Source organism: Caloenas nicobarica, chromosome 8 (genome assembly GCF_036013445.1).
Source record: "Caloenas nicobarica isolate bCalNic1 chromosome 8, bCalNic1.hap1, whole genome shotgun sequence".
Lineage (NCBI taxonomy): Eukaryota > Metazoa > Chordata > Aves > Columbiformes > Columbidae > Caloenas > Caloenas nicobarica.
This window is the reverse complement of record NC_088252.1, coordinates 15522621-15594709: the sequence shown is the minus strand read 5'-3', so window position 1 is coordinate 15594709 and position 72089 is coordinate 15522621. Positions and strand designations below refer to the sequence as shown.

General features: G+C 38.9%; 2 protein-coding genes across 6 annotated transcripts in view; both read right to left on the bottom strand.

Annotated features, from left to right (window-relative positions):
* CPB1 (carboxypeptidase B1) overlaps positions 1–5478 on the bottom strand; it is a 19985-nt gene extending 14507 nt beyond the window's left edge. Inside the window, exons 1-4 of the mRNA XM_065640228.1 lie at positions 5408–5478; positions 5227–5302; positions 3456–3580; positions 922–1021 (exon numbers count right to left, since the gene is read on the bottom strand). Coding sequence (XP_065496300.1) covers positions 922–1021; positions 3456–3580; positions 5227–5302; positions 5408–5478 — 372 coding nt within the window. The remainder of the gene's footprint in view (positions 1–921; positions 1022–3455; positions 3581–5226; positions 5303–5407) is intronic.
* Positions 5479–30801: 25323 nt separating this feature from the next.
* On the bottom strand, positions 30802–52738 carry AGTR1 (angiotensin II receptor type 1). Of its 5 annotated transcripts, XM_065640144.1 has the most exons (5): positions 52615–52738; positions 46893–47010; positions 44909–45047; positions 40717–40787; positions 30802–33243 (listed from the first exon to the last, which is right to left on the bottom strand). In XM_065640144.1, exons 4-5 carry the CDS (start codon positions 40738–40740, stop codon positions 32143–32145), a joined length of 1125 nt encoding a protein of 374 aa, XP_065496216.1. In that variant the 5' UTR covers positions 40741–40787; positions 44909–45047; positions 46893–47010; positions 52615–52738; the 3' UTR covers positions 30802–32142. The 5 variants fall into 5 exon arrangements, with proteins under 5 accessions (XP_065496216.1, XP_065496217.1, XP_065496218.1 ...); XM_065640145.1 differs by lacking the exon at positions 40717–40787 and having other exon boundaries at positions 30802–33275; XM_065640146.1 differs by lacking the exon at positions 40717–40787.
* Between the last annotated feature and the right edge of the window lie 19351 nt (positions 52739–72089).

Sequence of the window (72089 nt, the reverse complement as noted above, 5' to 3'; positions counted from 1 at the left end):
GTCACATCCACACAAAAAGGGTTTAATGCCCAAAGAGCTATCTAGGAACTAAGAGGAAGACAGGAAGCAGCAGACAGATATAGACAAACTGGCAAGGAAATACTAGAAATAATGGTTGACATTACGGATGTTGGTGGTTTTTTGCATGCCTATAACCTTTGCAGAGTCAGAGGAGGTTTTGTTCTTATTTTTAAATAGCCTTGTAAATGGATATTTTTTTCCCTTACGATAGTTCTGATGGAAGAAAACTGATTAGTTCTGTATATGGTCTATAGGTACCACCTGGAGAGGAAATACAAATTCTCTTGTTTGAAAATGTAACAGGTGCTTAGTGGGCAATGACTGGCACAAAAATGAAAGATTTTTGCAAGGAAAGACAGGAAAGGGAGATTGTCATGCTTTTAAGTATAAGAACTGTGATGCAATGGATGATAAGGAGCCACTGCAAAGATGTGAAGAGTGACATGGCTAGTATTATATGTCAGGAAAATTAAGCATGGCTGTCAAAAAAGGAGGGAGGATGGGAGAGCTTATGGTGGAAGATGAAGACCTAGAAGTGGGGCAGGGATTGGAGTCAAGTTTTTTAGCAGAGGAGATGGGACAAGGAGTGAAAAGGAAAGAGCAAGCCAGCAGTGAAGCATGTCAGCCTGGCCATTGTGTTTCTGCCAGCGTTTCTGTGCAGCACTAGGAGCAGAAATAGAGGAAATAGATGTAGAGGGATGGGTTATATAGATCAACTTGGTAATGAGCAATAAAGGAGAAGAGGAAGGACAGTTTGGAGAAGGAGTTATCTTATTAATGGATGGAGCAATGAATGGAACAGAAGAGGAAAAGGGAAGAAGGCTGGAAGCACATCAGAACCATTTTGACTACAGAGGCAATGGTACCCAGCTGATAAAGTGGCAAACTTCCAGACTTTACCGTTTCCCAGTCGTTGTACTTTTCATAGCTGTGTCCGGTGGCACGAGCGTTGTTGTCAAGCTGGGCATGCAGTGCAGCCTGCAGGTTGTCAATCAGAACTCTGCAATAAGGCACCATGAAAAGCATAAATAGAAACATACCATTTGCTAGCAGGAAAGTAAATGCCAGGTAGCGTTTCAGGGTCTTCCTGGAATTAAGGCTGCACGAATTGTGAAGTGAAATGTTGGGGGGGACAGTTCATGCTTTTGAAATATTATATATTAGGTTCAAGTTTCAACCTACTTCCTGCCTCAGCCTTGCAGTGAGAAGGATCAGGGAGCAATAGCTTTCTCTTAATTAGCACCTGCCCACTTACTCTTATACTAACAAACCTTCAGGGTGGCAACAGTTTGCTTTAGGAAGAATGGCAGTGCTGAGACAGAGGGTGTGTAGAAAATGAGCTCTGGGCTGACCTTGTGTTGCCAGATTGCCTCTGCCTCTGTGGGAAAAGGGCCATCTCTTGAACTTAGGGCACCGGAGGACAGGTAGCCTGCAGCAACATGACACCTCCCTGCAGCAGCCCAGAGATGTTTGCCTGATTAAATTCTTTGTAAAAGCAAGCTCCTGAAGTTGAGGTGTGGTTTGACAGCTCTGTTGCAGGTGGCATTATCCATCCTGCAGGCTACCTGACTGCGTGTGAGGTGGGCTATTAAAGTAGAACACGCAATGGCAAGAAAACCCCAGGATCCTGTCTGGATTGGTTGGGTCTCTCCTGTTCAGCTTTCCCTGGGACTGACACAAAGGCACAGCTCATCATTGAGCATACTCTTGAGGACGTTTTGCTTATATTTCAACCTTGGCTATCAAAGTCGTCTTGTTTTTCCAGTGCTTGTCTTAACATTTTTACAAATCTTACTCATCCAGGATATGTCCTTGATCATTTGTGATTTGAATAGAAGAGCAGGAGGCCAGTTTGTGAGGCACCACCAGCCTTCAGAACAAACAGTGCAAATGGCTACATTGACATGATGTCGGGGCACTGCATCGGCACTTCAAACGAATTGTAACAGCTTGAGTTGTCACAAGGACGCTCCACTAAAATTTGTCAGGGACACCTTCTAGAGATTGTGGCCTTTGTTGCAATCAAAAGATTTGTGCACGGACCTGAGGGAGTTCATAAATATTATAGCAAAAACTAACACATGTAGAGTAACTCCTCCTTTGCCAAAGAGGAAATTCCACCGAGACTGGATTTCTGTGCTGTATGTGGGCTGTGACATTACTGAAAACAATTTCTTCCAGAGTGTTTCTAGATTGTGTTCGCCCAGCAGCATCCAAATCAGACGTGGTTAACATGAGGCCCGTAAGTTTAGGGTTGGATTATCCTTGGATTTAGAAGATCATAAAAGTTATGTTTCATGAGAACTGTGTGGTGTCCAGGAAGGAGTTTGGTCTGATGGCAAGAACAATGGGGCTGAGAGACAAAAACTATTCACTCAGCCAAAGGAAGTAATGAGAATTTGATCAATTAACACTGACTTTCAATGTCTGAGTACATGATGTTGACAGACTATCCCTTACACATGGAAAAAGTCTGATAATCAAGATGGGCCGAGCCAATTTGCAATGCTCAAGTGGAAGTAAAGGGGCAATGAAACAGACAGTCCCACTCCACTCCAGCCCAAAGTCAACTTCTCATCCTTGGTTAATGCTTGTATAGTGACTGGAAGATATGAAGTATAAGCACTTGCCTGGTCCTGCTCTTTTCCCGTTACCCTCCTATTAGTGCTGCTCACTACAATGCTTCCATTTTCAGGCATATGTAATGTGACAGTGTGGTCTCTTCCCTCCACTTATGCTACAGCTGTATTCAGTCACGGAAACTCAGGGCTTTCTTATTTCTGGGTAATATACTTACAAAATATTTTAGCCAAGTAAGAGCTTTCTCTTTGGAGAAATTGTTGCCATGGATCTGCTCTGTGACTTGAGTAAGCCCAAGGCTGTCCTGGGAATCTATTCTCCCCACTCCCTTGGCCCTTCACCTGGCAACTGTCTTCTCTTTGTTACCAGCTGGGTTTTTCTGCCCCTCTCACTATTGTTCTGCAGCTTAGACAAATCAGTGGGGAGCCCCTGATGGTGGCCCTTCGGGCTCATTTTCTGGTTTCAGTTCCCTAATACTATCGTGCAAACACATCTACTGTACGTTCTGGCTTTTTCTAGAACTTTACTGCATTTTGTCTTTAGCTGGAGATCTTTCTTGTCTCCTCTGCGCTTCACCCATCTGTACCACAGTGAGTTTTCACCTTGGGGAAATTCCTGGTAGTAAGTGTTTGCTTCCAACTCATACCCCTATCAAAATTTCACCTCACCCTGTTAACACAGAGCAGCTACAGTCCATTGAAACTGTCATAAGAAAGATGAACCCAGCAGAGGCATCCACAGGAGGGTTGAAGTTTGTGACAGAAAGATCAGTTGACCAATATGAAAAGATCAAACGCATTTCCCCAGTGTTTAATCACCTTCTATTCAAAATACAGTAGTGAGAACAAACTTACCTGTACTCCATTCCACTTTCTTTCAAAAGATCTTCAACTTCAGCAGACTTGTCAGCTTCAATTCGGAAATCAACTTGCATTTTTGACTTTAGCAGTGTGACAGAGTCTGGCTTCCAAAAGTCAACCTGAAAGAAGGCCAAATAAACATATAAATAAATATACGCATAAGGCTGCGATTTTTAGGTGGGTATATGCGTGATGGTGATGTTGATTGTGATTAAAATATCAAATTTAATTTCTATCCTATTACACTGACCCACCCTTGCTTGCCAGAAGTATCAATGTAAATTTTAACTGGAAATTGATCAAGATGATTTTATGAGGCCCTGCAATTTATATGGCAGAATTCTGGAGATGTCAGTGACAGTTTCACAAATGCCAAGTATTCTACAGTATCTAAGTGGATCGGCCTTGTGCATATTATAACAATCTTTACAAATTAAGTTCTTTGAACATATTTCATTGGAGTTTTTTGTCTATAAGCATTAGACAAAAATGGACTTCTGACTGTAGCAGGGGGATGCTATATAAATACTTTGCATAAATCAGCTGAGGAAGACTGTTGTCTGTATGAATGCTTTTAAGACTCAGATCACTAAACTTGGTATGAGGAACCTGTGCCTTCAGGGGAAGTTTACTTCAGGGTGGATAAACCACAGTGCTATTACTATTAATATTTCACATATTTTTGCTGAAGTCATCTTCAGGACTTCTGGATTTAGCATCCTATTAAAGACCAATGAAAGTAAAGCTGGTTTGACAACCTGATGCCTTTTTAGCCTTTCATCTCCTGAACGTAAAGGAAATTTGGGCTGGTGGGCATATTTCCAAGCTATGTGTCTTCAAGGGAGATGATTGTTCCAGGTTATGCTACTACATCAGTCTTGACTCGTTGCTTTGTATAACAGTGGTAGTTCAGGGATCTTTGCTTAAAAGAAAAAAAAACCAATCCCTTTGTACTACACACTTAAAAGCAAGCATAGTATATTAATTTTCTTAATATGGGCAGCACCATACAATAGCATAATCTTCTACAAAATACTGTTTCAGTATTCTATAGTAGCCTGTTTATGATAGTTCTCCCCATCTGTACCTCATTAAAAATACCATCCTTTCATCCCACAGATAATGGTGTCTTTTTCACCAACAGCTATTTTACAACATCAAAGCTGAAGAGAAATATTGAAAACACATTTGCTGTCTTTATTGTTTTTTCTCATGTCATTGTGTCATCATATATCTATATCAAGGTCAGTAAGAAACACGCAGCTTGGTTGGAAAAGAAGATTTAAAGGAAAGTCAGAGAAGAAAAGATGACATGAGAGCCTTGAGGCCAAAGACAAGTTCAATTTGTTGGGAGTACATATTTTTAGATTATTTACATGAGCAAAATGTTTTGCCTATAATGGTGAAAGTTCTGGTAGTTGCAATTTCCATGTTTTAATGTAATACATTCTTGAAAGCACCCCACACTGAATACAGCATTTCAGATTAATTTATTGTCTTAATAAATTCTAATGGGCACTTTGATATTCAGACTGGGTTAACCAGACTTTCTAGGAAGGTACTGGAGTGTATTTGTAGAGCTCGTGCTTTATCACCTTGTCCTGTTCCTTCTGAAGAAACACTTCAGCTGACTTGGATGGAATCAAGATTAGGTCTTTAATTCAGTAGCATGATTTTTTTTTTTTTTTTTAAGATATATGTTAGTTGAACAAAAGGAGAAACATTCCTTCCAAATGCAATATACCCCCTTTCCCAAGTTATTTACCTGCATGTTGCTGGCAAGGGACTTGATGATTCCCACCTGCTCATCATTCTGCAGAAACACACGAAACACCTTCTGCCTGAAAGGGGAAAAATGATTGAATTTGAAACAGGTAAGTCAATTGAGAGGTTTTTGCTCATGCAGCAGAAATTGTGCAAATATAAAACTTGATGTCTCTTCTTACCCATCATAGGCAAGATCCTGCAGGTCAGCAGAAACAGCTGCAGCACCTATGAGAAACAAGAGTGCCCACATTTTTTCTACCGAAAAAACGCAGGTTTTCACTTCTGTGCTGCTTTTATCTGTTTATAACCTGTTCTGTCCTGCTTTTTATCAATTATACACCAGAACAACCCACTGATCAACTGATGGATTGTTCCATTGGGCTTGTTTTATTTGCATATATTTATAATGTGTGTTTTACTGCACACCTGTGAAAACAGCTGAAAGTCTCAAGGGGGGCTGGCTAAAGAATCTTGCTACTTGAGCTGGGTAAACTCTTGATATGAGAAAGTGAATTTAATTTACTTTGTTCTTTTCTGTTGTGTGTGAATTTTGATTAAATTTTACTTTTTTAAAAATCAGTTTTTGCTGCATTACAAACTTCATAATACTTTATGTAATGATAGATGTCTATCAGATGTTGTTGCAGTGTGAGTGTTCTTAATCACACAGCATTGTCCCTCTTCCTGAATAATATGGGGCTGACTCTGACAAAGGAAGAGGAAATGCAGTTGGGATGCATCAATTGGGTTTTTTCCCAACACAGAAGAAAAGTATTGAACTGGTTCTTTGCTCAGTCACTTCACTGAAAGTCAAGTGTCTGCAGAACTGAGAGTGTAGAAATTTCTAGTCATAGTAGAATTGTACATACACTCCATGTAATACATTAATTGATTCTTGCACATTCTCTAATTTAATCACGTAAGGATCAGAGGTATCTTTTCACTTAAGCACTGCTGTGGGCATTACATGTGGGCCAAGAAGATCGAATTAAATGTAGTCATACAAAAGCATTTTTAGTTTTACCTTTCATGTTGTGCCTAAACTATCTTAGAAACAGTGCGTTTGCATCACCACTCTTGCATCTGTTTAGTTTTCATTAACGAGTACTTGGCATTAAATGTAGCATTAATTGTCTGTTGATGCTGTGTTCTGAGGTGACTGATGTTTTCGACAAGGAGCCTTTAAATGAATCAGTGTATAAATATATAAAGAATGGATTTTTTGAGCTCAGATCTGTCTTCTGTTATGCCTAAGTCACCAGACAAACTAAAGGGGTTCAGACACAGATAATCTTGGAGATGTTATTTGACTCCATATCTGCTATTTTGCAGAACGCTACAGATACACATATTACAGAATATGTGAAAATTTATTAGAAAATTAATATATATATATCTCAGATTAAAAGACATATTTACAGTTTCAAAGTGCAGAAATTTGAATGGTCAGTGACCATTTTAAGAATGAAAGTGGCATCAGACTCTGGACCTGATTTTTTTTATGAGATTCTCTGGAGTCAACCCAGTAAAGCTGCAGCAACCTTATATATAGGATACCTAGAAATATATTTTTAAAGTCAATGTACCAAAATTGCAGCAGTTTATGCTTAACAATATGACGCATGATGAATATGTTCCTAAAAGGAGAATCCAAAACTGCATGAAGCCTATTTATCCAAAACTGTCTTTGCCAAATCATAGGGTTTGAACTTACTTTACAATTAATGACCTAATTTATAGCACTGCAGGCTCTTGCCCAGCAATAATCTTACTTAGAGTCAAATCTCCTAAGATGGATGACAGCAGGGGTTTTCTGACAGGGTGCCAAAACAATACTGTAAAGTCTTCAGAAGTTTTAATTTTACAAAGAAGACATCTACAGTATCAGATAAAATGGTCTGATCTCATGAACACTGCTAAGACAATAATGTGGAGATGATCAAGCCCAGATCTGGCAATGAATAAATGATCACAAGAAGTAATCAAACAAATTGCAGATGTCATCATTCCCCGTTGAGCACTGAGAAAGAAGCATCTTGGAAATAGAAGACTGACAGATTTCAATGCTTGAGTTTACTTTTAAGAAATTCTTTGCTTTTTCATGCATTTGGAGATGATGGACACGAGGGAAGGAGGGGGACTGTTGTATAGGGGTTTTTTCTCCAAGCAATCACTGATGCAGCATTACTGCCATCAACTACTGAGCTGGCAAGCATTACTGATACGACAATTTCTAAGGGCAATCTTTACTGTTTCCATCCCAGACTGGTCAGAAAACAGCGATGACCTGGAATCTCACTAATGTGATTCATTTTGCCTCTCAGGATTGCTGGTTATTTGTCAGATTAGCTCATAAACTAGCTCTAAACATTGTCTTGTTTTTCTAACTGTGTAATATAAATGTTTAATATTTGTATGATAATGGGGCAGCATAAGGATAAATAAAATAGCAAATTAAATTTGGTTAAGCCATCTGTTCTTTTTAGCATCTGATTACAAGCCAACAGCTCATCAGTTGGCCATGGCTGAGTAAACCTTGGCCTTTCCTACTTTACACTGAGTGCAGAGGTTAGTGTTACCTATATCTTTGAAAAGATTCAGAAGGGCTACTTAATTTTGTCAATCAAGAAAGTAACAAAACCAGCTGAATCCCAAAAGGAATGTAGTAATTTCCTTCAGAAGATGTATTTTCTCTTGTACTGAAAAAATATGTCAGCTATTGCAATTTTGTTGCAGTTGTTTGCATTTTTGATGATTAAAAATAAAGCCTTCTATGATGTTGTCACTCATGGAGAGTATTCCCTGTGCTTAGTAACATGAGCTGTAAAATGTTTTGATGTTAATAATTGGCTATATTCCAGCTGAAATTCATTTTTACAATAATTTCTTATTTCGGATTTAGGAATAGAAGTACTCTGTTGCTGCACTTTGAAAAGCTGATGAAGGCTAACCGCAGACTGATAAAAGGAAAAAATACATGTCAACATTAGCATTTGAGAAGCATCCTTTATTCTATGAAGCCTTTCATCCCATTTGTTATCAAACGGAGTCCAAAATTCTGAGGATAAATAATGTCTCTTTTTCTAGGAGTTTCAGTAGACACAGATTTCCTGAATCAGACAGTTTGTTGAGCTATATTTTTAAAAGTCTGCTATGTTTTAGTCACAAAATATTGTAAGTTCTTATAATCCTTGACTGACAAATTTATCTTCTTAATATTGTTTGATATTTATTTTGTTCCAGAACATCAGTGAGAAACTCTTCAGTGCCCAAATCTTAACACTGCTTGTGTATGAAATGTAGCAAAATCCTAACATGTGCCTGAGACTAGCCACATATTTGAATTATGGGGACCCTCTTATCATAATTTATTTGCTAAGGTAATATGTGCTAACCTTAGTTTTGAAGAGTAATACTACTGAATATATTCTGCAGACCTTTGAGAGTACTTTGAAGAGGCCAGGATCAGCAGAATCTGCTATCCAGCATGTGCTCCAATCTTTCTCGGTACTTTCTCTGTATTTATATATTATTAATATTGTATCTTCTAATTCATCAAAGGCTTTTTCAACTTTAGTGCCCTGGGACATGCTCATACCTACAATTTTGGTAGCTATGAGTAACTATTTTCTTTTTATTTATTTATTTATTTACATTTGAAGGTGCTACCGAATGTGAGCAGGAACTGGATAAGGAGAGGAGAGAAAGGGAGTGATGAGATCATCTAGGGTATGGAGCAAAAAAGGGTAGCTGTCATGGCTTTGGGATGTGTTTCTGCTTCTGCTATTGACTCATCAGGTGAGAAACAGCAAAACCTGAAACTCTTTTTCTGTAGGGTCACTGGATTCTTGCCAAGGTATCTCCTGTGAAACAGGTATCACATTTTTACCATTGACCTCTAGTAGTCAGGATTAAGACTGAATGTATTGCAGCTTTGTTGTATGATCAATGCACAGATTCCTTAGTGTTTAGAAAGTATTTTATATCCCTAGCTAGTTGTTGTATAATACCATATACATTCAGATTCTTATTTACTTGAAAAAAAGTGTGAAATATTCTAAAATAGAAGCAGTGAATAAAGGTATTGGCAGTGCCAGAATTCCTGGTAAACACCGAGAATCTTTTTAGTGCCGAACAGAAAAGAGATATTTAGTGAAGCAATGAGAAGGATTGACCTCACACCTGTTGGTTACAGATACCTTCTGCTTAATTAGCTTGTCCTTAGGCTGGGCTCTCTGTTGTGCACGAGCGTGTGGCAAGTTCTCATACGCAAGCCTGTTCCCTGGCATCTGTACAGCTGGCAGGGTCATGGCAGGACTCAGCAGCAGCTCAAAGACACAAAAAAGCACAAGGTCCTTCCCCTTACACTTTTTAGGGCACTGAGATCAGCATGTGGTATGTAGTGAGAGATCACACCTACAGTGAAAAGTTAATAATCTGAAAAAGTACTTTAGTACTAGACACTCGTTACTCTTGCTGATAGCAGCCAGCTGACACTTTTGACTCTCATCTTCTTGCGCTATCTAATGGGTGTAGAAGTTTCTCTTTTGGTGTAGATCAGCACAACATTTACACCTATACAATGTCTCCAACAATGCCAGAACCAGCTGCTGCGGAAATGGTGCTAGAATTATTCTGTGATAAGACACAGGAGTATCTGCCCACTGTCAAGGCCTCTCCAGGATATCTAATATGGGTTTGTTAGCACATTGTCTTTCTCAGTATTCCCCGAGTTTCCATTCTGGGCTCTGCAGGGGCTGAAGGTAAATCAGGCTGTCAGTGTGCAATCATCCCTCTCCAGTTTTAATAGGAGGGTTTAGACAGACAGATGAATCTCCCTTTCATCCAGCTAAATATGATCCAGATAGTGATGCTCTATTGGAGTTAACATGGTACAGCAGGATCACCATGAGTGGGAGTAAAGACAGGAGATAGATAACAAGGGACTCCAGGATGCTTAAAAAAACTTCCGCAAGAAAGGTTCAAGGAAGAGCATGGACTGAGCAGCTTGATTCCACACTTAAGCCTAACTGAAATTTCTTTTTACAGATTGCTGGATAACTTACTGTTCGGTTTTACCTTTTGCGTGTGTTGGCCTTCATGGATGATGTAAATCGCGAACCTCCTTCTTCTCCTATATAGTTTGCTTTCCACCTGTAGAGCTGATAAAGTTTGAGGCTTAGTACTTGGATAGTTACCTTCAACTCTGAATGATTTTGAAATCTGGTGTCCTTGCTGAGAGGCAGGTTGTATCAATTGCTGTTACACCTGGGCAAGGTTCAGGGATCTCTACTGTTTCAGAAAAACAGGACTATTTATAAATGAGTAAACTTTCTCAGTTCACATACATTGAAGTAACCCAAATTCACAAGCTGCAGAAGAAAGGAGAACTCCACTATGATCAAGCAGAACTTCAACTAATTCTCTGGCTTCTTCCCCAACAAAACATATCTACTAAAACATTCTTAAAATTAGTTCCTCTCTTACTTTCTAACAGAGTTTAGAGTTAGATTTCATATGTCATATTGTAAAAAGAAAAAAAAAAACCCAACCAAAAAAAACCCCACAAAAAAACAACCAACCAACAAACAAAAACCAAAAAACAAAACACCAAACCAAGAAGTCCGAATAGATTAAGTAAATTGGGTATTCTGCACATCAATTTGTTCATGTAACAATATGTTCTTTTTCAAAGGACTCATGGTCCTTAGTTGATCAGAAGTATTCATGAAATTCTTCCTAAAGCGATTAACTGGAGTAATAATCTATACTTGAACAGCATTATTAAAACACACTAATTGCAAAAACCACAGTGAGAGCTCACTCATCATAAGAGTATGGGGTAGCAAATTAAGCTGAATGAATTATTCTTCGCACTCTTTGTTCCTCTGTGAACATGTAAGTAAAGTTCGAACCGAGGGAAGAACCTGCCTGATTTAAGCAAGTACATTAGCTATTTGTGAGACATCACAGGGAAAAAATAACAAAAAGTCAAATTTATGCCACTGCAGTGTGTGAAACCAAATATGACTGAGGTATGGATTTTTGTCTATATGAAAATTTCCTTTTATTCATACAAGAAAGTAAATGACTAAAGATAAAACTGGACTTCTCAAGAAATGAATAATTTACTATTTTCCAGTAAACAGTAGGCTTCACAGAATGAAGGAAAACATACTGAGTGCAAACATTTTCATCATGTAGCCATAGTCCAATCCCACTTTCTGTAATCTATCTGGAAATTAGTTCAGCTGGACACATCTCTGCTAATGTGCATGAAAAGGACCTTGACAAAGCAAAAAAGCAAGCTACAGAACATAAACTAACAACATTATTGGGAAATATTTTTGTCTGTACACATGGTAATGTTTAGGCATCAGAGATGATAACTGCTTTAAATTTAGTGTCCAGATTGTGCTGTATTATACTCATGCAAGTCTGGACGTTAAATTTCAATTGTTTTGCTCGATAGAGCATGATTGAAACAGTATTATTTTTACCAACTTGATTGGAAATGTTTTTTTTAAAACGCTAGTTTGTAATACAGGTATTTCAAATGCTGGGATCACGCAGGTCCAGTTTTAGACAGACACTTTTTGCTACTAATTTATCTGCTTCTTACTTACATTTCTCTGAACTTCTCAGCTTCCAACCCTGAAATCAGATCTGCTGAGAAGCGGTGAAGGAGAAGTAGGGAGAGACCACGCTTTGATCACCCACCTCCTGAAACATCATAGCTACCTGAAATCCTTACATTTTCTGTGAATTATTTAAAACATTTCTCAAAAAAAAGATATATTTTGATGTGGAAATGTTGCTGTAGTGCTTCATGGAAGTGGTAGAGAAGGTATCCCAAGGCCCTGTGCTGTATTCTGCAGCCAGCACGTCACATTCAGTGCAGCAGCTCAGCTGCTGGTTTGGCGCAAATGTCATCAGCAGACCTGGTCCAAGATTGAAAAAAAATATATGTGTATACATATAAAAATATGGAATATAAAATCTATTTTATACATATAAATACTTTTTTCCCCCTATAAAAATCCGTAATATTCTTACCTTGAGATGTTTCATAGGGAAAAATGAAGTTCCTTCCCTGCTGTCATTAGCTGTTTTTTACTACTATGCAACAGAGTGCTCGTAGAAGGGTTGAGGAATTTTTTCCTCTTCTTTCGCTCCCAAAGATTTTATTGCCTAAGCAAAGCTGCCTTTTGGTTTGTTCATTATGTTGTTCACATTTGAATTTGCTCTCTCACTGTAAGGCTTACAAGAGAGTACGTGAAGTTTGGGATTTTACTTGTTTCTGATGCATACTTAGTTTTTAGTTAAATATTTTTGCTTTCTTTATGCTGCCTTTGTCCCAGCCTATTTTTCTGAATTAGGTAAATCGCTGGAACTTCTTACATGTTGAGGAAACCGGTAATCGTTATTCCCTCCAGGAAAACAAGAACAGGTTGTGATGTTCAATGCCTCTGGAGCTTGAACTGGGACGTTTTTTCAGGGCTAAATAATAGAATTAAAATACAGTAGTAAGGTTGTCAGTCATATCCCAATACCGTTGAGATGCAGAAACTTTCCCATTCTCTCTGGCCATTTTAAGGTCTTTAGACTGATGCTTCAGCTTGTGCTAATGGAAAGCCCTGTTCTTCATGAGTGATCCATGTGGAGCAAGCCTGTGGGCTGTACATTATATGAGATATGAGGCAGATCATTCTTATGTTTAGCAGGCATGAAAAGTATCCTTGAGAGGTTTATGCAATCTCAGAATAAGCCTGCCAAATCATGCTAAATATGGAGATATTTAAGATTAATGGACAGTCCATTTTTTTATTACTTGCTTTACTGGCAGTTAACATTTGATTTAAACTTGGAAGTGCAGAGTTGAATTTTTTAGAGGATTCATCACACCTTTTAATAAAAAACACATTAAAATTATTTATTAATGGAAACCAGAATATTTGGATTTTAATTTTTAAAGTTATTTTATTTATTTATGTTTAAGATTTACAGTTCTTCTGATATATAGGCAAGGGCTGTTATATACTCAGTGACAGGTGAGGGGTTTGACTAACAGCACTCCTGAAAGTGTACGTAGGTCCAAGGGAAAAAAATCTGATTCTCCTTATCCTACTGCTTTCTCCGATTTCCATTTTGAATGAAAAATCTGACAAGGATTCATTGGTCCAGCAGCACAGAACTCCATGATATTTTATAGAGGAGTGGATTTATAGACTTTTTAAGAGTTTTTACAGATGGAAAGCCCTCAGATGTCTTCAAGGCGAGTTGCTGCTCATACTTTATCCTGGTAGTGTTTTTAGGAGTCTGCTGGGATGGTGATATTTCCAAACCCATAGAAACCCACTGCATCAATAAATGGAGCATGGAACAGCGTTGCCTCGTATTTCAGGCTCTTGAGCTCATGAGGCTGTGTGGCACAGGCAAAGCAACACAGATTTGCTATTATAGTTTAAGTCCTGATGCAAACTTGCTGCAGGTTTTTCTGCAGATTCAGAGTAACTGTTAACATGCCTGCTGAAATTCATGTATTAGAGGTTGCTGTAACATGTTCTGTGTTTCCATTTTGTGGTCTGGCAGAAGTGAGACAATTACTCAGACTTAGAGCTTTCCTGTCAGTAAAATGAAGAATGGGCCTGCAGTACTTCCTTTATCAAATATCTGTTTAAAGGCATGTGTATGTTTCTTTATGAAACATGAAAAAATATAGTACTTCTAGCGAAAATGTTTGTTTGTGGTTTTTTGGTTGGTTGGTTAGGTTTTTGTTTGTTTGTTTTCAGATTTACCTTCTTAGCCTCAAAGTTCATGAAACAGAAGTGACTAGTTTGGCTTACTGGAAATAATTCTGGTTCAAGTTAAGAGTTTTATGCAGAACGAGAGATTAGAGAATGATCTTTTCATCAACTTGCTTCTTCATCACATTCTAAGATGTGACCGTATCCAAACCAGTTAAAACTGTGCTCTGTCTAACTGTTGTGTTTCATTAAATTCTGATGGAATGAGTGGTGAGTGGGTGGGAGGTGTATCACTTTGTTACAAGGAAGATTAGTCACATTTTACAGGGAAGTCACTTGGAAGAAAAAATGTTTCTTTTGAACCATTTGGTAGCATTTAGTCTTTGAGGCTCATTCTTTGTCTCTTCATAGCCACAAAAGAAGGGAAATACCTGCTTGCTTATTCTTCTTACTCACCTTCTAGGTAACCAACTCCTGGTTTAGTCATTTCATTCCACTGCAGATGCACAGGAATGTGTGGTGGAGCTGTTCACTTAAATGGCTGTTTTACTGCTGCTGCTTCTCTGGGACCAAAGAACCGCAGAAAAAATTGGGAAGACAGATTGGAAGTCAGGGGCATCCCAGACCTACTAACAGCAGCACGATGAAAACTGGAGACCTCGAATGATAATAAAACAACTGAGTTGGTAAAAACTCAACTGATGGAGCTCTCATGCCGAACATATTGTGTCTACAATGTTACAGGTCATTTCCTTTGCCTTTCTCTATAAACATGTTTTTCAAGTTGGTTTCAAGTTGGTCCAGCTGCTTCAAGCACAGTATATTGAAAGCATATTAATATGACAGATAACTAGCAGCTGTTGTTGGAAAATTGACAAAGCGAAGGGTAGATGTCACTTTGGAGGATGAACTTGTGCTTTCAGGCAAAACATCTTCCTGGATATTTTGCTTCTCTATGAGTTTTTCATTGCAAAGGCTGGGCCAGAAACACTAAGAGGTCACATTCTTTGCAGATATAGCTCTAGCAAATGTAGCCATGCCTTATAAGAAACAGATATGCTGATGGACTCATTGTTTAAGTCAGTGAATGTCAGACAAAAGGTGTTCTTAATCTCTCTGCAGTTGTTCTCTCTGTTAGAGAAGATACTGTCATCTGTTAACCTTGCCTCTTATTTATTCCTATCCATAAAAGTATTTTGCAATGAAGATGGTGGTAGTGTATGTAGCAATACACATGCTCCTGATGAAAGTCTGTGTTCCAGAGGTGATCTAATCTATTTAACCGTGTCCTAAAACCATGTCTGAAACACTGCATGCTTGGCCTGAGGAGAGAAAAACACCACAGTCCATTTAACTGGCAGCATTACATTCTTATTTTGTGTTTAAATCTATCAAGACACACACTGCTTCAAGTTTATTGCTGTTAGGATCCTACAAGTTTCACATAATTCACAATGCCTGTAGCTGTCAAATACTGTACCACTTCCTTAATAAGAGAGAATAAACACACAAGTACTTTGATCTACTTCACTGCTTCAAAGTTTAAAATGCACTCTGAGAGCTTTTCACAGGATTTCAAAAAACAGTTATTGAGAGGAATAATTATGAAAGTAGTAATTTTCTCACTGATGTTATTTTTCTATAATTGAGAGTTAGGTGGTGAGAGCATTATATCTCTTTATATTTTTTTCCCCACAGTGTAATCTACAAGAACTTTTGATTTATACAATTTTTCTTTTATAATTCACTCTGCCCAGAGGAACTGCATTCCGGCAGAAGGCTAGGAGACTGGAAGAATGCAGACAAAAGCATGGAAGCATATATAAGCAACGTGACAAGCACAAAGCATAAAATAATAATAATAATAATAATTTAAAAAAAATCTGCATTTTCAATAGACTTTCATCAGGAGTTCTTAAGCTTGTTTCTGGGCTATAGCCACATGGCTATAGAAAGATTGCCTTGTGAAGTCTGTTTCCACCCATTCAGAAATTGTGCTGACCTTCATTCCTTTCATAATTTTCTAGCATTACAGCAGCAATTACTTACATGGAAAGAGTATGTACATGTATGTACATGTAACATGTATGTTATACTTCTTTTAATGCAGTTTAGCATCTGGAAGCTTGGAGGAAAGAGTCTGCTTCCCAGCGACCACATTTTCAGAAGTGCTGACTTAGGCTACAATCCCATGCAGTCACAAGGATGCAACTGTATGGAGCTCTTTGCAGATGATTACAGGGGGCTGTATAATGTTACAAGTTTGTGGGTTGTTGTTTTGTTTTGGGTTGGGTTTTTAAGTTGCATTAGTACTATTTCAGGTACTTTCTTTTTTTTTCTTCATTTGTCCCAAATTGCACATTCATAAAATAATTTTTAGGAAAAATGTAATCATGTTGTTACGAAGTAGCCCAGTGCTGAGAAAAAAAGAAAAAGTTGTTTGTTTAAAACGAAAAACTGAAGTTCTCTAAATCACAGAAATGAAACCTTCTGTTTACATTTTGTTCTTAGCTCTTCATCTCAAACCTAGACAGTCCACCTGACAAGTTACCTTTGGTTTATCTTAAATAATTTAAACTCAGACTTGCCCTCAGGTGAGGCTGAATCTTAAAAAGCAGCTAGATGTGACTGAAATTATTTTTGCAGTACCAGCCAAGGCAATTCCCTGTTATGAACTCTGAAGTACGGTTCATGTAAGATGTGGCACTCCTGTTAGGTAAGCTTCTGTTGAAAACTTTTATATCTTGGTCTCCACTACAGCCAGTTCTTGGCCCCAGAGACCACTAGGAGACTAAATTCAAACCTCTCAGCTTTCTTCGTTCAGGATTGGGCCTGGTGAGGGGGTTCAGGGTCAGATACAGCCTAAGGCAGCCAGGCAGAGCTGTGGAGACAGGTGCAGGCTGGGGATCGGTGTCCTCCAGCTGGGCTGAAATGGGCTCCTGGGCCAAGGGTAGGGCTGAGAGGTCCCAGGTGATGCTCATCAGGGTCGTTAGGGCCCATGAGTGCCCTCAGGGCAGCGAGAGGGCTCCCTCGGGAGCCAGTCTGCAGCAGAGCCCAGTCAGGATCTGGGCGGGAAGGCGCAGCACCCAGCCGTTTCTCTCTGTGGCTGGGCACCCCTGTTTGGTCCGGGGTCTCAGCGAGCCCTGTGATGGATGGAAAACAAACTCTTTGTGCTGGAGGGAGCGAAAGACTGGCATTACTGCCTTGGAAATGAGCTCTTTGTGCTGGGGACTGGTGTTACTGCCTTGGCCTCAGCCTGCAGAAATAACTGCACGGCTTCACTGCCCGCCTGACAGTGAGACGGCCGCTACTTTCTGAGGTAAGGTGATGGTTTGGTGGGCTTTGACGGGACAGAATTACAAAGAGCTCCTTGCCCTTTGTGCTAGCTGATAAGTGAAGTGAACAGACGCTCTCATTTCATGTTTTATTGGTCAGTGTCCTGATAAAAGCGCGAACGTGATATCTGTGAGCTGTGTCGGACACAGGGAATGTGAACTCTGCCAGTAGTTAAGTTACACTGTGGCCCAGCTTGTCTGCGCATCTGTAAGAATTTATATCACAAGGATTATGCTTGTTGGGCTGGGAAATAAAGTATGAGGCCAAATCCTGATCTCAATCACATGTGTGCAGCTCCCAAGGCAGCAGGGCTGCATCTTGGCTCAGCACATGGGCTAATGAGGTCTTGCATGATTGCAGATAATGGAGATGGCACACTGGAGAGCAAGCCAGTGACTGCTCCTTGTTTTGCTGTGCTCTCTGCACTGCAGCGTCTGTTTTGCTTCATCATTTTTTAAAAGAAAACCACAAATATTTTTCACTAGGGAGCTGATAAATAACAGTACTTACATTTTAAAAAAAAGTTTTAGGGGGATAAAAGTGATTTTTCTGGTGTACAAAGTGCTTGTGTTTGGATTTGAGTATTAATTCACAGATTGTCTATTATTGTTTTGTTCCCAGCTCAGGAAATCCTGCGGGGTATTCTCCCTCAGGAAATCACATGAGGTGATGTCTTAGCTTGATTTATTTTTATTTGTGTATCTAACTTTGCAGAGAATTGTCTTTCCCAGCAGCATTTTTTTTAATGGAGATTTGTATTTCTTGAAGAATTTGGCAAACTGGAGAGCGTTTAACAATTTGTCAATGAAACTTTTAAAATGAAATTTGTTGCAATTTTGTGGATGCACTTAATATTGGGTTGATGGGTGTGATGTAGTAAACTAAGTAGCTATTTTCAAGGGCTGTGGTCAAAAGATTATATTATGTTTTTTTCAGTCTTGAAACAGCTGCCGGAGAGGAAATGTATTCTAGCAAATACAAGACTATAGGTATAAATAGAAGCAGGGTTAGCCTGAGTCTAGTCTTAGTACTTCTCTGATACTTTGTACTTCTGTTTTACTTTCTGTCTTTGCTTCTAGATGCACGTTTCATGTGGCATACAATAATTCTTGTAGAGAAGTAGTTTTAGCCCTTCTGTCTTTCCTGTTCTTGAGATGACAGAAAAGATTTTAAAATTATTATATATCAAATAGGATATTTAAATGGTGGTGGGGTCTTTGTAAAGAGAAATCTTCAAAGGTTCATGCTATGACTGGGTAGGTTCTGAGGTAAGCTCTGATACTTTTGTAATAAGAAATTATCTTTTTATATATACAGTTTTATAATAGCTCAAAATACATACTGTCTTGCTTCTCAGTTTCTTAAGTAAACGTCAGCTTATTGTACTGTTGTTTATCCAGCACCATAAATATACAAATAAATTTACAGAGCAAATGCATGGACTTGTCTCCCTTGTCTGCACAACATTTCAATTTAGGGTTAGACATAACAAGGAGGTCAACAATGAAGCAAGGGAAACAGTACACATGTGAATTGGAGGAGGACAGAGAAATCCCAGAGCTCTCTGCTTTGGTGGGGCTCTCTCCCCACCAGCTCCGAACACCTCTATGCTCTCACTTGGAAGAGCAGAACAGGAAAACCCTGCGTCTTCTAGAAATTGGTGGCATAAGCACAGGGACAAGGTGGTCACCTCTTTTCCTGGGCAGAGAAAGTGGCTGCAATACTTACCTCTTTGACAGGCATATCTGCTCGGCTGGCTGGGTGCGGACTCTGTGTTTTTGCCTTGCTTTATGGTTACGTGCTGATGGTGGGCTCTGAAGTGAAGTATGGAGTAAGCTGTTGTCTGTCGAAAGCTTTGAGCAATTTTTTGAAATGATAGGCTTAGGAATGGACCTTTCAAAGTTTACTGAAATAATGTGATAAAATCAAAGCCAAGATTCTACTAACATTAGAGGATACCACGTCAGAGGGCCTTGCTTTTGTCCCTGCTGGAAAGAATTGTAAAAGCTTTCTGTTCTATGCAAGCTTCATTGTATGACCTTTAAAACAAAAAACCTTCTACATTCCATGACTGAGTAGAAGTAATTTCTAGCTACTGTGAGAAAGGCGTATCTTTGTTTATGTCACAGTACAAATGTTGCTGAAGTGCCTCAAAGATTTTGTGTAGACTTGACTTTATTACAATACTGATTCTTCTTTCTATAACATTTATCTTTCTGTGAATACTTCTGACTGAATTTATTAAAATTGTTACACAATTCTCTTTCTTCAATAATTCCCTCGCTATAATTGGATTGTATATTTTCCACTGTTGTGCAGCATAATGTAAGTACTGGGTACTGAAGTGTGTATTACTACTTTAAAAACTCTGACTGGGTGACAAGAATTAATTACAATTAAAAATTATTACATAAGTTTGCTATTCTACAGTGGAAGTTTCAGTGAAATACTGGCACTGGATAATTAGCTGGTGCTAATCTGTGTCTTCAGTTTTGGGTAGTCCAAAGAAGATTTGATGTTTCCTTTCCCAAAATAAACAAAACCAACTTCTCAACTGTCAGAAAATAACAGTAGTTCTTAAGGGCTAATCATTACCAGCCTTTGTCATGGGGTTGTAATTGTTTCATGAATTCTCCTTCAATCAGGGAAAAATACGCTTAAGTGCCAATAAAAGTTTTTATGCTGCATCATCTTCCTCCTCCCAATTTATGGCTTTATTCCACTGTCTCTGTTACTAAGCAACACTGTACGTGCTTTTAATGCAAATGACTTCAAACTCTCTGGTAGTGAGGCAGAATAACATCATGTTAATTTTCCAATTAATATCTGCTACAAAGAAGTTCTGTGCATTAAAAAAGAAAAAAAAGATGGCTAGTAAGCTGCCTCATATCACAAGGAAACAAAGTATTTCAGGGTTTTTTTGTATTTTCTAGATTGTCTTGCCTGTATTTAAGACAACCTTTCCAAGCAGATGGATCAAATGCTTGGTTTCACCATTTTGGCTTGATCTGTTCTGTGTGGAACCACCCAGCTGATTGCATGGCGTATATGCCATCATGATGCGAGTAGTTTTCCTGTGTCTGCATGCTATATTTTCATTTCTATACAAGAGGATATAAAATTATTGTTCAGATGCTATTTTTGCACCATTTCTAAAATTAACTGTTGCATGCAAGACTTTTTAGAACTGAGTGTTGTCTTTTTATTCAAGCCAATAGTAAAATTCCAGCTGATGCCAGTGTGAACAGAATTCAACCAATGTTCACGCTTGTTTGAAAAATTTCTTTTGCATGCCACAGTATCACTCTCCATATTCTTTAAGCTGTTCAATATTGAGCATCGCAGGTGATTGCATATGATTTTCTTTTTATTTCCCACAATCTTAAAAATGCAAACTCTCGTTTAACAGGCGAGCAATTATGATCTTGTCCATACAGCAATACAATTTTAGGTGGAAATAGAATATATTTCAGTATCGCACCTCAGAAATCTTAGGAGCATGGTTGAGACTGCAATGTTTGTCACAGGTACAGCTGGGACAGGCTTATGGCCAATGTTTGCAGAACTGCTTTGACTTTACTTCTCTAAATCAATGGCAGTGCTTGCTATTCCAAGGCGGAATTTTAAAATCTGAATGTAGGCTATCAAGGGGTTTGAGGTATAAATACGTGTTTACAATTTTGATTCCTGTGATGCCTCAAGATTTATACCTGTCAAACAGCCTGAGGTAATATTGAGCCTCCAGACAACTTCTGCCTTTTAGATAGGCTCTCAGTTTGAAATCCACCCGTTTTCAATGTAGTGAAAGGAATCATTTGTAATGCAGCTCTAGGAACCACATCTGCATTGACTTGTCTTCAAATGTTTCTTGTTCTGTGCATTTTTAAAATTTTTTGCCTGTATTTAAAAAAATATTTTATCTCCTGTTAGAGGCCCTCTGAAGGAGAAAGAAATACTGAAATGACTGCCAGCAAAATCCTGTCAAATGCACAGTCAGCAGAATGAATAGTAGACTAGAAATCTAGTTTAAATTTAAAAACGTTTACATTGTGATTCAAAATGTGTGCATAAGAATGTTTGTTTTCAAATTTGCTAGAGATCTCCTGAGAGAATGACACTGTGCTTTTGGGAAATCACAGAATCACAGAATGTTAGGGATTGGAAGGGACCTCAAAAGATCATCTAGTCCAATCCCCCTGCCAGAGCAGGAACACCCAGATGAGGTTACACAGGAAGGCGTCCAGGCGGGTTTTGAATGTCTGCAGAGAAGGAGACTCCATGACCCCCCTGGGCAGCCTGTTCCAGTGTTCCGTCACCCTGACTGAGAAAAGTTTCTTTTCAAATTTAAGTGGAACCTCTTGTGTTCCAGTTTGAACCCATTACCTCTTGTCTTACTGTTGGTTGTCACAGAGAAGAGCCTGGCTCCATCCTCGTGACACTCACCCTTTATATATTTATAAACATTAATGAGGTCACCCCTCAGTCTCCTCTTCTCCAAACTAAAATGCCTCAGCTCCCTCAGCCTTTCCTCATAAGGGAGATGCTCCACTCCCTTAATCATCTTCGTGGCCCTGCGCTGGACTCTCTCCAGCAGTTCCCTGTCCTTCTTGAACTGAAAGGCCCAGAACTGGACACAATATGCCAGATGAGGTCTCACTGGGGCAGAGTAGAGGGGAAGGAGAACCTCTCTCGACCTTGTTTCATTACATTTTTCCCTGCCCAACTCTCCAGCCTGTCCAGGTCTCTGGATGGCAGCACAGCCTTCTGGCGTGTCAGCCACTCCTCCCAGCTTGGTGTCATCAGCAAACTTGCTCGTAGCACACTCAATTCCCTCATCCAAGTTGTTGATGAATATATTGAATAATACTGGCCCCAGAACTGACCCTTGAGGCACTCCACTAGATACAGGCCTCCAACCAGACTCCGCCCCATTGACCACAACTCTCTGGCTTCTCTCCTTCAGCCAGTTCACAGTCCACCTCACTACCCAATCGTCCAGTCCACACTTCCTCAGTTTAGCTGTGAGGATGCTGTGGAGATGGTGTCAAATGCTTTACTGAAGTCAAGGTAGACCACATCCACTGCTCTGCCATCATCCATCCACCTTGTTATGTCTTCATAAAAGGCTATGAGGTTGGTCAAGCACAACTTCCTTGTAGTGAAGCCATGTTGACTGCCCCTAATGACTCTCTTGTCCTTGATATGCCTTAAGATGGCACCAAGGATAAGGTGTTCCATCACTTTCCCAGGGATGGAGGTGAGGCTGACCGGTCTATAGTTACCTGGGTCCTCCTTCTTGCCCTTTTTGAAGACTGGAGTGACATTTGCTTTCCTCCAGTCCTCAGGCACCTCTCCTGTTTCCCAAGACTTGGCAAAGATGATGGAGAATGGTCCAGCAATTACTTCAGCCAGCTCCCTCAGCACCCGCGGGTGCATCCCATCTGGACCCATGGATTTATGGATGTCCAGATTGCTTAATTGCTCCCTAACCCGGTCCTCATCAACTAAGGCAAACTCCTCCATTGCCCTGCCTTCCTCTGGGGCCTCAGGGGTACGGGGCTCCTCAGGACAGGCTCCGGCAGAGTAGACAGAGACAAAGAAGGCATTCAGTAACTCTGCCTTCTCTGTATCTGCTGTCACCAGGGCACCCACCCCATTCATCAGTGGGCCTACATCGCCTCTGGTGTTAGTTTTATCTGCCATGTATTTGAAGAAGCTCTTTCTGTTGTCCTTGACCCCTCTTGCCAGGTTTAATTCTAAGGAGGCCTTAGCTTTCCTAGTTGCCTCCCTACATCCTCTGACAACAGCCTTATATTCTTCCCAAGTGCCTCACCCCTCCCTTCGTGATCTGTAAACTCTCCTTTTCCACTTGAGCTTATGCAGCAGTTCCCTGTTTAACCACGCAGGTCTCCTGGCTCCCTTCCTTGACTTCCTATGTGTTGGGATGCACTGATCTTGAGCGTGGTAGAAGCAGTCCCTGAATGTTAACCAACTATCTTGGGCCCCTTTACCTTCAAGCAGCCTTGCCCATGCGATTTCCTCCAGCAATTGTTTGAAAAGGCCAAAGTCGGCCCTGCTGAAGTCCAGGGTTGCAATTCTGCTTGCTATTCTGTTCCTGAAATCAAACATTTCCCCAATTTAAAGCATACATAGGAAGTCTTAGATTCCTTTGTTTTTGTAAAAACATGTATTTAAAAACAATGTGGGATTAACACAGTTATGGAGCATTGCCCATGTGTTCTTCTCCACTGTTATAGTGAATTTAACAGCTATGCATGGAATATTCTCTGTGGGTTAGGAGGAGACTATATAGTAGAAAAAAACAAATGTGGTTAATTAAATACAAGGCTTTTCCAAATAAAAACAAGCCATGGTGTATTCAGTGTGCTGCAAATACACACTGAGAGTGCAACTGTGGCACATACATGGTATATGCTGGATGGCAGTCAGTGTTATATATTATCAGTAAACACAATACTGCAGGCACTGCAAGTATTTCATTGAAGGTGAAATTTAGGAATGTTCCTATCTACCTGGTTGTTTTGTTTTTTTTTTTTTAGTATGTCAGTGCCTTGATGGCTGTATTGGGCCAGAGGCATAAATTTAATCTGCAGTTAAGTGAAACTGGATTCTGTGTGCGCTGAGCACACTGATATTCTGTGCAAGTGTGAATCTTGGGCGTGATAGCTTGTAGCTGGAACTTAGGAGTTCTGCAGTGTCGATCAGCTTATCCTGTGACATAGGTAGATCATCAATCAAATGGTATCACAGGAGAGATAAAGGTATGTTCTGTCATGGGATAACCTTGTCAACATATTTGAATTGGCAGAAAACTTAGCCTTTAAACAGCTCCAAGATAAGCAGTGAAGTGTAAGGAAAATTTTATCTTGCATATGAAATTTGCAGTCGTCTTTTGGGCTGGAGGTAAGAGGTCAAAATTGGAATATGCCTTTACATGGTTGGGTTGTGTTTTGGTGGTGTGTGGTGGTGTGTTTTGGGTTTTTTTTTTTTGTTTTTTGGGGGGTTTTTTATGTACCGTGTACTTTTCCAGTGTCTTGACAGTATCTGGATTCAGTTCTACATTTAAATCCAACATGTACTTGTGGGTCACAGTAATGAATGTTGATGTTTTGGCACTGATCCATGAAGCTCTCAAAACATATTTGATACACATTATTCGTGAGTCCCACAAGAAAACTGAAGTTAGATGCTTAAAGAGACCATAAGTAATACAACCATAAGACTGTATCCCTTGGTAGAATATTGTCTAGACTTGAGCAATAAGTACAATGTATTTTTCCAGTAAATATTTATAGTTCTCTTTAATTACAAGGAAATTGAGTCACAAACCTTGTTCGTCAAAACAAAATTATGTGCAACTTCAGAATTTCTGGGGTATGAGCTATACAGATAATGTTTGTTTTCATTTAGAATCCAATGTTCTTGTGAGACTCCATACTTTGTCCTTCTACCTGTGTTGGGAGTTAAAGCTAAAAACACTGTTACTTGTAGGTTTGAGAAACAAAACTTGGAAGAAACAATCTAATCATACAGTGTAAAGATTAAGTTAAACCAACACTTATTAAAAAAAACCAAAAATAACTTAAAATATTTTACTGTTTAAAAATACAACCAGTCTGATGCTGATGCTTCTGTGAAAAATGTTTACTTTTTTGCACAGTTATGTTAGACAGAAACCTGTCTAACGTGATAAATTTTTCTGAAACAGAACAGTGCATATCTACTGTCTACGCTTATGTAAAAATTACAGATGACAGTACAGAGAGCTATCACAGATAAGCAGAGAAATTAAATACTAGAAATATCATTTTGCTGGATTTAACATGTATACAGTGCACTGTACAGTCTAGTAAATCATGTAAAGAATGCTTTTTTGCCTGCTTCTTTACTTTTCTGTCTAGAGTAATCATATCGCAAAACCCAGGTGCAACATTAACAATTCTTTAGTAGGTGAAATTACATATCATCTACATTTATTTATGACCTGTCTTGGAAAGGTATCCTGCAAATCATACACATTCCCTTACTTTATCAGTGCTCTTACACAGAAAAAGGGCTTTGGGTCTGCAAATTTTTATCATGCTTGGAGATTTTTTTACAGTGTAAAACTGGATCCTCATAAATGCTTAAAAAAGCTTAAGTGAATAAAAACTTGTGAAAACAAACTTATTTTAGATCCTTTATTTCATAGCTGTTCAGCAAAATTAAATATGCATAGCGCTACTATAATATGTTATGGTTTTTGTGAAATTATTTGATTTTTGGTTTGGTTTCTGGGTTGTTTTTTTTGGTGTATTTGTATATCTTGTGATCAGCTAAGCATGAGGAGCAGTTCAAGCTAGGTAGGTAAAGCTCATGGAAGTCTATATGGAGTACATTGTCTTCCTTTCCTGGGCATATAATTATCTGATGAGTTTCTAATGTATAATTGTAACTTTTTTGTGGGGGGGGGGGAAAAAAAGTCAATGGTGAAAAATTGGCTGCTAATATCTTATACACATCCATTGACTAAAACATTTCTGGTTACCCAATTTCATAACAATGGCTGGGTTTACATTTGCTTGAGAATATTAGTTGGAGATGCTTGAAAGTCTGTTTGTGTATATGTATAAATTGTTCCTTGCTCATAACATAAAACTTTTCAGTATTTTCTTTTCTACTCTTTGCTTTCATACTTTCAATGAGAGAGAAGCTTTTTGATCCACTTTAATATTTTTTTTAATTTAATGGTAGGGTGAAATATCTATGTGGGGTTTTTTATTTGTTCAGCAATAGTCTTTGCTTTCTACCCTATTCTAACAATTTTTTCACCCTCTGATTAGGCTGTAGAGCTCCAAGGGATGGTATGTCCCTGTGTCTGTAGCCTTCTCCTGTACCAGGGCCTGTGCTTGACTGTAGCCTCACAGCACTACCAATATATGAAGCTGAGGAGTAATAAAAACGCATAAAAATAAGTTATTCAGTAGATAAGCTATAAGAATTTCTTAGGCCCAGCCTTTAACTGTTTTTGACTTTTTTTTCCCAGTGTGTGACACTATAAAACAGAGTATAAAGTGGGGTTTACTAGGGATATTCAAGATTAAATTCAGTTTTATTTTCATACAAATTTGAAATGGAAGTATGTGATGCATTTTACCATTCTTTTGGGAAAAAAAAAAAGGCACCAGTCCTCTCTTATGCCGCAACATGATCCTGTTTCCACTGAAGCAACTGTACAATGTGGCGCTCCTGAGAGACAACAAAGCTTATTCTAAATTAGTGGATGTATCTACATTGAATACTCAGCTACAGGCAGCCTCAGTCTAGCTTTTCAGGGCCATTATTCATAATGTAATGTGGTCCTGTATTTGATATAATATTCTGGGTAAATCTGTACCTATAATTTAATTTAGCTTCCAAAAAGTTAGGCTGAAATTCTGCTTTAAACTCTAACCTGTATATAGGAAAATTACCAATTTGTTAAGTATCCATTCCAAGGAAACTTTATTAGCTCAGCCAGTTCTGGGAAACACAAGTGAGTTACTGAACTGCTGTTCTACATGCGATTTTGGAGCTCGCCAGGTAGCCTTTCCACTCTGAAGTGCAGACACAGCTCATTCTTCTCAAGAATTTAGAGGGAGCTGGGTTAGACTTTGGATTAAAAGGAATGAGAAAGGGTGGTATAAAATATTACTGCATTAAATAGAAATAATTTGGTAAGGATGATATTTCCTAAGAGAGATAGCTATAGATACGCCAATAATAGTGTAGTACTTACAATAATACAGAAACATATCTCTTTGCTTTGAGTGGATTAATACAGCAGTGGAGATGGCTTTCACAAAGACGTCTATTGATAGCGTGTATGTTTTTAGTAATACTTCAGACAATAAAAGTTCTTATAGTAGTAAACTTCTACAATATAAAACTATTTCTATTGAAGTAGAGAATATTAACATCCAGCACTTCACAACTTACGACTGCACAAGAACATTTAAAATAAAATAATATCTAGTTTTTGTTATGTAATTTACCAAGTACTTTTAAAGCTGCAGGCCATGGAGCTAGTTTGCTAAAAAGATCGTGCAATGCTCTTCTTGAATGTGATCCGTACCTATTTCTTGAGTGTCCAGCCACATCTGCAGAACTCACCAGTGACAATGAGCTTGACAGCTCTGTCATTAACATTGAGGATTTGTTAGTTCAGCCTTGGTAGTGAGGTCGCTGTTGAGATGGACTCGATGATTGATAGAACAGCCTCATCACTTTGCACAAGCTGGTGGGATGATGGTCTGGCCAAGCCTGTAATGTGATTTAGAAGAGCAGAGCTGGAGACCCTGACCTTGTGAGCACGGTAAAAATGGTTTGATATGTTCCAAACTGAGCAGGACGCTATTAAGAAACCTAAGAGCCTCTCAAAACTTTCTAGGTTTTACTACTTAGCTGAAAGATCGATTCTTAGTTTTTGTGTTGTTTGGTTTTTTGTTGTTGCAAAAATAAAATTAAGTATTTACATTTAACACTAAGTATTTCCAAAATCAGCAGATCCCTGCTTTAGGCCATCTTCTGACCCTTCCCAAGTACTTGTTTTTCCTTTCCATTGCAAATATCTCCCTGGGAACACTTGTGCTTCAGTATAGTTTAAAAGGTGGTCAGTAAGATAAATCATTGCCGAAGCTGTACAAGGAAAACTAAACCAAACCTGGGAATCCTACTATATTCTCTGCTGCTGTCACAGTTTCAAGTAGATGATGAAAACCATCACCTAAATAGTAGTTCTAGTAAAGGACTTTTTGCCTTGTACTTACTCTGCAACATGTTGATTAACAATGTAAACATGAGGAAATTGTGACGCCAAAAAGTCAAATTAATCCCTATTATATATGTAATTGTTTTGTTGGAATTTAGGCTAACCAGTGCAGTTTATATAGTATGATTTAGGACAGGCATATAATGGGTAAGTAGAGAGCAGAGCATGAAACATGAGTCATATAAAATACTATTGCAATAAATAGAAATAAATATTATGCATGTACATGTCAAACATAATGTAATTTAGTAATTATTCTGCCAGCAGAAGGAAACCATTCAAACAAATCAACAGAATGTAATCGTGATAGATTTGGAGTAGTGATCCTTGTATGTAGGGCTGGCTAGATGCTGTCCCCAGGAACACTGGCTTGAGTCTCTCACACCAGGAGAGTACAGGGACAGACTAAGAGTTTGTCAAGTATTTTCCTTTGGTCAGCCTGAGAATGAGAAGCACTTTGGATACTTCTTTTTAAAACAACAGCATACTACTGTATCTTAATTAACTCCGTGTTCTTTAAGATAGTGGGAGTTTGTTCTTAAACATACGTAGCTACTTCTTATTTTGATACCAAACTGAGATGGCTCAACCCAGTGTTCCCCAAAGAAGGCGAAGTCACATAGAGCCAAATCTTACTCCCTCCTCCTCTGTTGGCAAGAAGTACATACTCTGCCCATCTCCAACCTGCATCTCAGTAGGGACCATACAGCAAAGGGTCCCCAACAGTGGCCAGACCCTGCACTGTCACACTCCGCTCTGCACAGCCTGTGCACAGGTCTCCAGCACCCAAGTGGGCAGGGGAGCATACGGCTCAGCAAGGACATGTTTCTCAGCACCTGCATTCATTGCACCTGGACGTGTGATGGAGGTGGTTTGGTTGTGCCAAGGGAAATGGGGACTCTTCAGCCAGCTATGAGTTTGGGGCTTTGTGAGGATGTCTGAAGCTGCAGGATGTGACTCTACACAGTAACTCTGCTCTGAAAGAGTTTGCTCTCTGCTGCTGCCCAGGCAGAGTTCCTGGAGAGTTTTATCTCCGGATACTTTTCAGTAGGAGAACTAAATTTTCCCAATATTATTTAACAGCAGCTTTGCTCTCTACTTTTTTTGCCTACCAATTCAAGGCCAGTCTTGCCTTTGACATCCCCCAGCTGCAATCCCCTCCTGCCTTGCCCGCAGCAACCCAGCCGAGTGTGCGTGCTGGGCTTTTGCCCATGACGCAGGTAGGCACAGGTGCCACCAGCAGCCCAGGAAACAGAGTCTCTTAAAAAAAGCAGGATCTGGCATGAAATGATCAAAATCACTAAACAGTGCCTTCTGTTTTCTGCTGTAATACAATTATTTTTGTCTTTCATGGTCAGTACTGATTCTGCTTCTTTTTCTTCTTGGTGATAAATGAGTCCTTTCACCTAAATAATTAGTTCTCACCTGCGCAAATATGCTTTGATTTTTATTTTTATATGTACATTTCTTCCCTTTGGGATGGCTCTTGTAGTAATGCAATCAGTGTTTTGCAAATGAGCTACCTATTGTGGTGGTTGGGGACGCTGGGTTTCTGTGACCAAAGGGACCAGCAGGTGATGAGGAAATGCTTGCTCAGCCCCTACCAAGGGACTCAACTGCCTCCCAGATGGGCAAGTTTGTATTTCATTTCTACAGGAGTTTTGCCACAAGTAAAGACCTCCAGATCCATCAGGAGGCAGGGAAATGTTGCTCTCTTCCAGTAACAACTTTTGAGACGCAAACCAAGTTTGCGGGTGCCTCCAGCAAGTGGCAAGCACAGCGCACCGAGGGATGTCTGGGACGGAGCTGCTGTCAGAGGTGCTGCTCAGCACGGGCACGTTTGTCTGTGAACACCTCGCACAGGGACCTGGGGAGCTCTGCCAGCCCCTTCTCAGCTTACCCAGTGCTGAGGCACTGCTACTGCATTTATAATGCATGGGATTATTGCCATATTCGGTTTTAACAAATCCCTGTCTTGCATACACATGTAAGGATAGATATAAGCTAAATATAAAGCATTATGTGTAACAGGAATAATTTAACTGTGTCTTTAAAGGACACACTCAGGTTTCAAATTTTGAGATACTACCTTGCAATTAAATTAACTTAAACCTTTAACGAAAGAGCATTTTTTTAAAAAACTTACAGCTTTAAAAGTTTTAGTGAATCCTCACAGTGCCTTGTGGCATATGTAAGGAGAGATTGTTCCCATTTTGCAGCTGGAAGAACAAAGGCAAAACTGAAGAAACTTGCCTTAAAATAAGTGAATGAAAGAGAAGGAAGAGGCACAAGATTCCCACACCTGGTTGTAGTCCTGTTTTTTCTTAAGGTGTTAAACTACAGAAATAACTTTTTTTGGTTGTGTTTTGCTTTAAAATAATTTCCTAAAGTAAAAAATAACTTAAAATATTATTTGCATATATGCAAGAGACTGCTAATCAGACGATACAGTTAATCCAACCACTTGCTACCTGAGACAAAGCCACATTAGATGTATATTTTTGAAGATTACAAATATTGCAAATTTTCAAGGGTGATGTAATTGTCTACAAGATATCTGTAAAGTTTTGGAATTTTTCTTAAGTGTTGCTGTGTCAAAAAGTATTTATGAACTCATTTCTCTTTGAAAACAATAAGTGTGAATCAAGAGTAAATATTTTCTGCAGTTCATTATTTGAGGTAAAAAGGACATATGAGGAAATCATTAGTTGAAACTTCGTAGAGTGCTTATCACCTTTCCCCTCTCATTTATACAGAGAGTTCGAGCCAGACTTTTGTTCTGATTTATGCTAGCATAGATTTGAATTGGTTCCATACAAAAAGATTATATAGGGAGCAAATAGTCTAGGCTTTAGTTTTGTATAAATGGACAGAAACTCTGTAAAAGCCAAGAGTAAAGTTTGGTCTCAGATGTTTTGTGATGTGACTAAAAGCATTATTACTTAACCTGTAATATAAGCATTGTCACATTTTTGCTTATCAGAACATAAGCTTATTAAACATCCAGGAATTTGGAAAATTGAGAGGATTTGATTAGTTGGTAATTTCTCTCACTGAGTGCACTGGTTATACAAAAATAGTCTGAAGTTTTCTGATCACCTCTGTCCCCAAATTCATGTTTTCAAATACAGAATTTTACTTTTAGTCACACAGACTATGGAGTCAACCCACTCCATAGGTAATATTCTTCAAAATCCATGTGGCATATCATGAGAAAAGGTTGAATGAACCCCATTTTTGTGGGGGTGTATGTACTTTTTCTTTTTAAACCAGTATAAAAATACCCACTGGGATATAAGTGCACATTTATGAAGCAATGTTTGAAATCTATGAGTAGGAATATAAATCCAAAAATATATTTCTCCTATATTTAATAAATAAATCTGCATTTTATCGCATATATTATTATGGAAAAATTGCCATTTAAAAAATGAAAAATAGTAGCATAAATCAGAATGAGACCAATTTCAAGGACCATAAATTTCCATTTGAATTTAAAATTGGGCCTCTATATATATAGTATATATTTGAAAATATATTATAAATATGATATGACATTTGTGTCATTTAAAAAAAACACCAACAAAACAAGCAATGTAGCTTCATCAACTCCTTGAACAAAATTTGGAATAGCTCACGTATATGTGAAACAGGTCGTTCTTAATTCATCTAATTTATACAAGCTCTTCCTTTACAAAGATCTCTGAACTTCAGTTAGGAGCTTACTCTACCCTTCTCTTGTAGTTCTGAGTAAACGGCAGGATGCTGATGGAAACTCCGACGTGCCTGTCCACCGTTTATGTTGCTTTCAGTAAAGACAAACCAAACGAACACCAATCAGTCCTCTTCAACAGTGTAGAATAAAAGGCGACTGCTAAACCTTTACGGTACGATTTCTCTGAGGTGATCTAATGTTTCTGCAATGAACAGCAAGTCGTGACTTTCAGGACTGCAGATGAGTTTTGTCATTCTTGCTGCTTCATTCACAGGGTTGTTCAAAAACAGTGAATTGCAAAGTGCATCACTCTGCGTCGAAAGACCCAGCAGTCTTTTTAGTGGCCAAGCGTATATTTTCTGGTGGCCGATATGAGAGAGAGCTCATTTTTGTTGTTAGGCTTGGATGTGCACTGACATTTGGTGGAATGTATTTTATTAGCTGAAGAAAGTACTTTTTAAAGTTCTTTCCAAAAAAAACATAAAAAAAGGGATTCAAACAATTGTTAAAGTAAGCGATGCAAATGGTGAAGGGCATAGCCGTATCCACAATATCAGTGATTTTGCAGTCTGTTATTACATGTAATTGAATTAATACATCCAGGAAAGTGAACACTTGATGAGGAATCCAGGAAAAGAAGAAGAAAAATACTATTGCCACAATCATCTTAAAAATATCATCATTTCTGGGTTTATTTTTTTGAATTTGATATGCCTTCTTCAGGGTCTTCCAAATTAAGGTGTAGCTTGTTAATATGATCAGAAAAGGAATTAAAAAGCCCAGCAAATTTTTGGATAAACCTAATCCGACCCGGAGCGTTGTGTTATTGTTGTCATACCGAAAACCGCAGACTGTCATGTTCAGGTTCTCAGCAAAGAATATATTACGGTGAATGATGACGGGCAAACTGGCAACACCGGCAAGGAGCCAGATGGCAATGCAAGTCATTCTGGCGACAAACATGGTACGTCGAATGCGGGACTTGACGGGATGCACGATGGCCAGGTACCGGTCGATGCTGAGGCACGTGAGGAGGAACACGCTGGCATACAGGTTGAAGCTTATCCCCGCCGATGCCAACTTGCACAAGCAGTTGCCGAAAGGCCACTGGTACTCCATGGCTGTGTAGGCTGCCCAGAGCGGCAGAGTTATTAAAAAACACAAGTCAGCCAGTGCCAGGTTTAGAAGAAAGATGCTGGCTACTGTTTTTAATTTCATGTAGCAGTAAATGACAAGAACAACCAGGCTGTTCCCAAATATGCCTATGATAAAGATGATGCTGTAAACAGTTGGAACCATAATGTAGATGTAACTGTGCCTGCCTGAAACAGGACAGTCCACATGGATTCTTTTAATTGTTTCTTCAGTAGAGTAATTTGGGACCATCTTGTTCTCCTCAGCTGTACCCTAGTTTCAGGGAGAAATTACAAAATTCACATCTGGGGGGAAAGAGGAAGAAAATATTATTCACGACAGATTTAATTGTTTAAAAGTTTCAGTTAAATGACAAGTTTTTGTGTCTAACACAATGTGCCAGCGTCTTTGAATTCAAAAATAAGCTATTTTTAAGTGCTTTCTCTATTTCCATATAGACTTTGCAGATTAAAGCAGAGGTAAGAATGTTAGGAACTGGCTGAACATCATTAGATGCTTTTTAACATAAATGAAGACACACAACATAGTGTTCTGTTTTGCTGTAAATACCTTAAATATTCAGAAGTTACCTAGCCACTCCCTTGATATCTAACTACTAATGAGGGGAAAAAAAATAATGACTTGAACTTCAGGAAGCTGATAGTATGCTGTAAGTGACTTTGATACTAAATTATTTCCAGAGTCTACAAATAGCCAGTCTTCCAAAAAATAGTGGAGATTTAAAAAAAAAAAAAAGGTAGTGATTATTGCAGAGTAGTGTTTATTGCTGTCTGCAGGATCCTGACAACCGTCAGCCAAACCCAGCCTGTGCTGCCTGAAACACAGACGAAGTCAAATACATTGGCTTTAAAAATAAAATAAACCCCTTATAAATGTAAGTCACTTTTATATAGATAAATATACACAGCCTAAGACCTTGGGCAGTAGAGATGCATTCAGAAAAAGACAGAAAAAGATACCTGTCATTTCAGAAATAATGAGCTATGTTGTTATGGACGTGGTTGCTCATTTTTTGTGTTGTTTGGCACTGTGATACATCCTGAGCAAAACCCCCTGGCTTTCAAAATGTGCCACATCAGAGAATACAGGGTGTTTGGCTCTGTGGAAGGTCATCCTATCCATAGGACAGGGAGAACTACAATAAAAAGATCTCAAGATAAAGAAATCCTCTTATCTCATCCCTTGGTTGTGAAAGTGCCCAAGGAGATGTGACAATAAGTGGTAGGTTCTGCAGCATCAAGGTCTGGCAATGTTTGCCTTGTACCAGCTCCATGCTGGTGCTGGGCGGTCTATTCATTATCACGGCTGTTGCTCACTTACTCACTGAGATTACAGTCCAAAACTTAGCAGTAAGAAACTATAACAAAGACTGTACTAAGAAAATCACTACCTCAAGTCAGACTTGCAGTAAGTTAAATCAAGGCCCAGTTAAGGCTGAGCAAGCCCTTTCTCCGTGACTAGATTAACCAATTTGTGGTACTGTCTGGTAAATGTGTCCTGCTCTGTATGTATGGACTGGCAGGCTCAGTGGCTGAGACAAATGTAGCTGAAGGTGAATAATCCCCCTTCGATGGGGTTGTTTCTGTGCAGTGGTTGGTGCTGAGGCACTTTCTCATGGTCACTTCATCCACCCCTCCGTGTTCTGTATTTTCTTGTTTTGTTGCTTAATTTCTCTTTTCTACCCATATGGTGGCCTGTACCTTTTCATGCCAGTAGTAGCTTTAGATGATGTAATTCATAGCATATGTACTTTCAAGAAAGTGTAATAATGATTATATTACACTTTCAGAAATGTGTTAAAACAAAAAATAATTGAGTTTGGAAACTTGCATCAGGCTCTCTAAGGCATTAAATTCCCTGAGCTTATTTTGGATTGTTTGGGCAGAACAATTCCCATGAAGAATCAGGAATTTGGTCAAGAAACAGTATGATACTCCAGTTTACCTGTGTAAGACTGTAACACATCTGGAATTAAAGGTTTTGGTGTAACACTGAAGTCAGTGGAACTGTGCAAAGGATGTGTTTGGTATGTTATCAGTTTTAAATTATACTAAGCGACTACAGTTAATAAATAAAGGGATCATCACTATTTTCAGTAAATTAAAAGGAAGCAGAAACACGATGTTTTTGCTTTTGGGCAAACAGATATGGATTGCCATAGGTATATCTGAAAACAGTTTGAATGTTGCTGTGAGAATGAACCTCATAAGAACCTTGCACCTGAAGCACAGTGAGGAAGGCATTGCTAATCCCAAACTGAATTTTAAAATTTCCTGGAAACTTTAAAGTTCCAGAGGTAGCCTCAGGCAGATCTGCTGCCTTGAGGACATCTGTAATTTTAGAGCGTTAGGAAAAACTTCAACATGGGAGAAGAAAGCAATTTGTTCTGGAAGACAGGGGCCCATGGCAGTGCTGAGCGGTGAGACGGCAGCTGCAGTGCTGGGAACTCCTAACAGGCAACGATTTCTTTTCTGTACCGCTGTCATATTTTGCTGTTGTTCTCACTCGCTACAGTTCACCAGCTTGTCCCAGGATCATGGTTATCTACATTTTATGCAAAGCAGATACCTCTATGTGCAAGGTACAACAGATTGTTTAAAAACCTTACATGGAAACAGACTGCTGGTAGAGCTTTATGCTGCCAGAGCAGGATAAACCACTGGCCAGCTAAATGCAAGTATTGAAATTGTACACATTGGTAATTTCATTTAAAGGATGTCAAATGACTTAACACAATGATAATTAGATCATTTTAAGGCTGATATACAAGCAGCTTTTTCTAAGAGGATTGAATTTATGGGACTGTGAATAGTGTGGCAACATCAATCTCAAGCAAATTATCTGATGAGCAGCAAACCCCTGTTGTATGTTACTGTCTTGTTTGACCTTTTATCTTTTTTAATTACAATTATTATAATAAGTCACTGATAATGAAATGCTTCAGACTGCTCTACCAACTATTATTTACCACTCCATTCATTGCTTCTGTCGGGTGAACGTGCGTTCTAATTAAACTGCCTGTGGAAACAAGGAAAGCCGAGCCCACGCAAGGTAAACAGCACTTTGCCTACTGAAAGATAAGACAGCACCGATTGTGGCTTTCTGTGAGAACTTCATCAGCTATAAATAGGTAAGCAGGTGTCACGAGTCAGATTTTAAACAAAAAATGGTTTTGACATTTGCTTTGACAAAGACTAAATAAACTCAGGCTGACCAATCTGCCACAGTTCAGTCACCTCACTGTCAGGTAATATGAGGTTTTTTCTTCTGATGGTAGGTAGATTATTTGCTTTTCTCACAAATGAGAAGATATTTTCATGTTTAAGAGGATTATGCACTCTATTTTTATATGAAAATTATCACAAAGGGAGAAGAGAGGCTGAAAAATATTTGGAACAATATGTTCAATATATTAGCTATGTTTCTTTCTGGTGGAATAAGCTTTTTTTCTGCAACTTGAGAGTTTAGTTCCTCCCTTTTCCTAATTTCTTCTGTTGTCTTTTTCTAATTGTTGAGAAACTAACACCACTTTCCATGTGCTTCACTTAATAGCCTTTTTTTTTTTTCCCTACGCAGCAGAACAAACCCCTTATCCTCATTGCCTTAAAGAATAGAATTTCTTCTACTTCATATGCCTACTTCAGCATCTTCTCTGCTTTCCGGGAGTTCCTGAGCAGTACCACTGTGAACCCATAAATTCACCTTTCTCCTAGCTCTTATTTCTGCTCCTCCTTCTAACAGTCTGTATTCCCCACTCACAGCTTTCCTCAGTATTTTTAGTCCAGACTTCATAGGTGAATTGTGGAGGGTGCAAGAAATGCAAACACTTGGGTAAGTAAAGGCATGCAATTCAAACTCCTCTCATCACTGCCACCATCTTCCACAGAGGTCAGCATCTGACTTCATAGTAAATAACAAATCAAAATATTACTGAAATAGAACTGCAATAGGCAGCACAGGACCAGAACACTATCTGTGCATCAGTTCAGGAGCACCAAGAACAGAGAGCAAGCGGTCAGTCTTTCATAAAGCAACTGGCAGTCTGTTGAAATTGCTATGAATTTTGTGGTGTGTTTGCCTTTTTTATTAATTTTTTTTTAAATTTTATTTTATCTTGAAGTATTTATCTTTTTAATTCTCTAACCTATACATGGATTCTCTGTGCCTCCCCCTTGCAAGAGTTGGAACTGGGCCGCTTCCTTTGTGCTAGCTCTATATAGCTCTATAGCTGCATAATCAGCTGCATATAATCTTTCTAGTATCTGGTTCTTCTATAACATCAAACTCTAAATTGCTTATTACTTGTTTTGCACTAGCAGAGGACCAGTTATTGCTACCTTGTAAATGCAAACTGTTTATGTACTCTGACCTTCTCTGTAAGAATCTCTGTATTTACTTCCTCCAGCATACTTCAAAAGACTCTGTCCTTCTCTATGATGGCTTCATAGTTTATTCTGAAAAGAATGAACATCTCTCTTCTGTTTGTTTTTCATAGACTGCTCTCATTAATTTTCCCCTTGCTTCCCAAGTATCTTTCAACTGTACTCAGTTTCAGTCAAAAATTTATGTGAGAAAAGGACAAATGAAAGGACTTTTTCCTCTGAGAAAAATCAATGCTTGTGGAATGACTGAACAGTGGAACTGAGGGTGTGTGTGATTTTTGAATGATGGTGAGGAGGAAAATATAAAGGAAAAGGAAAGTAACACATCAAGCACAGTGAGATTTAAATCGCTTTGAAGTTTAACTCGCAGTATATATTTCGACCACTAGAGGTCAATATTTCCTATTTTAAAACGAGAGAATTGCTTTGTTTTATATTCAAGTGCCATCACTTTTCAAAATATCCCCTTCCTTCAAGATGATTTAAGACACAAACATAAGGCAAAATACCTGTCACTGCACTTCTGCATTTATGTAAAATATAATGTACCAGAGTGAAATATTTTAAGTCTGTTTTAGTATCTACTAGCTTATGTCTAATTTCCTTTACTCTAGTACATTCCAGTTTTTGCTGACCTTCAGTCCAATCCTTGCACTTTTCAAGTAATGGAACAAGATCCTGATATTTTATTTTTTCAAAGACATAGGTTTCTGAGCCAAATTAAAAAGAATATTTTTAAGGGGAGACTAAATGTGTAGTTTATTTTAAAAATGCAGATGGAAGAATAGTGACACCTACTCATTAGACTAAAAGATTATTTTAAAACTAACTTGGCATGTTGTTAATCGTACAACTCTTTTTCCAGATATCAGCCATTCTTGAAAGTAATTTCAGGTAATTCTAGGTTAACTTCAGTCAAACATGTATTTTCCTTTTTGGAAAAAGATAATTATTGTTGAAAATGTCACTTCAGAATTTTTTTTTTGGTAAGTTACTTAAGGAATGTGTGGAAACTGAAGGGCAATGTGAGCCTACACGTTTTTTGTTATCCAAATGGTGATTTTTAGACCACAAATGCTATATATATTTCGTGAATTGTAAACAATTTCACAATTTGAAAATGTAAGCATTGCTAACAATTTTTATCTCTGCCCTCGCCTTTTACTAATACACCTAGGTTTGTCATTACCCCTTTGGACAGTGTCAGTACATGATGATGTTACTCTGTTTCAAATTATTTTTTAACCTAAATAGTTCCCTAATGCTAGTTAAGGGCAAACAGCTTTCAATCCAGATGGAGAAGAACAGTCGTTAGTGTTACAGTGATATTTATTTTATTTAAATTACTAGATGAGCAAGTAGAACAAAAAAGATATTAACTATATTGTCTTGTGCTAGATAAGTAGAAATAATGAGTGTCATGTCCTGTATTTATGTCAAACGGGTCACACGGTGCCATGGTATCTCTCTGCACTTAAGGGATGTTTGGGTACAAGCATATGACATATCTTGAAGCTGCTAAAAATAGGAGTGTTTATAGAGAATAGAAGTGATATCTAGAGATGGAAAACTAGGAAGCAGTTGACTAGATTTAAAACGCAGAATAAAGAAAACTAATTTCCATTTGCACATTCAAGGACTTTGTGTTAGAAATGGATGTGGCAAAAATTGGCATAAGTGAAAGGCCATGGCTAAAACATTGATTTATGGGGCTGTGGAGTGATGAATAAAATCTTCCAAGTATTTTTTTGGACATTAAATGCTTAATAATACTGTAGTGTAATATGAGACAAATTTTCTGCATCCTCTTTTTAACAGCCTACATTGAACTAATGTCACAGTTATAAATCTAGCAGTTGCAGCAGCAGTGAAAGTTTGGACTAATTTTTCGTTATACTCTCATTTTACTTACAGAGTCCAGAAATATTGGAAATATTTCTTCATGCTACTTAGCTCTTTAGCCAAAATTAACTCTACGAATTCCCTCCTTGTTTACATGTGGGGGTTTTGTGTGGGGTGTTTTATGTTGTGTGGGTGGTTTGTTTGTTTATTTTGTTTGTTGTTTTTTTTTTTTTTTTGGGGGGGGGGGGGATTGTTTTTTGTTTTCTCCAGAAGTTGGGAAATCTTGATGTACATATTGCTATAAAATTTTACTTGCAGATGTTAGCACCAAGGAAGGATTGCTCAACTTCACTAGAGTTTCTCAACCTCACTAGAACTTAATTGTTTAGTGAATGCTAGCGTGGCAATCACGTGGTGTGGATTTTTGGTTTTCGTGGGGGTTTTTTGTTTTGGTTTGGTTTGGTTTTTTTCGGTATAAAAGTTTGACTGATTGACCCACAGAGTACTCTTTACAGTTAGCCAAAAATCTTTCACTTGAGAGTAAGTTCAGTATTTTAGCTTGTAGGTTTCTTTTTTTTGATCCTCCCGGTTTGGGTTTAGAAGTAAATATTGTTTTCTGGGGGCTTTTCCTCTATACACACATAATTTTGTTTTCTCTGCTGTTAAGGGGAGGAAAAACATTCTTGGGTCCAAAAAACGTAGAACTGGACTCAAAACACTGAAGGATTAACAATTTTCATGATGCAGTGTGTTTATCTAATCTCTTGGGGAAGATCAGCGAGGTGGTGGTTTTAGAGAGCACTGGTTCTGGCTTGAGAGTGTACCCAATACTCCAGATATCTTAGATTTTTCACATAATTTTCTGGTCTCCTTCTTTCATGTTTATCCATCAGAGCAATCTGTTTTCTTTCTTTGACCAAGGTGGCACAAATGTGTTGCAAACTCCCTGGTGCTCAATATGTCTCAGGTATTATATATATCCTCAAGAGAGATGAAGATCAAATTATTTGCACATCAGTAACTTAAAACTGAAAAGATAATTAAATAAAGTAAAATATATCTCTAGCTCCATACTCCTAGTTCAGTACTTCTAAAACTAAACAGCAAAAGACTAAGCTTCAGAAAAGATGTCCGAAAGGTGAATCTTCGTGTGATATATCTTTGTCTCAGTCACCTCAGTTGTGCTGTCTTGGCAAGAATGAAGATTTTCCTTATCTAGGTTATTAAACCTATAGCTGAATTAGTTTTTAAATATGAAAAGTTAAGTGTTATAGCAGGAGGCAGTCACTCTTCTTGTTTATACTACAGGGTAAAGAATTGCCTCTTTTTCTAAAAGAGGCTGAAGACACTTAGACATATTAAGACTTTGAAATGAGTACATTAACTATCACCATCAATCCAGCACGCATTTTTACACCTCTGTTTTGGCCATTTGCTTTACCAAAAAGGAAGATTGGTGCCCTCCTAGGAAATAAAAATGATCAATAATCAGCAGGCTAACCTGAAGTCTGCTTCTCAGGGACATGTCATCTCCTCATATAGCTCACAATGCCACTTACTGCACATTAGATACTAGGAAAGAAAAACAAATCTATTTCAGATCAAGGTAGGACCAGAATTTCTAGGGTTTTCAGCATTGACATGAAAAGAAGGCAACACAACATGAAGTACTGTTTTATTATTAATATACAGCTTACTGCACATTCGTAACTTCAGGTTTGATGCCTGGTTATGTATTATCTTTAGAGTATTTAGAGTACCCAAAAGAGTCAACAGTTAACAAGAATTAAGCCATCAAGTCCCAGAACGAATAAAAGTGAGATTAGTTTGAACTGTGAAAGGTTACATGCTGCACAGTTACTTTCTCTGAGTGATAGTAAATGAATGGATTAACACATTTCCTTTATTGCAGCTGGAATTGCCTATATAAAATATAGTGTGCCCCATGTGATCGTTTTTAATAAAAGACAGAAATCAAATTTAGGTTTGTTAAGTGCGAGTGAAATAACTTGATGAATTTTAAGTTTCTATTCTGATAGCTCCGTTCCATGGAATAAGAAGTTTTATTAAAGTTTTTTTAATTACACAGCAGTGCACATCCTACCTGGATGTGCACTTAACCACACACCTAAAATTTCTATTGGCACCATTATTTCCAACGGGAATGAACCATAAGCTTCTACTGTGACCTCCTCCAACCTGAGTAAGGGAATTTACATTAATTCTATGCTTGATCTAGGTCTATATTTCAGCCTGATATTAAAGAGGCTGTGGAGAGGCAAGAAAGAAAAAAACCTAACTGAAATAAAAAGCACTGCTGAAAGCCCTTATTGTGCCCTCTTCTAACAGAACAGAGACCAGATACACCGTGTGAGGTATCTTACCTCCTTTCAGATCATATATAAAATCACAATTTGACCTACTGAATATTTCATACACCTATCAATCTGTATTTAAGGTTGTGTGGTCGTCTTCACTGAAGCTTGTAGGTGCCTATGTAAGTATATGAAAACAGCAATAACAACTGTTCTTCTTTCCCAGCTCATAGGGGAAATACTGTGTTGTATTACTGTGTTGTCAAGCTTAGTAAGGGGTTACATGACATTTTCCATGCTGTTTTGAGTATCATCGGTCCCTGGTCATTCTTATTTCTTGCTGGAGTGAAAGTCTTTGTGTATTCGACACTTAAAGATTTCTTAGTTTCACTGTCCAGATCTTGTCAGTATTAGTCAATGGCTTCACTGGTCCAGCAGAAGGTAGCTGTCACCTGGGAGTGGCCTTTTTGGGGGAATCAAGGCTACTTCCACAAACTACTCCAAATGCAACACAGAGTCTCTTATACTGCAAGAGACGATGTTCTGAGCAGCACAGAGAGTCATCTAGGCAATTAGCTTGTTGCTTTGCTGGCTTTTAGCAATATCTGAATTAATAAAGACAATAGTTTCAGCTCTAGATGCAACTTGGAGGTCCTAATTGTGCCAAAAATTGCTGAGGTCAGAACTGGCTCTGACAAGAAGAAACAGTACCTGAACATAAACACCCTTTACAGAACTCTGAGGATCTTAAGTTTTTTATGCCCACTTTGAAAGTCAGAGCTATTGAAAAGGTGTCAATGTGATTATCAAAATGAGATCATCTCCAGTGCTCAAGGAAAGGCAAGTTTTCTGGATTTCTCTTCTTGGCATGGTCTCATTCTGTGAGCAAACTGGCTGACTTGTCTGTACTTCAGCCGCTTGCTCTTTCTCTAGTTTCACTGAGGCATCAAGAAACTTGCCTTGTAGCAATGCTGGGGTTAGCCTTTCAATGGAACATTGTCCCACTGTGAGCTTTTTATCTTTCCAATTTCTTGAAAACAGGAAAGTCTGGAGTCTACAAGTATCGAAGATCCTGTAGCAGAAATGATGCATTTCTGTTACCTGAAATATCTGAAAGGATGATGCTTTAGGGTGCTGCTGCAAAAGGCACAGACTGTTGTAAGATGAAATTGCTTTTGCTAACTTAGAAAAGCACATAGTTACTACGTGTTTTTATCACATAGATTTTACAAAGCTCCTGAAACTCAGCCAAACTTTTGGAAACCTTCCCCCACTGGAGGGGATGATGCAACTCCTGAGGTCACTACAGATGAAATCAGGCAAATGCAGGAAATATCTCATGGAGATTATTGCTCTTTTGGTGGTGTGTGAATAGTGACTTTTCAAAACAGTGTGATATTAAGGGCATGGGCAATAATGAAGATGCAGACAGAAATATTTTGGATAGGTAAAGGAAAGAAGGCTGGGCTGTGCTAAGGAGTCCAAACATAAAGGTTTTAATGAATCAGGTGCACCAGTGTTGGTAGAAAAGGAAGCGTTAGCCCCTCTTTTGTTAAAACATGCCATGAAAACTCATAGCTTATGTACATTATTTTTATACAGCAGAAAGTAATGAAGGCTTAGTAACCTTAGGAGTGCTACATAAATCTTTCTTTTAGAGGGTCAAATGAAATCTTTGCCTCTTTAGAGGTGATTATTTGCATTACAGGATTCATCATCTGATGACCGCTGTTGTGATCTAAATAATGTTTTGGGCCCTTGAGACTAACAATCGCTCACATAGACTATGGCTTGTACAACTGAGCCCCAAAAATATTAGTGTCTCATGGGGATTCCCTGCTCACAGACTTAGTCTATTGCTGACTCCAGGACATGAGAGGACATGTGTATGTATTGGCTCTTCCCCACAGTTTTTTGCAGTATTTAAAACTCTAACATGTTGTGTTTTAATTTGAAGCCTAAAATATTAGAAATGTGCATCATTTAACACGGTCGTTGGCCAGAGCAATTTCTGCAACACAGATTGTTTTTCTACAGGGACATGGTGCTACTCCCACGGGCAGCTGTGAGGAAGCAACAGGTCCACAGCTCCCTTCTCCAGACTCCTCTGCTTCCTATGGTGAAGATTCTCGCCCCGCCCAGCTTTTATTGAGATGAGCTAATGAGAAAGGTAAATGGCTTTATCGTTCGGTTTATTATGGGTAGCTGTACTGCAATGTAATGTGTTTGAAACGAAACATAGTGTCTCTCAAAATCTGGGCCTCTTCTGCTTTTTGGTCCAGGGAGAAAAAAAATGTGTTAAAAGATAAATTGTCTCTCAAATTCTGTTAATGTTGAAATAAGAAAAATGACATGTGTCATTAACAGATAGAAAATAAGTATTATTATAGTGAAGCAGAAAAAAAAGGGGTATATCCAGATTAGGACTGGCTGTAAGAGGGTTATTACCATCTGCCCTGTGAAAGTCCATATACTGCATATACACTTACCAGCCCATCGGTAAAAACAAGTAAAATTTGCATAAGTTTAAACTCTTCGTCATATTAATGGTGGCTGATAACTTAGCAGAAAATGGGATTTCGTGCACCTGAATTAGAAATGGTAATGTTCTGAAGTGGTTAATGCACGTGTGCCATGCCAACAATATGCAGTCACTGTCAATCTTCTGCCACTGATAGAGATCACAATAGAAAATGGAATGGAAAGGTCAAAGCCACAACTGTTTCCTCATGAAGCAAATCACCTACTTCTCTAAGAGAAGGATTTTTTCTGAATCTACGTGCAAGTTCTTTGGCATTTTTTTGTTTTACGGCTTTACTGTGAAAGATGTAACTCAAAATCAGTGGTGCTCCTAGTATAAAACTACCAAAAGCAATGTTTTAATTAGACTTCTGTTGCTTCCTCTAGGCAAAGATGTTTGCAGGAGGAAAGAGTAGGGGTCACAGCTGATAACTTTGTCTAAAAAGATGGGAGGTGATAGGGCTTCTTTGTGGAATTTCAGATTAGTCCAAACAGATGCTTCCTTGCTTTGGCCTGGTAGTTTAGTTTATTCAGAGACCACAGTGCCGTTTGCCTCCTCTCCCACAGCCGTGTTACTCTTTTTCTGCTAAGCTAGAAGATGCAAAGCCAAAAATTATGTATGCAACTTCAGCTCCTGAACAACTTTCCTTAGTTAAAGGTGAGATATGATGAGCAATGAACTCTGCAAGATAACATTACTTCTACTTCTCTAGTACAAGGAGCTGCCTTCCTGCATTTTCTTGTAAAACACTAAGAAAGGTGCCATAGGAGAGCTTACATACATATATTTGTTCCAAGATGTGCAGCAAATCAGTAACATTTTGACATGCATGGAAACATTCTGATGTGAGACCTTACCTATACAGTCATCTTCAAAAGGACATTTTCCTGCCATTAAGCTAAATCACCAGGGTGGAGCCATGATGAGAGCGAGCTCTATAGGCATAATATGCAGTCTCTTCTGCGGGATGTGCTTTTTATTTTTACTTTTTTCCCTCTGCAAACATAGAAGGCAAGTGTAAACTAATAAATAACAAGCTTTAGAAGTGCATTGTGCAGAGCATTACAGTTGTGTGGGGTTTTTTTATTTTTTAATCTGCAATGCAACTAATCTGTCAAAAAGTGGGAGAGAGAAGAAACATGTAAAATTCTCTGCTTATACTCCAGAAATTGAGAGATCTCTGTCAAACAGAGGTGTTCCACTTTCTAATCTAATGGAAATTAGACAAGTTGGCTGGGAGTAGTTCATGTTGCACATTGATATCTAAAAGGACTTCCTCTCTGAAAACCTCTAACAAATCACATCCCTGTTTCTTACCGATCACTAATGTGGTTAAAGTGACCGATAGAAGCTTTTACTTTGACTAATGAAAACATTAACTGAAAAACAAGCACACATGCAGATGCAGCATATCTGTGTGAACACAGACATACAGGTATCTCTAAACTTTGTCACATTAACTAAACTAACTAATGTGGAAGATTATCGCTATGTTTCCAATACCATGGATAGTGATTTCCATGTAACTTCCTGCTAGTGAAAGTGTTACAGCTCTGAGGAAAACAAACCTCACATTGAACTTTGTTTTGTTTTGGTTTGGTTTTTGTTTTTTTTTGTTCTAACTTCACATTGAAAAAATAGTGTCTGTCTCACTGGAGAAGCAAAAGCAAGTGTATTGTGGATTTCTGTGGAAGGAAATAGTGTTGGATTTCAACACCTTTGTTCAGGGCAAGCTTTGTCTCCCATGTGTCACAAATCAGCAATACGTAATAGGATTTGTTTCACTGTGTCTGATTGACACACTTGATTACTTTCCTTTTATATAATTAATTTAGATATCCGTACAGTGGGAAAAATCTCACACAACGGCAATACGCCTTAGAAAAGCCTTCTCTTCCTTAAATGAGAATGTTAGGAACAGCCTGGAGGGAAAAGTTAAAAGATTAAAAGCAAAGGATCAGCATGGAGGCTTCTTAATGAATACCTCATTAGGGTCAGAAAAAGGGAACCAAAGGCAGAAAGGAAAGAAAACAGTAGGAGTAACTGGTAAAGTACAAGAGTTTATTCAGACCAAAATAATCTTTTAAAATGGTAATGCAACTAAACCCAGGGGAAGTTAGTATCATTGTAACTGTTAGTAAGTATAACATGGAAAACATAGAGGTCAATTGTGCTTTCCCTTGCACAAAACTTCTGTTAAGGGCAGATCATTATGAAGACTAGAAGAAAATGCGAGTAGCCAAATATGAAGACAAGCAATGTATCTACGATTTTTGTACAAGTCAATTGGACTAGTGAGGTCCTAATGGGTTAATCAAAGAGAAGCAAAGGGTCTGGCCAGGCTGTGCTGATGCTAAAGCAGGGTTAAATAGAGGATAACTGCCAACAGAACATTTTTTAGGGAAGTCAACTAGTACATTTTTCTCCCTTGCATAAGCCCCCCAACACAAAAGTACAGCTGTTCAGTGGTTTTCTGGAATGTTTTACTATTTGCATGGGTCCCTCTGAGCTAGAAATGCTGATGCACAGTGCTCTGTTTCAGTGAATCCCTCTCAATTTTCAGAAAACTGAGGGGACTCAGGAATACTGCTTTATTTTCTGTTCCTATACTTCCTCTACTGATTATTAGATTCCACTAGCCAACAATCTATCAGTAACTGAAAAACTTGAATAACCTAGAAGAAAGGAATAGGTGAATTAGCTGAAATTAGGTGTTTGGTTAAATCATTCTTTGTTCCGGCCATAACTCTAATTACAGCTTTCATCTAAAATAGTGAAATACTGTCCAAATATTGACCTTGCCCAAATTCAGTGCTAGTTTCTTTAGATAATGCCAGTTACCTTTTGCTGTAGCCTGTTTCTTGTCTTGTCTTCAATCATGCCACTCACTGATGCATTCCCAATTTGATCTCACTTTCCTGCTGTGAGGTTGTCTTCAGTTATTACCCATTTTCTGTGCCTATAAGAGAAATGCTACTCAGCTACAATAAAAGGAGATAAACACCCCAAATAGTAACCAAGCATTCTAGTTAGCGTTGTTATATAGCGGATACCTGGACAGTTTTGCTATCAAGCAAAAAACAAATTGAATGAAAATTGTAAAAGACACCTGACAGCCCAAAATCTGTACTTCTTTCAGATGATGGTGCAACACAGAATACTAACAGCATGCTATTTGGAGCACGATATTTTCCTACCCTTAGTTGCAATTCACTTGAAAGCTCAAAGTAATTTTAGCGTAATCCATTCTTTATGTGAGGGCCATAAATGATTAGACCAGCCATTCTATTTCATATGTGCTTTGTCTCAAACAACCACAGCTATTAGGACTTACAGTCAAGATAACTAAAACGTTCAAAAATGCACTCCAGAAGAACCTGTGTCATCTGCCTTTTTATTTTGGCAAAGGATAAGTTTTAGAAGATGGTACAGAACATGGCATGAATGCTCTTAGTACAATGACTGTCTATTGGTGAAAGTGATCTTAGGAGACAAATTGTTGATGGAAAGAGAATTAGAAGAAATACTGTGGTTAGCAAAAGTTTACTGGCTTGCTTTTCACTGCAGGGTTTTTAGGGCCAGAACAAGGAGACAGAAAATGATATTGTGATTAGCAACTTTCTGTGCAATAGCAGCTGTATATAAGAAAGCTCTGCTGGAGACTTTCTGATCAGCAGGCTGCAGCATTTGCGCCTCATACATGAGGTCTATAATACCTTTAAGCTCTAAGAGTAAATCTTGTCACCTACTCAAAACTCTCTGATGTACTTGAACTCACCTTGTGTATATATGCCAAAATTTTAACTTTGCATAAAATTTTAACTCCAGAACTGCTCTCTTATTCACCTGGAAAACAGTAACATTCTGGAGTAGAACCTGTATGCGTCATGTCTTGGTAAGTAGTTGGGGTTCCATTCTCAGCAATAGCAACCTGTTTATTCCTGTCAGCATATTGGAAACTAATCCTAAAATAGTGAAAAGAAAAAAACTTAGTCTTCCCTCTACTTTCCCTCTCTTCAAAAATGATCCACATCTTCCATTTTTCTCCTCAGAATTCCATGAGATTGCTAAAACTTTCTTTGTGATGTTCTGCAATTTTCTCTTACGTAAGTTCTCAAACCTGACCCTAACAATGCGGAGGCTAACTTCTTAAAAATACCACAGTCTCCCCTAGGACAAATTGTCCAAAAATCAGAACTGCTATCCAAAAATACTGCAAAATTGTTAACTAATATTTGAGAGGAACATATGGTAAAACACAACATCTGAACCACTGCACTTCTGATGCAATTGTTGCTCAGCTGAGAGCATGAGGCACAAATATTGGCACTAAGCTAGATAAAGCTTAAAACCTGAAACAAGATTACCCAAAGGCTAGAGGTTTAGCTACATGTGCAGTAGAGCCTACGATACAAGCAGACTGCCGTGGGCCGTAGTGGCCAGGCTGTACCCGACCTAGACCTCGCAGCTGTAAACTCTTAAATCTTACCAGACTTGCAACTCCGAATGGATTCTGAGATTACCCTCCTCTTTCTGGACAGAAACGATGGTTTCAAATCAATGGATCTAAGAATTTGCAAGAGGTCTGATGTGTAATTACTCTTTAACTAGCATTTCAATCCAGATTAACTGTGAGGCCAGTTTATTTCACTTCCCTTTTTCTTCTCTGCTCTGTCATTTGTTGGCACAGGTCTCATCCTATTACCCATCAAGTAAGTAATCTCCTTTGCTCAACCTGTGCAGTTTCACTTAACTGCCCAAGTCCCTTAGTTATATCTAAGGAAACAACTGTGGAAATTTTGTTTAAACTTTCAGACCCCTCTTGATGTTAGTAGAATCATAGAATAGTTTGGATTGGAAGGGACCTTCATAGCTCATCTAGTCCAACCCCCTGCTATGAGCAGGGACATCTTCACCCAGACCAGGTTGCTCAGAGCCCTGTCCAGCCTGGCCTGGGATGTCTCCAGGGATGGGGCATCCACCACCTCCCTGGGCAGCCTGGGCCAGCGTTTCATCACCATCAGTGTAAAAAAAACTCTTCCTCATGTCCAGCCTGAATCTCCCCTCCTGTAGTTTAACACCGTTACCCTTTGTCTTATTGTAACAGGCCCTGCTAAAAAGTCTGTCCCCATCTTTCTCATATGGCCCTTTGAAGTACCGAAAAGCTGCAATAAGGTCTCCCCAGAGCCTTCTCTTTTCCAGGCTGAACAACCCCAACTCTCAGCCTGTCCTCACAGCAGAGCTGTTCCATATCTCTGATCATTTTTGTGGCCATTTGGGTGCCAGAGGAGATACGTTGCTGGGTTGCCAGTACTCCTGTCACAAATAGGTGAGGGGTTTATTTTGCTTTGCTGCTCACTACCTTCCCCTGTCTTTGGCCACTTTCTCTGGCGTGTCAATAGACTGCACAAGTGAATCTATTCATATGCTGACGAATCTTGATAACCTGTTTTCCCCAACTCAGCTTTAGGCATGACATATCTGAATTAAATTTTAGTCTATTTCTCCTCTTGTTGAGGTGTCTCCTGGAAGATAACCATTAAATTCAACTAAAAAAAGGACAAGATTACCCATGAAATGTGATTCAGACATAGTATTTGATTAAAATAATGCATAAATATCCCATGTTCTCTATCAAACTCGAGGCAGAATGTGATCCTCTATGAACTCACCAAGGCAGCAAAGGAGACTTGAAGTGTGGAGAACAGAGATTTTTGCCAGCCACACAGAAACAACTGGATGCTTCTCACAGTGTTATTAGGCACCCTAAAATTTTAGCAGCAGTAGCTACAGGAGAGATTACAAATACTCCTGGTGAGACTAGTAGTTTCTGGACCTCAAGAAGGTTCAGAGAGAAAGGAGAGGTAGTGAGCAAATTAGAGTAACTTGTGACTGCTTAAAACACTTTCAACTGATACTACACTTTTGCATAAACAAGAGTTTAAGCAGGACAGCGTAATGAAAGTTTTTAGTTCATGGAACTTCAAGCTGCCATATTAATTACTGGAACTGTAGTAAGGAACCATAGGCAGTGCCAGAGAAAAGGACTACCTAAATGTGTTCCTTTAACAAATACAGCACAAAAAAACTACCACAGTGCAGAAAACTTAGGAGTGTAGGTAAATGCAGTAAGTGCTCATTATCTGAAAAAAAAAAATTAATGGGAATTAACTCTGACACATCTGCATAGGCAGACATATGTCTGCAAACACAGTCCATACATTTCAACAGAATTTTTCCAGAAAGTGTAAATAAATCACCATATTTACTTCCAGCTTCTGGTTTTATAGTACTTATGAACAGCAAAAAGAAAGGAGATACATTTTCAGATATTTAAGACAGTTAAAGATATTATCCATTCAGCAGGTAACACAAATACAAATCATGCATCTTTTTGTTCTAAGTGGACTGTAAAAAGCAGGTTGTAGAGTTGTGACATTTTAAACCCAAACGTACCGCACTCCTCACTTTGGCCGTGCTGTGGATACTGACATTTCAGGCTGGTATTTACTGCCTTTTAAACCAGTAACTTCCAGCTGCAGTTTGCACACACAGTCCAACCCAAGCAAGGTGCTGTTTCTGAGCAGGAAGGCAGGATGTCTCACACCATCGGAAACTGGCCCACTGCTGCTCTCCAGGCTAAGAATTAACCTACCTAGACCTACCTAGAATCAATCTACCACTTTGACAAAAGTATAGGGAGAATGAAATCAACTGTACTCAAATTTAATGATAAATGTGACTTCCCTCTCTTAATCAAATAGGACTACACTTTCTCAGTTTAGCAACATGAACTAAGGAGGACTCTAAAGTCATAACTGATTTTTGTCTGCTATGTAGCTCAAGCTGTAGAGAGGAAAGGTGTACAGAAATTCCATGTTTCTGCTGGAAAGGCATATCGTAAAAATTCTTAATACATCAGTAAAGTTTAACTTGTAAGCACTTCATATTTTTGGAAGATGCTGTAATTTAAAAGATTATGGTGACAACAAGCAAAATGGACTGCCATAGTCAGGAGCGTGAAACATTCATCTGACAGTAAAACAGAGCTAAAAGCTTATCTACATCACCATTGTAATTACCTGCTTCAGGCCCCGCTCACTCCCACTCAGCCAAAAGTCTAATCATGTTGGTGGTGTGGGTTCATGCAAGTGAAAAGATAAGAACAGCCCCCTATCCCCCTTCCCTGGTCAAAAAAAAAAAAAAACCAAAACGACAACCCCCCAAATCCCAACAAGAAACCAAAACCAACCGAACATCCCCCCCCCCAATAAAACAACAACCACCACCTCAAACCAACACAAAACCCACCACCAAAAAACCCCACAAACCAAATCCCTCTTCATCCCTTTTTGAGGTCAGTAAGTTCACTGGGCCCATTTAGTAGCCTGTTCCATGCTATACAACACAATCGAAACTTACGGAAGTGATGGAAATTTACAGTGAACTGTTGGCTGCTCTGGACAGAATCCTGCTGTCACTGCCATACATCTCATTAATTCTAGGGGGTTTGCAGAAATATAGGAATGGGCATAACTGAATCCTGCAAATTTATTGCTTGTACACATTGTGATTTGATTTACTTATCTAGGTACTGATATGTGAGTTGATTTGCTCAGAAAAATACAGGGCTTGTGTGCCTGTAAATAAGTGACAGCATTTTAAGTGTTTTAGTGTATGCAATGTGGGAGGACAGTAAATATGTTACAGGATTTCACCTGAACATGTTGAAGAACCCTAGTTCAGTTTCATTTTTGACAGTCAAAGCTAAGTTTAGGAGCTGGCTGATGGAGAGGGGGAGGAAAAAAAAAAAAGATAAAGCATTTTAAACTTTTAGTAACTAAAATTTAATCTCTGGCTGCAGGTCACTCGATTTTTTTTTTTTTTTTTTTCCTGTAGAAAAGGCATAAGTGTGCTTATGGAGCATGTATGCTACACAATTTTGATGAAATCAATACTAGTTGCTAACTGGTGTAAGCTCTTTGCTCAAAGTCTAAAAAATAATCAGCATCACTTTCAGTGGTTGGTTGGTTTGTTTTTAAATTAATTTACATCATGAGTTTAACATCTGATCTTGACTTGGGATAACTGGGCTGCCTCTTGCAGGCTGCTGGGGAGAGCCTTGCTGGAGAGATGTTCCTGCTCCCGGTGCTGTGCCTGCTGTCACAGGCTGCCTTTGCTTTATCTTCCAGCTGCTGACAAGACATGAGAGCTTAAGCACACGATGTGGCTGGGAGTCTGGAGGGCATTTAGCTGTCTCCAAAGTAAATATGTGATATGGGCTTAGCGAGCGGGCTTCAAAGGGCAAGCCAGGGAGCAGGGCTTCCGTGCCTGCGTTTTGTCCGGCACGGAGCCTTCCTCAGCCAACTTGATCTAACAAAGTAAGAATTCAGCAGGAGCCTGCAGCACAAACCACAAGCGCCGGCCGTGCTCCGAGGCCAGGCAGCGTGTTCCCGAGGGCAAAGGGAGAAGCGGCACGGCAGCCGGCCGGGCGCGCAGGGGCCGCCCCGCGCCCGCGGAAGCCACCGCCCCAGCCCGCGGCAGCCGGAGGGACGCGCCTTACCTGGCTCCGCGAAGGGCCGGGCGCGGAGCGGCCGCAGCCCGGCTGGGGCGGGCGGCTCAGCCCCGACGGCGCTGGCACCGCACCGGGCTCGGCTGGGCTGGGTTCCCCGCGCTCTCCCTTCCCGGCCGCACCGCTCCTCCCGCTCCGCTGCGCGGCCCCTCCATTTATAGCAGGGGCGTTGCAGCACAGCCCAGCTCGCCCGCTGTCTCTCCCCACCCATCTCCCGGGACAGACCCCTCTGACCCGTCTCCCTCCCACTTCCCCCGCCCTTCCCTACAGCCCCTTCCCCGGCCGCCGGCACGGGAGCCGCCCCGCCCGCTGCCGGTGCGCAGGCGGCCGGTCCCCGGGGCTCCAGCGGCAGCGAGGGGCTGCGCAGGGCGGGTGACGGGCAGGACGGTGTGTCCCGGCGCTGGGCATGGCAGCGCAGAGCCAGCACCAGGGAGCTGTGTAACTTCGGGGGAGGGTGACTGCCAGCGCAGCGCAGGCTGCCAGGGCTGGGCGTGGGACGCCCGCTCCTTCCTTTTGCCTTCAGCTTTCTGAAGTAGGGGTCGCAAGAAGCGAGTAAACATTGCCAGTTTCTCTAGGAATCCCCCGGGCCGCCTGTGAGTGCGACTTAAATGTTCACATCATTAGTGAAGTTGCAATATATGTAGAATTGCCATAATAAATCTGTCAAACTTTATTCTCTAGGAGTAGAAGAGAGAAGGAAAAACGTTGTGTTAAACTTCTTTGCAAAACATGTCCTAGCAGGTATGCTCTTCATGTAGCTGCTGGCTGACACAAAAATAAGGACTTTGTGGATCAGGGTCTCCCTCTCTTTCTCCCTCCCTCTCTTTCCCCTGTCTCTCTCCTTCTCTTTCTTCCTTTCTTTCTTCCCTTTCCTTCCTCTTTTCCTTTCTTTCAGACAGGGAGCAACTTTTCATGCAGGATTTCTGAGATTGTCATGCTCATCAAGAACAGGATTTCAAAAGTTGTTTTATTTTAGGATCATCTGACCATAGTTATGGACAGAGCTAATGCTCCTAATGGGAACTTCGCAACTGTAGATTGCTTTCTAGTATTTTATACACCTAGTGTGTTTTTTAAGGTCTTCTTAAGGAAGACATAATGATTTAGGATGGTAATATCTTTCAAGGGTTGGCAGTGTAACTTCGTTGTGGCTAAGAGTAATTAGGATCTACTTAGTGATAGGAGAAGGCAAATGAAGATGAAACATTTGGATTCTGCAGTAATAACAACTTTAGCTGGAATAAGAATTGCTTTTCAGCATCTGCACATCTATAATCAGCAAGGTCTTGTCTGCCTATAATTTGTTTTTGGAAAGTCTGTTAGCTAAATCAGAAGTTCAGATAAAAATGCAGAACTGAGGCACATTACATGAACTTAATTGTTCCAGGCTGTGTCTGATAGGCTATGAGTGTGTTACATGGAGGCATTAATTCACCTGTGACATAATGTTTTGCTCTGATCTTATTTATGTCGTGTCAAGAAAAATCATCTGCATTTTCATCAGGAGTCATGACCAAAGCAGTCTATACTGGCAGCGTGTTACCCTCCTGCCACACTTTAGGAGTTTGTCATTGACTTCCTCTCTGAAGAGATCATGCTGAGATGTCTTCTAGTGATGAAGTATGTGCATGTTCACAGATTTATCACGACAGGGACTGGAAGCCACTTGTCAGTCTGTACTAGTCAGGCCTCTACAGTCCCTGAAGCCAGCTACAGTAGTGTGCTCTCTTATTCCTATATATGTTGTTGATTGTATTACATGGGGTTCCTTACATATGGGAAACATTTATTCTATCTGAACAATTCTTTGTGCATGTGTGACTGATTACAAGATGCTGAGTATCATTATATGTGGCAGTTATTCCACAATTCTACCTCAGTCTATTCTATGGTAAAACCTGCTGGGTGGAGCTGATGGGGAGAAGACCTCCATAAGATGATGCTTGCAGGGACTTGTCTGCTATTGGCCTTTAGTTCTCCTAATACGGAGCTGAAGGAACTGAAGCCAAATCCCAATGCCAGCATCAAACACTGGCTACTTCGACTCGCAACATGCCTCTGGATGTGTGAATCATGACCCAGGATCAGCTGTTCCTTTTATTACCTTCTATCATGCCTTCTCTCCAGGAAAGGGGTGAGGAAAGTAGATGATAATAGTATTTTTAACCAGAATAAAATAAAAAAATAAACTTCTTTTTTAATTAGTATATGTAAAATTGAATTTGAGTCTCCATCTGTCTGTTGAGTTCTGTCCTTCTCTGGTGGACGTGCACAAAAGAGAAGATGTAATTTCATGTAATTTTGGGAAAATCTCCTCATTACCAGCAGTTTTGTGTCTGGAATCCCAGCAACAGAATTGTAACATGATGAGCACTGAAACATGTACTCACTATAGAAATGTGATTTACAGGAACATTCAGTGAATAATAGACTTGATGACTAAAATTGTGTTTTCATTGAGCTGCTGTAAATAAAGAGGCTTCTTCCCACCAGAATTGATTGAGGTGTCTATAATGCAGAAAGGGCTTCAGGGAGCAGGTTTCATTCTACTGTTCGTGTTAGAGCAAATAGCTGTCATTACGAAGGTGTCTGGACTGGGCAATTTGATTGCTATCACATCAAATAGATAGCTCTTCTAATAGTAATGTTTATTAAAATCACTAGCACTATATTGAGAATAAATTGCTTAAAACAAATCTTCATTGGGACCTCAAAATCACATTGTCTTTAAAACCCTCTGATTTTTAGTAAGTAATGCATTTGGAATGATTCACATCTGAACCTTCTGGTTGTGTTTTCTTCACATTTTCAAGATTGTTTTTCTGCAAGAATGAGAAGTAGAAAATTATTTTCTGTATTGAAAGCTGATGTTCCACACATAGATCCTCATGCCTCTGAGCATATAGAGCCCAGCTTGAGGAAAGCACCACAGGTGAGATTTGTGGCATGCTGCTTCTGTTTATTGTATTATTTTGTATGGATTTCTGATGCATTTTCCCACTATCGCTTCTTTCAGGAAATAGGTCAGACTTTTGCACACAGAATGTAGCTGTGCATTTGCTTAGAAGAAAATGAGTAATTCAGAGGTAGGTCTTTGACTGTACTGGCAGCAAGGTGATTTGGGTATGCTGACCTGAAGATAAGGAAACTCACAAATGCTTTTTTAGCAGCACTTCTTGTCAAAAGACTCTCCTTCTGCCATAATGAGTATTTTGGTCATATCCTGAGTCATAGCTGAGAAAGGGGACCAAGAATTGATCCCAAGTCAATACATCTATTATTTAGACTTTTTCATCCTCTTTTGTCAATTAACTGTGGTTTCAGAGTGTGTTCCTTTGTGTCTACTACAACTGAAAGTTACCAGAAAACGTTAAGGAAATAAAATTTTGGAAAAAGGTAAACACTGTAATTCTTATTGCCCTCCTCTTGATCCCAAACTTGTTCAGCTGTAGGAACAAAGTTAGTAGCTTGTCTCGTAGGAATAGGAATGTATATTACTGTTGTCATCCTCTTTCTACATGAGACCATGGGAGACCATAAGGTTTTGCTAAGGCTAGCACACTCTAATAAGAATGATATATATTTGTGTATGTGAGAGAAGGAGAGAGCAGGAGAGGGAGAAATGTCTTTTGGGACAAGTGAAGGGAGGTCATTTGCAGACTTCTGAGCAGCAGTGGTGCTAATATTCACAAGATCTGCCTTTCTAGAGCTATGGAAATTTACATTATTATTTTTTTCTGATGAGGTCCTTGAATAATTAAGATACTTAATCTCCTTCCAGGAAGATATATGCTTTAACTTCTAGTCTTGCTTAGTTTGTATGCTTTAATTGTATCCTTTATGATAGCATACAGCAAAAGGGGAGCCTGGAAAATATGAAGACTGTAAGGAAGCCAATGTCTCAAATCTCAGCTTTTTCTCAACACTTCAAAGTTTAACTGGTTTTATTTTGATAGAGAAGTAGTAGAATTTTTGTTTGACTTCTGTGAATTTAGGAAACTGAACTGCATGAGAAGTGTGTGACATCCTCATTTTCTAAAGTTCATAAAATTGGGAAATTATGTACTTATTTTTGTATCTAGATTGGGTTTTTCTAGATCATTAGTTTAACAACAACTTCTTTTGAAGACTTTCTTAACAGTTCATGATATTAAATTCATTTGGTTGAAAAATCCTAGACGGCAACATTGAAATACGGTATGATTCAATGAACGCTTACTACATTCTCACCTCGTTTCCATTGCTGCCCTCTCGGTTGGTGGAGTTGCACTCAGTGCCCTCTGCCCCTGAGGTGCGGGCACAGGGCAGGTGTGTGGGATGTGGAGAGAAAGCGCAGGGAGACTGGATTTGCTGCTTGTGTGCTTTTCCATCTGCATAGGCACAGGAGCTGCTGCATGGCTGGCAGTTCCAAAAAGCAGATATATGTCTTTTTGTGTGAGCAAAATATCTGTGTCCAAACTAGATGTAAAATGGACTCTGGTTTGCTGGACTCATTGTTTAGTTTAATATTAAACCAGACAGGAATGAGGGTTTAACAGCATGATGTGTTTCCTTCCTGTGTATCCTTCCTTTTCTTTACCTGCCTCATTTGTCTTTCTTGTTCATGTCAAAAACCTGGTGTTTGTTTAAATGATGACGACCACTCTCGATAAGGAACTTTTTATTCTGCTCATGCTTCCTTTCACCTGACTGGGGCAGGAAGGGCCAAGAAGAGCTGTCTTTTGAGTGACTCTAAGAAATGTCAGGCTGGAGTAAAAGTATGCTATTTGTGAGGAGGCAGGTATTTGAGGTCCTTTATTTATCAAACATGTTGATATGCTTTTGGAAATGAGCCTTTTCCCCTCAGACTTACAGGTTTACTGTTTAATAGTGTTTCATCACAGGCACATGTATAATTTAGCTTGGTTTAGTTATTTAAATCTGGCCTAGGGATGTTCACCTGTTCTGTGTGATTGCGGCCATGTTTTTTCTGGGAACTGGCAGCAAAATGTTGTATTTTAAATGTGTTTTTTAAAATGATACATGCCTTTAAATAAAATATTACACAGATCATGCCATTCAAAAGAATATTTTTACAAAATTCAGCACAAGACAGTGACCACTGATTGTGATTCAAAAGTCTGTGAAGCTTGGCTCCCATTCTATCACTGACTCCAGATTCACCTCTGATCTCCGCAAAATGCCATGCAAGTGGCATCATTCATGTTTCAGGTGATACAAAGGCAGAATTTGAGCCAAGAAAGTGTTCCTGTAAAAGGAATTATGTTTAAATTTCTTAGAGCTGGAAGCAGGGATGATGGTGATGAAGTGTGTTTGGAGAGGCTGTGTGATTTATTCTCAATATGTGATGCTACGTGTGAGCTGAATTGAGTACTGTTAGTCAGGGAACACATTGTAGCCCTTCATTTACTCTTCCTTTGAGTAAATTCGTCTCATCTGAAGCAAGATTCACATAAAAATTATGTTCAGGGTAGAACTGAGTTAAAATTTGAAAGGAACATGTTAAATATTGAAATAGAGACGTCTAAGGTGTAAAATCTGTGACTACTGTATATGTGGTTCTTTTATTGAACAGTAGAACGGGATGGTTTGGGCACCTTCCATTGACACGTTAATGATTTAAGGCTCTTGTAGGTCCTAAGAACTATCCCATTTAATTTTTAACTGAGCATAAAATAATCAGTTTCTGGAAAAGGCTGTGGTTATGGTAAAGCAAGACGTTGTTTGCATTGCTTAATCATCTCTGAAAAATGGGTTTGGACTAATGTGTAATTAGTAATTTTTAAAATGTCTTTTCTCAAAACAACAAACAAAACTTATCATTGTGGTAAACTTAAATACAGTATGTATTCATAAAAACACATTTATACTTTGGAACAAATGGAGAAACAAGAATTGGTGTTTGAGCTGGCCTCTACTTCTCGTTGAACCTAATAATTTTGATTACAATTTAATGGAGAGTGTGCAGACTTATCAGTGATAATTACTACGTGAAAAAACCCTCTTCCTCAATCTAACTGTGGAAAGACTTAGAAGTCAGTTTTTACTTCTGGAATTCTGTAAATTTAGCAAGAATTACAGCTATAAGACCATCTTAAAATTATTTACCATGTTCTTTGATCTAAACAGAAGCACAAAAATATGGATTTTCCTCTCTGTGCAGATCGCTTGAAGAAAGTGCTATTTTCTAATTAGAAGGGGGGTTTGCTGTTTCTGAAAAAGAAATGTAACCAACAGGAGAGTAAAAGATGGTATTTTTAACACAGAGGTATTAAGCAGCTTCTTTTGCTTCTCTACACAATATCATCTTTTTTTCCCTCCTCATCGGAACAGTTAAGAGTGAGGATAATAATTATTGTAGTTGTGGCTGAACACCCAGTTGTTTCAGGCATATATTTGACATCAACCTAACCCTGTCCAGTTCCTGTGGGATGAAACGGACAGGGCAGAAGTACCATTATTGTCATTTAACAGGGGAATTGGGCCACTTAATCACTCAGTAGCTTTCTGGATATCCTTGGGAAGCTTATGGCAGAGTGAAAATTCAAACCCGCTACTGTCTGAGCCCCAGAGCAGTGCTATCCACAGACCACTATGGTCTGAGAATCAGCACTTCCTAATCAAGTTATTATAAATAAGAGCAAACATTTTATAATGTAAGATAAAAAGCAGCTAAATTCCAATGCTCATCAGCTTGATAATGTCAAAAACATGTGCAAGTTTCCAAGTACGGAGTGCTACCTGATCTACTGTAGAAGTAACTCTTCCTCGCAAATCTGTCACTTCAATCCAAATCCAATCAAAATACCCAGTATGCTACTGAAAAGGTGTCTATGACGTGCAGACCCAAAGAGCTTGACTCTTCATTGCTCACACCTATATGTGGACTAAGTGTAATGTCCTGGCAGAGCAAAAATAGAGGCAATTAATAACCAATGCAAACATGTGTAAATGGCTAGAAAATGGGAGTTACTATTTTGCAGCAATTCTCCACATTTCAAAATGCGTGTTTGTCCTGAACTGGAGCAAACAGCTGGCCTCTCTTGTGAAGGGGAAAGTTTGGAAGAGACTGGCCTAGAATGACTGAATTGATTTGAAAGGTGATAGTATAAAATCTTATACATGTTGTGGTAAATGTAATATACAATAGTGTGCTACGTTATTTAGAACAGTATGAAAACAACTATTTTTACGTTTAAAAACACATAGTTGCTTCATTGAAGCAACTTACCTGGTCAGAGTGATTATATCATTGTACAAAGATCACTAATGAGAATTTACATTTTAGTGGTCCAGTGCATGTGAAATATTTGATTTGTTTAAATAGCATGTGACTGTAGCATAAAATTAGGAACTTTGAATAATCATCTTGGATCAATAACATCTTCTTTGAAGGTCTTATACTTTCTCGACTCCTGTGAATAGCTTAAAAAGTACCTTTGCTGTATCAGTTTTTGCAATACAAAAGCCAACTTCGCAGTATGTTGTATTGGTGTTTACAAATTTATTTCTTCAAAAACTGTGAATTTAGATCAACTTGCAATTTCTGTCATCCCTGTTCGTAAGTCGTCACCTCAGCGCCCTCAGCCAGCCTGGCCAGGCCAGGGTGTGCCACTGACGGGCCACTGTCAGAGCTTGCAGATGTTTTCTGTTTTCTCTGCACGTTTTGGGGCTCGCTTGTTTATCCAGACATTGACTGTTTTTCAAAAAAGTAGAACTAGTTCCTAGGCAACCTTAATGAATGGTAGGAACATGTTGGTTTGTTCATAATTTAGATGATTTTAGGTTGTTTACTGTGATGTTTGGTTTATTGCAATGGGCTGGCTTAGCTTATTAACAGTGAGCTATGTAAATATGAGGATGAGGAAACAAACCACCAGAGGATCACAGCATGGTTATCAGGCTTTTTTTTCTTTAAAGTGTTTTTATTGAAGAGGTTTATATTGTTAAGTTTTTAACACCAAATAGTAGCAGCACTTAGAATGCTTTGATCTTTACAAAATATGAATTGCAGAAGGTGAATGACAGTTCCCTAAAGCCTCTCTTTGTGTACCTACAAATAAACATAAATATATAAACATATAAACACGTCTATATATACTTACCTTTATTCTCTCCAAGCTTACATAAGCATGTGTTAAAAAAATATATACTGTGTGTTATAAATCAGGGTTTTTTTCCTCCAAAGTACTGATCTGTGTTTTTGATGTTGTTGCCCTGTATAGCAGGAGCTTCGACTACTATGCTTAGAAGGACAATTCTGGTCCTAATGACTAATGTTCTTAATTTTCTGCTCTGAAATACACATAAAGGGTCAGGATCACTCTGTGTTATGCAGTGACAGCAACCATTAGATGTTGAAAACATCTAATGGGTGATGTCAACATGTTGAAATGTTGCTAAAATTGAAATATTAGCACAAAGACATATAAATCCTTTTAGAAATGTACTGGATGAAATATATGTGCTTCCTACATGCAATCAGGCAGTGAGGTTGTATTTATGAACACATTTAATTATTAAGGTCAATTTTCAGAACAGTCTGGGAAACAGAATGTGTTTCTGTCATTCCCAGTTTATTTTCAGCCCAGAGCCTGTTTTCCTGACCAGTTTGCAAGGATTTGGATACCTGTTTTCTGGAGCAAGAGCAGACAGAGCCCAGCTGGAGCAGGGTTGTACCACTGAAGGAATGTATAGTGCTTTGAACAATTGGTGTAGAACTTGCTTAAAACCTCCCTGTTGCAGCATGTAACTCTAAAACATAAGCACATCCAAATCTTAGTGAATTGGTACTACTGTCTAAACCTCTGTTTGGAAGTGCCAGGTACATGCCTTTGTCTATATTTCAATAAACTATTTATAGGCATCACAATTCTGCATATTTTTCCAGAACTATTATTTCTTTTGCAGTATTTGAGTTTTAAGCTTTGAGCAGAGAGTTATAACCACAGGAGAATTACTTCAACATTAGGGCAAGATGACTGCAAACAATGTCTGTTCTGGTTTAATTACATTAAGCCAAAATAAAGATAATCCATATAGGAAAGTATAGCTATGTGATATAATAACTCTTTATCAATTCACAGAATCAGCAACATTCTTGGTAATTTGCCTTATATCTGAGCAATGTGAAACCAGCAAAGTATATTTTGTTCTGGTTTTGTTGGGTTTTGGGGTTTTTTTTGGTTTTTGTTGTTGTTGTTTTTATTTTCTTTCTTCTTTGTTTTGTTTTTTTTTGTTTGTTTTTTCTTGGTTTGTTTGTTTGTTTGGGGGTGTTTTCGTGTGTGGGTTTTTGGTTTGTTTTTTTTTAGAGCCAAAACATGCCATCCTCTCACAGAACTGTATTTTCTTTTCTAGTTTGCCTATTTATTTCTGTAGGCCTGTTCAAGCAAAAAGCCAGCTCTGATTTGGAGTGAATTGGAGGAACCTAGTACTAGGAAGATAAGATTTTACTTACCTAGAAGTTACAGCTGTAATGAACTCTCCAGAACTGCATGTGGAGAAGCTGTCAGGCCAAGAGCTATCTGAAACATTTGGCAGGTCTCACCTTCCCTGCAAGCTTTGACGCTTATGAGAATCCAGAATTTAAGAAAGCCACAGATACGAGAGCACGAATGCGTCTTGCCTTACTGAATAGTATGCGTACAATGGGTTTCAAACTAAGAAAATGTTGGGCCAGACTGTACCAGTTGTGTTGTAATTTAGGGTGTGAATCTGCTTGTCTCTACCAGACTACCAATAGCACTCCAGGAGACTTTCATAGCTGGGAAAAGACAGTTGGCACATTGCTCCTGTGTTCTTTGGGCTGTGCCTGAAGCAGGGAGGAGAGAGGAAGGGTCAATGGAGCTGGATTCTCACAGAGGTCACCCGCTGGGTATTAGGACAATGTTGCTCTTGGGCAGGCTGCTCTGAGGCAAAGCAGGACCTGGCCATGCTTTCCTCAAACTTTTGTCCATAGTCATCTCGAAAGGAAGCCTTCAGCAACCAGCTTCCTGCCTGGTATTTGTGAAGGATATTCCACCATTTAGCAGTCATCGTGTCCATCTCTTTTGTTGCCTTTTTCTCTCCTCATCTGTTAAATGTGTTTGTCTACCTTTTCTTCCTCATGATGTTGCTGCCTTAGCACCTCTGACCCTTTCTTCACTGAGGGAGGTCTTACGGAATTTGTCTGCCTCTGCACATTGTTTTGGGATCTCTCCTGCTCGTGTGCTCTGAGGAAAGTAAAAACATAGGGTTGGTTTGTTTGTTGCTAAGAGCTATTTCAAAAAAGCATTAGCATTGGAGTAAAGCCTACAATAATCAGGAAATGAAAGAGAAGGAAGAACATAAATTCACCAGCAGATATTTTGCCTGTTTCCATGCATTCTCAATTGAAAAAAAGCCTCTTGGTTTTCTTTCATTTTTATAGTACCCCAATATCTTAAAGCAGCATTAAGGCCCATGTTTCTAACATGACTTTTTGAAGTGTTCATCATCTGCTGAGAAAATAGAGTAAATTAATTCCAAAATGTAACATAGGGCTGATCAGGTTGAAAATTGGAACCCACATACCAGTGTCAGGTGTCTTTGGATGGTTCCCAGATGTATTAAATTAAGGTAAATGAAAAGAAAATGGCTTAGGTTTTTTCAGCTGAATGGCAATGTGCCTTCTTGGGGGACATGGTTTCTCTGCTAAAGATGGGTTACAGAGATAATGTGAGTAAAATAAGAGAACTGAAGTACTATTTAGTGTTTTTCTTCCTGTTTTTAGTGACATGTGTCTATAGCTTGTTAGTAGCGGGGAAACTCATAGTAAAAATGAGTTCAGCTAAGTGTAACAGAATGTTGATAACAGGAACTCCTTGTAAGAGTGTAGGATACCTTTTTATTCATAGAGACAGAACAGGCAGTCCTGATTAGGAGGCTCTGCAAATCAGAAATTATTATTATTATTTTTTTCTCTCCTTGGCCATTTTTCTATCTTATGTTGCTGAAATCTCACCATTTCTTACAGTAGTCTATCCCTGGTATCTCCCAAGATTAATTTTGAACCTTTCTTGGGAGACTTTTGTTAAAAGAGCCAGTGCTTGCAAATGTATTTGAATGACATTGAATATTTTCTGATCTGTAACTTGGTTTTTTGTTTGGTTGTTGTTGTTGTTCATTTGCTGGTTTTGTGTGGTGGTGGTGGTGGTTTTATTGTTATTTTGGTTTGGTGTTGTGGGTTTTGTTTTGGTTTTTATTTTTACATGCCTGTATCACCTAAAATACAGCTTAGAAGAAACCGATCTGCTTTGAGGGAAGCTCTTAATTCTGTTTAGGTTAAATGAAAGTGATATCTTGAGATTCAATTGGCCTTACTAGTGAAAGTTGCAAGTCAGAATTGAAATGCTGCTGCAGGCAAAACTGAATTTAGTAGAACAAAATTGGCAGAAACAAATAGCAACAGGATTTTATTTAAAATGTTATTTTATTAAAAAAGTGGTGAAATGGATCAAGAATAAAGTATAAATGGAAAAAGAACTCATCAGAAAACCAAAGCATTTCTAGAAATAATACCTGCCTGTTCAGACTCTCAATTTCTATCAGTGTGTAATTCACGTGTCTTTAAATGCAAAGGCTTTATCGACATGAATGCTCCATGTTCTTTTTTCTTATGGCATGACTCTGTGGAAGAAAGGTGTGAACCACCACCTGATGTATTTTGTGCTGTCTCTGGGATGCCTGTCATTACTGACTGGAGCTCACTGATTTTGTTTGGTTTTGGCCATTTTATATGCTACTTTATGGAGAATGTGGGAGGTTCTTGTAGTATTAGTGGTGGGTTTTTTCGTTGTTGTGGTTTTGTGTCGTTTTTTTAAATTTATTTTTTATTATTTTTAATATGCCTCAGTTTACCAATTTGCTGCCAACTATTTAGATTAGAGATACGTCGTGTTTTATCTACATGTTAACCCAATGGGGTAAGTGTGAACAAAGAACTGAGATAGCTCAAGTAAGGAAAATGAGAGGAACTTGGTGAGCGCCTATACTGATAGTGAAAATGAGAAGTAGAAATCAGTCATAACTAGGATTCGTTAAAGACAGTAACTGTTGTCAGCTGCAGAAGAACAGAAGGATCTCTTCAGGGTTAAATTCTCCAACTCATGAGGGGATTGAATGGACTGAACTCCAGCTGGATGATGAGGACCTACAGCTGCAAAACTTGGGTGATAGACAGAAGCAGTGACTTGGAAGTCAAGCAACTAGAAAGAAACAGGCTTTGTAAGAGGTGAGCATATGAAATGCCAATTCTAGAGTGGGGGAATACATACATTTTTTTTAAAAATTTTATTTTTAAATTTAAGTGACTGGAGGAAATGTAAACTTGTATCTGACTTCAGAAAGGTTTGATACCGCTCATAGTATGTGTGGAAAACTTACCCCGTCAGGAAGGCATACAGTCATTCAGACTTGGGCTGACCTGCAGAAATGTAATGAAACTCTTTCCTTAAATATAACAGATACAAGAAAAGCATTCTGATGATGCACGAGCACTTGGATGGTGTGGTGATCCAGATAGATCTTGTAAAAATGAGTGAAATGTATTGAGGTTACTACTGTATTGTTTTTTAGAAGTAATTGCATTGGAACCATTGTGTTCCTGAAAACTTTAAATGTAGCTAGTGATTAAGTACAGAAATTGCAGTTGTGTTCCCAAAAGGTAGCCCAAGAAGGAGTGGAAAAAGCCAGTTTTCTAGGATAGGTAGCAAATTGACATGCATTTGAAAAACAGAGATGACCAGAAAAGAACTGGTAACTTGTCAGAAGTCCTGAGAATACAGTAGGAAAATGCGTTTTTTTTTAATCGGCCTTTTTCGGCAGCTTGCCCTCTTACCTGTGTGGTGGTAACCAAGTGACTGAGGTCTTCTCATGTAGGAAGTACAATTTGCTATCAGAGGCAGCTGGATTGTATATTATTTTACACAGACTAATTATATTCCTTTGTAAATGCCTGGGGGTTTCACTGTACTGATGATTCGTGTTGTAAAATGCTTTATACAAAAGCATCTTTCTTCCCTACAGCAATACTACCTCTGCTTCGTATTTATTGGCCAGTGTTTGTAGGTTTGTACTGTCCATTTGAATTTAGGAGATATATAAAGTTATAATGACTAACGTACACTGTATGTGCTGGGGATGGTCATCATCCATTTAGAATGAAATATAAGCATTGCTACTATAGTAGTGTCACTTCTGCTTCCTAAAATTTATCAACAATTTTGATATGCTCAGGAGTTGCCACCTCCTGTTTTTTAGGCCTCTCACCTGTTTTAGAGCTTGTTTTTCTCTTTGTGGTAACGGCAGTCATCCACATTCAGGTAGGCATGAAAGCAAGGGTTGCAGTTCTCAGCTAGTCTGGTACGCCTGGATTCCTTATGTAGGCTACAAACAGTTTCTAAGGTAAACCAAAATTAATACATTAAACTTTGTTTCTAAGCAAGTCCGCTATATAATGATTACTGTAAAGTCCTGAACAAGTCAGGGTTTGGTCACCAGATATTTATCCAAAGCATTTATGATGTGAGACTTGCCATAAGCCAGACACTACTGAAATCAGTCCCCTCCTTTCATTTTGGACAAATCTAAACATGCTTGTTTTGCTGACCAAAATTTTCACAGTCGTGTTTATCTTCCCTGTATCCTCTCATGTTGATGTGTCATATAATCACCAATGCTTTGCTTGCTTCCCCTCCCTGTTTCCCCTTGTGTACACATGGAATGAAATGTCTTCTGAAGGTCTTCACACACTGTTGTCTTTTTTACAGTACAACAACAAAAAAAGTTTTAAACTTCTGTTAGTTAATTGAAATACTCTAGTTCTGCAGCACATAAACTTGTTGATTTTGTTCGTTGAGGTTGGTTTTGCATTCCTAGATTATGTGATTACGATACTAGTCCTGAAACTTAACCTTTGTGAGGTTTTCCTTTTGAATTTTGTAGATGAGGACTTGGTAGCTGCTGGCTTGAGACAGCTAAGGTGCATGTTCTGTCCTTGTCTGGGGCTCAGATGTCTCACCCAAAGCCCACTGATGTAAACAAAAAGGTTTCCTTTAGCTTTGGATCACATAAATCCTTGTGTCCTGAGGGGCATATCTGTAATATGTGTAAACAACCAAGATGGGTACAGCAATAGCTTGCAGATAGGAATTGTGTAAATGAATGTGGAAAGAGATGTTAACAGTGTGATTAGTTAGTGTGATCTGTTTTTTCAGCTATTATTTCAGCAATGGTAAGTGGCAGGTTAAATTCTCAGCGGAATTTTCCTTTCTTCTTTCAGGCAGCGCTTGCAGCCTGCATGTCCCCCCTCTCAAGGGGATGTTTCAATGAATACAAGTCACAGTTCTTAGCAACAAAACTGTGATTCTCTTTGTCAAATTTTATGCCATATAGTGTTTCTGTTAAAAAGGAATATTGGAAAGAAATTGGTAGAAGGCTTTCTTCCCTTCATTCTTCCTGAAGAAATTCACAAGCAGTGATTAAAAACTATTTTCTAGCTCTTACTTTGGCTGTATCTAAGATATTGGAGTACTTTACAGATGTTAATTATTAGGCTTTATAACAGATCTGAAAGAAGGAAAACATTGTTTTGTTAACTTCTAAAACATAGCAAGTTCTGAGTGGAAAATGATAGCTGTTTTAAAGCTAATTGTGATGCTATGAAATGATCTGAGGGAGGAAATTGCACGTATTGTGACAAAGTTTTGGAGAAAATTACGAAGGAAAACAGTAATTAATTGGAAAAAATTGCTTGGAGCCTGGGGTTAACAAACCCAAATTTCAGAAACAGTCACATGAATTTCATAGTGACTATATGCAGAACTACCCTTCAAAAATTATATATTAACAAATTGGTTTATAAATTGATTCTGAGATGTAATTATAAATACGGTATCTGGCACCAGCAACCTAATGTTGCCTTGTAGCACTTTAAAAAGCAAGCAACTACCACATTCAAAAACAGGAGCGAGATTAATCTAGGCTGTTCCTACAAAGCCAAATGATTATAAATGTTCTGGCTTACGGCAAAATCCTTCCTTTCTGTTGTGCAGTGTGCTAGTGGCTGATCGAAAGGTGCAGGCGCAGAGGGTGTTTTGTGAGGGTGGGGGTTAAATGTTATACATTACACACTTTAATGCTAATCCTAAAAGAAGCAATCAATGCACCGTCTGCTCCCACCTCAGCATCTGCTCCTTCTCTTTGGGGCCTCAAATGAGGTGGTGAGAGTATGAAAAGGTGCATTAGCTCACACCTCCTGCGCAGCCGTAAATGTGTAGTACATAGTGAACTACCCCCAGTGTGGCCCCAGCTCACTTATAGCCTGGTCTGCAGTCTGCCATCAATGGAGGGAATGGTTTTAATTTTTGTAAGCTGAGGGCCAGGTCTCCAGTGTTTAAAAACAATATTAGCTGATTTTTTCCTTTCATTTTAATACATTGAGATAGATTAAAATGTTATGGTTATCTTCCCTGCAAATTAAATTTTGTTTCCAAAAGGTCCTAATCCTAGCTGGAAGCTTTCTGGAATAACAATATTGAATGAATGTTAATGGTACTTAAAATCCATGCAATTAATATACTTAAAGATGTAGAATGATAGATGTTGTCCATAAAGTCTGAAATTGTGGGGGGATTAGATGCACTTTAGTCTGTGTTTAACTGCGTATATTTTAATAAGATTTTAAATTTCTCATTTGTGTTTTTATTTCATACAACAATAACAAAACAATTACGTCCAAAAGGGATTTATAAACTTAAAAAAACCCCCCACATAAAATTCACAATGTGCATTAATGCTTATTATCCTAATTACAGTGGTCCCTTTTGAGGCATGCTTTGGTGTAAAATAATTAATTTTGATGCCTGCAGCTTAAGATGTGTAACTTGCTTCCGCCAGTTGCCTTTTGTAGAGCCCACAAGGGTGGAAACTGATGCTTAAGTATATTTTGTTATTCTAATCAGTCTCTTCCTATCTTTAGAAGCCCCATCTGCCTTTGAGAGATCAGAGCATACAGTCAAGGTTAATATGGATGTTCCCAGTTAAAAAGAAGTGTAAGAGTTCCCTAAAGCATATAGCAGTATAGAATTGGATTCATTTTATATCAGGCTGGCTAGCAGATTTTTTTTTTTTTTCCCCCAACTGCATAACCATCTTCTTTCCCCAAATCAGGGTCAGTGTGGCTAATTTCTGCACCCTTGCCCTAACATAGGTCTTGAAATTGATCTTGGAAAGGCTTTATCAGTTTGAAAGGGGCTTCAAGGCACTTGCAGTGATTGTCATGGGGGATAGTAGATGATTTAAAAAACTTGAATATTGAGAACAGCTTTGACAAAACTACTGCCCACCTGGGGTTAAGGAGGTGCTGTGAGAGTTGTTAGCTCTGCCTGCCCCACCTGTGAGAGACACCTGACACTGGAGGTGGAGGCTGAAGTAGGAAGAAGTGATACAACCCAGTCAGGTAGGTCTCTTTTTCTTGGCATGATAATTTGTTTGCTTATAGTGTCTAAACTGGGAGGTTATAAATGTGGCTCCAATATTGAGCACCTTGCAACCTGGGCTGTCTGGATATTGCAGACAGAGGCAGTGCCTGATGATGGGCAGAGAACACTGAAATTAGAGCAACTGGCAGAAATGATGGTCTTGATTAGCTGCTCTGTATTTGTCTTTGTCAAGTCTGGTTCACAGTCCTTGTAACCTCCAGCCAGAAGTGTCTTGGTGGCAACCTGTTGTCTCAAGACCTGTAGAACTGGAGAGAAAGGGCTCTGCCCTCGTTGGTAAGGCAAAGTGACCCGTGGTGATCAGCCTTGCCTTGGGGAGCTCCCACCTAGCTCAGTGCTGGTAAAGAGAAAACAGTGTCTAATACTGGCAGGGAGAGTAGGAAAACAAGGGAGGCAGAAATGAAATGAAAGTTAATGTTGTAGCCATTTGTAAGAATGGATTTGAAGGAGATTATGGTGGGCACATATATTTACTTCTTAAATACAGTTTCTCCCAGAGAACATTGTTTGTATGGTTTTCTATTAGTGAAGAAATAGGCATTGTGATTTATTTATTTATTTTTTAATTTAATTTGGCTTATCTGTGAAAGAGATGCCATCCTTAATTAGACTTTGAGTGGCTGGAGATCTCTCTTTGTCAGAATACGTACTTTCTTTTACCCCTTTATACATAGTGAAGCTTGGACTGAATAGGATCTGGATGGCTGAGTATGTATATGAGATCACAGGTATTTTAGCCTTATTTTCATTTATCATCCTTTTCACTTTCTTTCCAAGCGTTCTTAGAGGATGCAATGTTGTTAGAAAACTGCAGTTTCCTTTAACTAGACCAGCAAAATTTTAAGTCCATGTAAAATGGATTATATGTACAAGTTCAGATTATTACTGAAAGCCTCTGAGGAGGAAAAGCTACAAAAACTAAATAAGAGTTTAAAGGGAAGGGTTTTGTTTCTGACTTTGATGTCAGGTTTGGGTACATCTTTTGGCTCTTTGGAGATGTTTGGCTCTTGTACTCTTTGGGGGTTGGGAGCTATGTGGTAGCAAGCTGTAGAATAACTAATGTTCTGCTTAAGGACCTCACCTCATTGCTGCCTCCTGGAGTAGGCAGTGTTGATTCCACACAGAGAGTAGCTAACTTTGGCTTGAAATGAAGCAACTAATTACTTATTGTTACACACTTGTTTGCACTCATGAAACTATGTAAAGTGGGATTGATTTTCTTGTGTTCTAAAGTAAAATGTGAAGGTTTTTATCTAAAAATTCAAACTTATTAGCAGTGCTAGACAAGAGTCAGCCATCTGGAAGACTATCAACCCTTGGAGCCTTCATGGGGCTAATAGAGAAATGATGCTCTTTTCTCAACACTGCTAAACATTAATAGAGAAGGGCTATTGAGACATCATTTACATCTTATTTTTCATTGCTTATTGTAAAGTCTGTATGCTGTTAATGACTCTAAATGAATGATAAGAGACTGATTGTACTGGCTTTAACTATTCCTCCCAAAATTAAAGCTTCAGATTAGGTAATGTAAAAAGACCCCTTCAATGACACTAATAAAGAGAAATGTTGCTTGTCTAACACCTTCAAGTGCTTTCTCCATTGCTGGCACACAGTTGACATTGAGTGAGCGGCTTTTTATCTAACGTTGCTCATCAGTGATGACTGTAAAAACTGAAAACAGAACTGCAGATGCCCATATGGCCATCTTTTCCAAAGCATGTACATAAATGGCCTGTGAACATAATGAAGCACAAGGTCTGGTATTTCTCTTGTCACTTTTTGTTATAACTGTGAAATTAAGCAATCAAGATATGATATCATGCAGAAGAGGAAGAAACAAGATAGTTTTCTATTTGAATTTACTGCAGTGGTGAAAGCACAAAACCAATAACTAGTTCGTCCTTTTGGGAAAATCTGAAGTGTTGAAAAAGTGGGATGTTTGATGAAAAACTTTTCCCAAGTTGCCCTGTGATCAGTTGTTGGTGTTTTGGTCAAAGTGAACTTCATATCCTATCTCAGTATTGACAAAATACTCATCTGTTTGACTTAATGCTTGGAATAAATACAGTTGAGGCAGGTTGAAGCACAGTCTTGCCATGTCTTGGTCTGCATGTGAAAAAATTCTCAAATGTGGCAAAGTGCACATCTGTTTATTTTACAGTAAATGATAAGTAAACTCCCCATCAGTGTCTGTCCTTTTTCTGATGTCCTGCATATTTTTCAGTTTGCTAATTAAAATGGGCAAAGGACACACACGTATCTGGTTTTAATTATGGTGTTTATTGCATAATAAGTAGCAGATTCCTCTTATTCACAACTGTTTTGTCAAAACATATGTTGTATTATTCTTTCACTCTGTTCTTTTACTGTGTTAATGTACGTAGTGGTCATAGCAACAGTATCAGACAATAGCAGCATCAGCAACAGTCGAGGGCCAAATGAGCGATTCAGCGGTACTGGTTCCACTTTGAGAAATAGTAGCAAATTCAAAGAGATTAATACTGATAATTGAGAGTTTGGCTAAAGATTAAAAATACATAAACAGCATTTGCTGTGTTTTGTTCTTCAGCCTCAGAAAATTAATACTCAACCTCAGTAACAGAATGAGTGTGATTCTTTACAATCAAAGAATTCTGTCTCTGCAGAATGTGGATTTGGATACACTGTAAAACTGAACCACTTCTGTGGAAGGTGGCAAGTCACAGACTATTGCTAAATCTTCTGGTCCTGATGGAATGATGTAATCAGTGGTAGGCAAAAGTACTTCTCACTTATGGGATTAATTTTTGGAAGATGCACCTTTCACAACGTTCTCCTGAAAATCTGTTCCATATGGAATTACTCAATATTAGGTTGCCCTGCAGACCTTTGCACAGAGAACATCTTGTCAATCTATGGAAGTTATTTTGTGTTAATATGTTAGTCTACCATACATGGGTGTTAACT

Bases quoted from the DNA above. Each gene is read 5' to 3' on its own strand.
- AGTR1 (XM_065640144.1), bottom strand. From the start codon at position 40,740: ATGTCCCTGAGAAGCAGACTTCAG. The intron at 33,244-40,716 runs GTTAGCCTGCTG...CCCTGAAACTAG, and splicing joins CCCTGAGAAGCAGACTTCAG to GGTACAGCTGAGGAGAACAA.